The sequence below is a fragment of the Apus apus genome, chromosome 8, assembly GCF_020740795.1.
Source record: "Apus apus isolate bApuApu2 chromosome 8, bApuApu2.pri.cur, whole genome shotgun sequence".
Classification (NCBI taxonomy): Eukaryota; Metazoa; Chordata; class Aves; order Apodiformes; family Apodidae; genus Apus; species Apus apus.
This window is the reverse complement of record NC_067289.1, coordinates 12,392,362-12,463,677: the sequence shown is the minus strand read 5'-3', so window position 1 is coordinate 12,463,677 and position 71,316 is coordinate 12,392,362. Positions and strand designations below refer to the sequence as shown.

The window sequence follows — 71,316 nt, the reverse complement described above, 5'->3', positions numbered from 1 at the left end:
ACCCCCTGCTGATTTCCATTCAGATGGATGGGAAACCTATGGATAAATTACCACCTGCAGCTTGTGATAGCGGACACTGTAAGCAGCTGTCACTGTAGCTCTGTAATTATGCAAGTATTCTTCTAATATTATACAATTAGATGGCCCCATCTCCCTTTCTTTCTCTTGATGGTGTTTTTGTAGGTGTCAAGAGAACTGAACTCTTTCCTTGTTCAACCAGTTATGTCCCTATGCAATACAACCAGCACTTTCCTGACGCTCCTGGAGCTGGCACTCTTCCTATACCAGAGGTCATCTTCTGCTGCATTTTCAGTACTTTGCTAGAACTTTGCATTGGGACATAGCAAACATCATGAGGATCAGTCAGATCCTCAGTCAGAAAGCGGTCACACCTTACATTTATCAGAGTTATCAGGCAGTGTTGGCTGTTAAAAAGATGTAATTGGCTTTATTTTCTTCAGTGGAGGTTTCTTACAGGTGTTTAGTGGCTGAAGTATTATGTAGGAAATAGACCAAAAAGATACCAGCACATCCTTTATGCATTTGAGGAATCTTTGTACTAAAAGGAATGTGAGAGAAACTGGATGGTAAGGAGAGAAGCCAACTTTTTAAAAAGTAAAAAAAATAGAGTCCAGTGCTCCTCTGGGGAAATGGTCTTAGTAGCAAATGATTAGTTTGTCCTTGAAATTGTTCAGAAAAACATTTTACTACAAAATATTTCTACCTTTCTCATTACAGTCTCGTTTTTATCTTCTTAGGATGCCAGTCTGTAGTTAGCAGTGAGTTTATGAATACTAAAAGCTTGAAATTTCCTAAAGATTGTTAACAAAAATGGATGACACTCTGTCCTTTCTCTCCCCCCTGCGAAACCCAAGCCTCAGTTGCCATATTACATACAATCCAGTACTTTTGATTTTGTCCATTTCTCTTGTCTCTTGTTTCTGCAAGTCTTTAACTCAAACAAGAAACTGCGAAGATTTCTTGATGCTGTACAGGGTATCACATCTCATCCTCAGGATGTGGCATTCACTCCGAAGTGGTCTGAATATTGATTGTTAAACTATCTACAAAATCTGCCCATACTACTTTTTCTGTATTTCTTAACCTAAGTCACATAAGATGAGAATCTGTTCTTCAGTTACCCTTTTCCTGTTAGACTAAAGTTTAAAACAAGATTTGCTTCAACAGCAAGGTTGCTCATTAGTACTTGTTTTTTACATAAATTTCACCTAAGTCACAGTCAATTTTACATTTGAAAGCCTTTCTTTCTTGCTACCTTTAAGGTAATTTCCACAAACAAAAATTGTGAGCCAATTTTGAATTTAATTCTGCTATTTACAAGTTCCTCAAACCTTTATGCAGAAAGCATGCAAAGATTATTATGTTGGGCTTCAGAAGCAGCTGTAACAATTAGCATTTTACCCCTCCCTCCGCAGCCACCAGCACCCTGCTGTGTGAGCTGTGCTGGTAAACTGGAGTGCAGCCTCAAAAAGGTTTAGGGAAACCATTTTACAGAACTGTCCTCGTGATACAGCCACATGAAAGGTGAGCAGGAATAGTGATGCTTTAAATTGCTGCAGCTGTAGAAACAAATGTGTGGCTCTGTCCAAAGGTTCCTGCATGGTGGAATCCAGGGCACAACCTTGCTGCCAGTCCCTGGGGCTTTTGCTGGCTGCCTGATGAGTGTTACACACAGCGTGGCAGGGGACCAGGAGACTGGCTGAGATTTGGTGTCAAAGCCAAAGTAATTTGGCTGGCTATGGCAGATTGCAGGTTCTCCCGCGTGTGCCTGATGTACTGTGTGATGGCACAGGTGGATCAGAGCTGGACCAGAGTCACCCTGCCCTCTCCTGTCACCCCTGCTGCTGCATCTCTTTTCCAGTCAGTATGAGAATATTGCCTCCCTCTTATGCAGAGCCCAAGATTCTAAAAATGTCACCTTCCTCATCTCTTCCCAAAGGTTAGTCCCTTGCTTTCTTTGTACTTTCATTCAACATATTTTTGGCATTTTGCTGATTAATCTGCACATTTCAGACTGTATAAATGGATTTAAATCAAGTTGCAAAAGATAAGGGTTGCATATTCTGCACTTTGGGTCTCCTGAAAAGGACTTTTGAAACAGACGAAAATGTAGAACGTCGTTTTCTGCATTTATTCCCTTAGTTGATGTAACTATAGGGCTTTTGAGAGCTTGCTGAATATGACAATAACAGAGCATCATTCTAAATTGATAAATTAGAAGAACAAACCATGGTAACAGAATGCCCCCTATGGTTTGTAAGGGAGTATGTACAATAGTATTAATAGGAATGCTTCCCTACATACATTGTCTCTGTAGAATTAGAATTGCATGTTATGCTCCTCAGCCACGGAGGAAAAATAGAGCTGGTTTTTCTCAATCAAGAGGTCAGATGCTGCTAATTTAGATGCTCTAAATCTCCTCCTCCTTTTTGGAGATTCAAAGCAATTGAGATCAAAAGTGGTTTTGAGTAATGTAATTGCATAACTAGTAGCAGCAAAGTTAATTCGTTTACATACCAGAGAGTGCAATGTAGGAAGTTATCCCCTGAGGAGGGGCAGGAGCGTGCCCTGGAGGGCAGCGGGTGCTCTGTCATTGCAGGAACGGCCACTTGATGGCAACGTTTTACCACACATCAGTGAACCCAGCAGAATTTGACAGTAGAAACTATAAACCTGGAAGCACGCACGTTTCCCCAGGACCCAGTTAAAAAAGCTCCAGACATTCACACAATATTGTTTTCCATAAACCTCTGCAAATAAGATTTTTGTCCACCCTATCTTGTGTGTATATCACAATTATATGTCCATGCAGGAATTCCCCTGTTAACAACATTTCATTTAGCAGGTTAGTGCTTCCTCGGTAGGGCTGACCCTTTCAAGCAGAAGTGGGAAGAATGGATTACAAGGTTTGCAGAGTGCTACATTGCTTTATGGGTAAGTTACACAGAATGCACAAAGAATTACTGAACATCTTGCTGGTAAATTAGTGCTGCTCTTCTATTCAGAGGTCTTTATCCTGCTTCCTCACATCAAGGGAGGAAGTAAAAGGCAACTCTTCCCCCAGGTATTCTCCTTTATGGTCTCATGGTGTCAACAAGACCAGAAGCATTTGTACCTGGGAGAGAAAGCAAATATGCCCACTTAGCAAGTGTTGGGCTGTAAAATTAATTATGCTTACCTTTGAGCTGTGGATGAGGAAACACCCTGGAACCAGGTACTCTTCCACTTCCCATGGAGCCCACAAATTTACTTTTAAACCTTCCCAGTGAAAAAAAGCTGTGGCTGACCTTTGCATGGTGGTGAACTGGCAGCCATCAGGGCAGGCCCACAGCTGCCTATGAGTGCACACATAAAGTAAAAAAAAAAAAGTATACCGGCAGTTGCAGGTGACCAACCAGCCAAAGAGCAAATGTCTGCAAGTTGGCTGTGTGTACTGTGATGGTAATTATATGATGTCTCCCATGCCCAATGCTTCAGGATTGTGTCTTGGATCATTTTGTGTTTCAAGACTTAATAATATTGATTATGCATTTCTTCTGTTTCAGTAGCTACTAAAAAAAGTAATGGTTTTCATATATCTGTGCAATCTGGGGACTGGTTGGAAGGGGAAACTACAGGCACAAGGTGGAAGTGACTCGCTGGAAACAACTATTGCATGTTGTCAGAATGTAGTGAAAATTATTTTGGTCTTCTGCTTTTAAGCTGGAATGACACTAGTAAAATGTAGGCAGATGGATTTAGCACTAAGTACACTTTGAAAAAACCCAGACATTTCATTTAATTGACAGTTTATGATAGTAATCCTCATTACCTCTCAGATACAGCCAATATGTGTCTAGAGTGGGGAGCACCTCTTCTTCCTTGCTCCTTCTGCAACAGCCATTTATTTGTTGGATTGGGACCGAAAACACAAGTCACTGCTAAATTTGCCACAGTTAAGGTTAAACAAATGGTTATTTGTCATTCCAGCTACTGGTCCATGGGCTTATATACAGTAAAAGTTTAAAATCCATGAAAAGACATGTTCACAAGATTTGTGGAAAATGAAGGCAGTTTTCATTCCCATAATGGCAGGGACCTCAACTGAGTTGTGTTGCCAATGGGGGTGCAAGTGGTTATATAGTTTTCCATAATCTATAAAGCGTCTCCAGAATCATGTCATTAGCTTTCCTGTGGTAGTGTACAGCAGAGCTAATAATGCAATTATGGTTCATGTAGTTTAATTACGTTATTGATACATTTTTTTTTCCCAGGAGGTCTGCATTTCTAGCAATTCTAATAATCTTCATTGTACAGTTGTATGGAGTCCACGTTTCACTATGAGAGAAATAAGATTGCAAATAAATATCATCTTTCCTAATGTCTCTGTGAATGCCATATTTAGTAACCATTAACCAACTGTTAAAGTCTATAAAATGCATAATTCTATGTACAAAAATATTATAGAAGCCACATGTACATACTAGTCAAAAGCATTAACTATTATACTGAAGTAAGTGATAGCAAAATTTTATCCAATGTTTATGAATGATTTTTCTCATTTCTTGCTGCTATATTTTATTACCTTTTATGTTTTTGATATACTAAGTCTTCCTCTGTCTGTCTACTATATTTAAAATTTAATTATTAAAGTAAATTAGTGTAATTATCACATTTAAATGGTGTGTGTGTTTAGCAGGCAGAGAATCTTCTTTTGACTTCCCATTCTTTTGAACAAATCTGAAACCTGGAGTTCTGTACTTCTACCTAATATGGAAAAAGTATCAGAGCTGGCAAGCACAGTATAATTAATATGCTATTTAGTCTATTAGCAAAAATTCATGTATGAGTTCCATCAAGAAAATACTATATTTTAAAATAAAATTAATGGTTCCATCTGTGCCAATCCTCACTACAGCAAAAATCTCAATCCTGAGATGTTGGAACCCTCATCCAAAAACATAAAGCAAGAAATAAGGATTCACTGCCTCTTTGGTCTCAGTCTTTCACAATTGAGGTTCTTGCAAGAAGATAAATTATTAGAGCAATGTATCTGTGAAAGGACTGCCCTCTTTTCTTGAGAAAAAAATTGTTTCTATTAACTGTTGTGTTTCTTCTGAGTAAACTGCCAAACACATTACAAAGCCTTTAGAAATGATAAATGATAAAGTGATGCTGTGTTAATAATGTTGCTGAGAAACATCCTTCTCCTTTAAGGTGCCTGGCACACAAAGAGTTCAAAAGAAACACAAAGAATGATTGCTATTATGTGTCTGAGGAAAAAATGCAGGTTTGAGAAGGTCCTGCTAATTAGACTTCCTAAGTGTAACACGTGGAGACAGAAAGGAGCTGAAAAAAAAAGCCAAGATAGCTAAGGTCTTTAGACACTCTTGCAAAAAGTTTTTGTCTGTGATAATGAAACCTCTGTTCTCTTGGTACCTTTAGAGAGAGTGTCTCTCATTCCCTGCATACATCAGAGGCAATGTAGCACCAGGTTGCCACTTTGGGATCTCCTGGCATAAACAACAGCCAAGGTCAAACCCAAGGGAGCTGAGATGGGGAGAGAGCAGAATCAGCTTTATCAGAGCATCTTGTTTTGAGCATAAAGGCATTGCTAAGCAATTTCTAAACACTTGCCTTGCTGGAATTACTGGAAAAGAGAGGGATTGTGCAGTGACAGAGCTGGCAGAAAAACACTACTGATTCCATTATAACCCATATTTTTAAATCGTTTTATTCTTTCTACAAATTCTAGCAATGCTATGCTTTGCTTTTCTGTTACATAATACCTGTTTTGATTTTCATTCTTCAGTAAAGCATTGAAAATAATCTACCTGTTAGTTTGAAATATATAATCAAAATGCTGTCAAGATATACGAATTAGAAAAATTGTGCACACATGACTTCCTAATGTCCTTGTTTGCTTGGTTTAACTGGTGGTGCTAGGTCAAAGAAGCAGGCTTTCTTTACAAGAAAGGTTTTTTGCTCACCTCAGGTTTTGGCTGTTTGCTAATATTTTCTTCTCTGTTTTTACTTCATACAACAGAGAATCTGTGCTTTGAAGTAAAATGTTGCTTTTGCGAATCAAAAATGAAAAAACTTGCTGTGATTTTTCACCAGTAAGTGGACTGTGATACAAGGAGAGAGGAACAGTAAACAAACTTGGAGAAAAATAAAACAAAACAAAAGAGTTTTCCAGATCTGCTCTGAGCAGACTAATGAATTAGCATGTCTAAAAATGTGTGATTTGACCAGTAGTATAGCAGTCACTCAGTGACCAGCAAATGGTCCAGACAAATCAATGCAAAAAACACCTCCTGAATAGCTTGGTGTCCCAGATAAACCACTTAAATTTTATTTGACCTGGTTGGGATGTTAATAAGTAACTGCTGTTGTGTGGATTTTTTTGAAAATCAGCAGGGGATAAGGATTTAAAATAAACCCTTGTGTAATCCCTATTGGTTGCCAGTTTTAATAGAAGGAAATAATATTTAAAAAAATAATAAAATTACCTGGTAACCTGCAAGAATTACTTTTCTTAGTGGGCTGCTGCCATCCATTTGATAGGTAGAATGTCTGAAATGCAATAACTGCTTTAATTTGTAAATGTTTTGGTTTTGCAATGACTAGTAGTTCTGCTGTACTATTGGGTAGAATTTCTAAACATTGATATTAAATGTAGAAAGCAAATTGGATTGAGTTCCTTAATTTTTATTAATTTTTTTTTAGGGGATGAAAAGCTTTCAGATGAGCTTAATTCTAATAAACTTATTATTCTTTCAGTATGCTAATTAATAGAGCAGGATCATGGATTTGTTAATTAAAATAAGATACCTCAGGGAAACTGAAATTAATTTTGATGTCCTAATAGAACTACCATTATGTCATTAAATCTTGTGGATATCCTATCAATTTCTTTCATTTTTCTTCTCTCACAAAGTGAAAAATGTTTTATTTACCTTGAATTTAGAACCAGAATATTGAATGGTGACTTTCTGAAGATGTGGAGGAGTTCAGCTGGTAATCTTGGAACAGCTGCACACCTCCTGGGAGTGTCAGGACTGTCCACTTACGTGTTCTAAATGAGCACAAATCTGTTCACCTCTGGGTCACTGAATCTGTGTTGTCAGGGATTAATTTGTAATCAGTCTCTCCAGTGGCCTACTAGAGTAACTTTGTAATGTTGGCTTATATTTTCCAGAGATGGAACTAGTAAAACTCAACCCTCAGGCAAACATTGTAATGACTGCCAAAAAGCTATTGCACCTTATGGCAATATCTTTCATGAATGGAAGGTGTCATCTGAAAGAAGATACTGCGGTCAGCTGGGCATACCTATGTTAGTGATTTAGTTTGTACAGAGTTTTTTAAGGGAATCTTCTTGTCATCCACATTTACTGCACTTGAGTGTAATTTTGGAGCAGTCCTGAAGTGTGCAGACTGATTCCTCTTGGGTGGGAGCAAATTGGAGGACATGCTCCAGGAGCACACCAGAGACCACCAAGAGTGTTTGACCAAGTGCTACACAAAAGCAAAATCCAGAGCCACAGAGCATGGGTGAGTCCTCAGTGCCAGTCTTTCCTTTCTGCAGCTCTGCTGCTGTTGCACTGTGCTGTTGGCTCATGTGGGCACAGCTCGGGCTGTCCAGATCTTGCCTAGCATTTTGGCAAGAGATCACTCTGTTGATGTGACAGCTGATGCAAATACTGATTTCAATTTAAGTTATTTTTACAGAATGAAAAGCACCTTAAACATACTCAGTGTTTTCTGATACTCTGCCTTTCCAGTACGTGTTCTTCCCATTCAGATTGTTTCAGAGCATAGAGAAAGGGAAAAGGAGAGGCCAGTATGAAAGAAGTACTAGTTTTTCTTCTACAGCAAAGCACAATTGTTCTGATTTTACTTAATGAATTTTCAAGGACAGCAAAGCAGTTCTGCACCATCGCCAAGAATGTTAATTGCATTTGTATCCAATTCATTCAATACACTAGAAGACAGAAATAATCTTATGAATATACCAGTGTATAACATTTGAGTATTTTATCTCATTTTAGCACTGAAATAGGTAGAAAATACTTAGAGACAAGCACTAGATCTACTTGTTAGAGGTTACTGAGCAATTATAATTTTGTTAGTCTTGTGACAGCTTATGACTTCCCAGGAAGAATGCCTACTTCCTGCTTTCAGCCTGAAAAGTGTTCAGGGGGATTTGGTTACATGTAAGAAAGGGCAAGATGCAGTTCTCTTGCTGTTGAGTCTGTTTAATAAGCAAAAAGAAGTTGAGATTGTTTGTGAATTTTAGTTGAAATGGTTTCAAGCCAAAATAAAAATAAAATCCGGTAAAATTCACATCAGCTTATCAAAATAGAATTATCAGTGTGCTGTGTACTAAAGTAAGCAGAAAAGAGTCATAAAATGTCTTTCTTTCCAATACAGAGTTAAAGCAGTGAACTTTCAATCTACCTCCAGAGTGCTCTGGCCACAGTGCTATAAAGTAATTCTCTCTGACACTCAAACTTATGAATGCTAAAGAATATTTACCTGAAGCAGAATAGTTTCAGGACACTTGAAAAAATTCCTTCAGAGTGCTCATTAATTAGGGCAAATCCACTCAGAGGTGAAAGACCAGTTTCAAAATTTCCTCACAGCCAAAGAGAAGGTTTGGTCCATGGTTTGGTGCCAGATACACTCTGGTCTGGCACTCTGCTCCTTTCTGGCCATATTTTTGCTTAAATCACATTGGCCAGCCTACAGAAATCAACTTCATGGTCACACTTCCTCTGCTTTTATCCTAAAGTCTGTTTAATCTGATTAAAACTGAAATCTGGGTCTGGGGTCGAATTCAGTACTTTGACTAATCATTTCATGCAGCTCACCAGCAGTGCCCACAGCCCCTCGCTGTGCTGTATTTTCATGAGAACGAGATTTTACAGGTGATTTAAAACAAACAAAACCCCCACACAACAAAAAAACACCCCCCAAAAAAACCTAACAAAACCAACAACCAAACACTTCCTTTCTCCAAAACAACCAACCAACCAAAATCCTCCCAAAGCCTCCTCCATCTACTATGTCAGTTTGAGTATGGAAGCTGGTTTATGGATTTCCAGTTGATTGCTGTATTTTGCTGACACCTATATTTAGGCTCTGACCCATATCAATACTTGCTGGGAATCACGTTAAAATTTCTGGCACATATTCAGGACCCACACACCATTTCTCAAGGCTTGACAGGTTTCTTTCTTTATCTTTCCTTAATCATTTCAAGATTGCTATTTTGATCCCATTTCTGCCAGTTCAGTGAAATGCAAAATGAAGAGCAGACTGCTGAACAGTTGTTATTCTAAAGGCTGCATTTATTTTCAACTAATTCCTGTCCAGCAGTCACCTTGGTGGAAGAACTCTGCTAAACCTGCCACCGACAGGCAAATGCGAGTGGCCGGTAGCGCAGCGACCTGTGTGCTCCGTGCGCTGCCGCCGCGGGGCTGCCGGGCTGGGACCGCTGCTGCCTGCAGCCCTGCCTGCAGCCCTGCCTGCAGCCCTGCCCCTGCTCCCTTGCCCTGCCCTGCTCCCCTGCCTTGCCCTGCTCCCCTGCCCTGCCTGCAGCTCTGCCTGCAGCCCTGCAACGCGACTGCGGATGCCTCTGGAGGGGAGGAGTTGCTGTAGAGCCCAGCTGAAGCAAGACGCCTCACAAACCTAAGTTCCAAGGTGAGATCTATGCTATAGGGTAGCTGATTTAAGACATTGATTTTATTACCATTTCTTTTCCCCCAGTGCAGAAAGCAATACTGGGTAAAAATCTGTAACTTGGAGCTCCTTCTTGCACAGGGTCACAGTGTGATCTGCTCACACTCAGCGTTGCTCCTTACACTTAAAAGCAAGTCTAGGAAAGGGAGGACAGCTGTAGAATTTCCTTTTAAAATTACAATAACAATGCTTACTGGGTTTTTTTTAGGAAAGGAAATTTAAAAAGAGAATAGCTGTTAGTGATCACCCCTCTTAGCAGCAGGGAAGCTCAGGGATTGCTCAGTGGGGCTTGGGGTGCATCTCATGGTGCCTGTGTGCCCTCCTTAATCTGCCTACTAGATGACATAGTGGGTTCCTGCCTGCTCAGACCTTAGAAAGGGCAGGTGGGAAGGAGGTGTCTTGTCTAGACATTGAACGTGTCTAGACTGTGGGGACAAGGGGAGAGGCAGTCACTGCTTACCTGGGTGGGGGCTGGGGTGGAACAGGGAGACTGATAGTGATACAGTGGGGAAAGGGTACTGTTGTCTTTTCCCTGGTATTTTGCACCAGATTTGTACAGCAGTTTTCCAATCAGCAGGTAGCAGAGCAGACAACTTTTCCTAACACTTTGAATTTTGTTGCTGTTTTCTGTTTTTCTCTTGCTGCCTCTGACCACTAACGAAGCTGGGGTTTTTTTGTGAAATTATTGCCATACTGTAGCTGTGGTACCTGTGGGAAATAGAAGAGTGATTAGGCTCCAGGAAAGCAGCACCTACGCTGAGCTACATGGTATCTTTGCTCTGTTGATCCACTTGGTTCACTAATTCTATACATTTTCTGAAGGAAAATCTGTGTTTTGGCTCTCTGCTGTCTGGTACAATAATGTCTTGGTCCATGGATAGATTTCATACAAGGCTGCAGCAGTTTGTGTAATAGTCATTAACTACAAAGATGCTCCTGTGTCAGCTTAGCAGGGATGGATCACTGTGCTTTTGGAGAAGTGGTAGTTATAGAAAAGTTGCAATGTACAGCTTTTCTTTAAAGAAAAAAAGACAGGTTCTAGATATATAAACTCTTTCAGCCAAGGACTACTTGCTCTGATCTGAATATTCACATTTATTTTAATGGATCCATGCTAACTTGTGTTTTCTGAGGGTCTGCCCATCACCTCCTATAAGCTTTGCAGCATCAGATGAAATGAGTATATTTTACAAGAAGAGGGAATACATGTATGCACACTCAGTTTCTTTTTTATTTTATTTATTCTTGTGAATGTGACACAGATGTTCAGCACATTCATACAGAGGCAGGGTGCATACTCAGGCTCCTAATGACAGAGTAAAATGCAGGCAGTGATGCCAGGAGCCTTCTGCAAGGGCCAAAGGCAGCAAGCTCAGTGTCTTGCCAGGATCCTCCTTTGGGTGCTGCCACTTTGCTTCCTGAAGTCCTTAGCAGCTGGCCAGAAATAGCTGTACAAAAGTCTTTAAACTTTGTCCTGATTTCTTGGGTTTTTTTTCCTGTGCATTTCTAAGTAGCAGCAAAGGATGGCTGCATTTGTGCCTGGACAAACACAGTTAAGTCTTCTGCTCCTGACGGCCTTAGTGAGGCTGCTTTTAATCATGGCTGGAGTAGATTATGAACAATATGTGTGTACTTAATGATAAAAATGAAAGAAAAAAAAAAAGAAGAAAGCCAAATATACAGACTAAAGAAAATATTAAATAGTTTTATTTGTAAAGGCCTATGCCAATGCAAGACTATTGCTTACATATCCTGCAGAAATCTATTGATGTCACCTATCAATATTACTGTTTAAGAATCAAAGAATACGATTAGGGTCAGAGGGACCATTTTTAAAGATACATAAAATTGTGGAAGAAATGGCAAAACATAAAATGTACTTCAAGCCAAGTTTTATTTAATTCTATTACCTATTTACTGCAGTTTTGTAAATAGTGCTAGAAAATTAGTTCTTTGGGGCGGAATCAGGGAAAAAAATATTTAATGAGTGGAAGGTTAATGAAGTCTGCCCCTGAAAACGAGTGAACCTGCCAGTGCCACCGTTGTGGCTCTTGCCCAGGAGCCACAGTGCTACAGCTCCTGGCACTACCAATCTGTCCTGTCCCATCCCAGAGCCTGCAAATGCTGCAGGAATGGCTGGGACTGGTCCTGTGTTACAGGTACTGCATACAGCACAGACAACATCTGTGTGGCCCTCCAGGCCTGCAAGTGAGCTGCTGGCCTTCTCAAAATTTTTTTCATAAATGTTTGAAGCAAAATCTTTCAGCATATATGTGTGTTGTCCATTTTAGGCACATTTTTCTTACTCTACTATGCTTGCTTTATGCATTGACAAAATTATTGCAATTTTTCTTTATTCATTTTTAGAGGTAGGTGGGTGCCTACTCACTTGAGTTTTCCTCTGTCGTTTCCTAAGTTAGGTTTACTGTTTTTATCCAGACCTTTCCTTTTCCTTTTTATTCTTTGTTTAGACTTCAGTTAGTCTGCTCTCCAGGTTAGATCCCCTGCTCCAAACCAGCACATTTTTGATAAGGAGAAAGGAAGCAAAAATTTTTAATAATTTTTAATCTTTATTTCCAGTGATGTCAAACTTCCAGTCCAGAAGGATTTATTTAGTGCCCATTTTTCAGCAACCAAATTTTTTCACTGGGCTGTGTTCCCCCTTCACATGGTGTTTCCAAGAATAGGAACAGCAGGGCCCAGCTGCTGAGTCAGGCTGTGCTGCCCTGGCATCCTGTTTTCACACGTTCCATAGGTAAACCTGGGGCCTTTGCATGGACTAATATAGTTAATAAATATAATCTTCCATATAATTTATTGGTTTAGAGGTATTTTATGTACTATTCCTTCAGAGATTCTCATCAGTATCTTCCTGAACTGTAAACTCTGGAATTAAATCTGCTTGGACATGCTCCTACAGACTGTTTCAAATTAGTTGGAGTTGCAGTAGCAGAGAGAACAGAACATGGTCCCCAGCACCTCAGTCTGCTCTGCTGGGCTCTGTGCATAGGCTCTGCCTTTTTTGCAGCCATGCATCACATCTGTCTGCAGATCGTGTGTGTGTGATGATCTCCATAGCGACTTGGGCACTTGAGGCAGAAATATGATCGGGTAAGTCAAGGTTACTCTCCCTCATCTCCCTTTCCTCTCAGTGCAATGCTGGTGAATGTGTTAAATTTTGGTATGGACTGGAGCAAAGCACAGCAAATCTGTTATAATTCTCCAAATCCAGTTTAAGTACCTTGCATGGGTCAGCAGGACCCTGCACAGTTGGGGGAGTGTAAGGGGAAGGGAGTACAGGATCATGTTCTGGGTCCAGGCATGACATCCTTTGTAGGGGAGGCTGGTGCTCCGTGGGTGGAATACAGTGAGAAATCCAAAGTAGCTTTTCCTGCATTGTGCATGGCAAATGTTGACTGGGGGCCAGCAATAGGGAAATTCAGGCAATTTGCTCCTCTTTCTTTACTGGATACCCTGAAAATGTGGAAGCATAAATATTGAATTATAAAGATAGAATTTGTGTAATCTCAGAATGTACACATATATTACAAAGCAGAATTTTTGGTCTAATGTGTTCAGTTAGCCAGTGGGTACACTGAAGTTTTGCTTTTCTATTCGTGAAACACTCTTTCCTCTTTCCATCGGCGTAAATGACTTGAAATGAATAATGTTTTTCTTGTTTGTTAGCATCATCTCCCCCTGTTGTCCATCGACATAAAATGCAGCGTTCTGGAACATGAGAAAGGCAATACACTTCCTCCAGTTCTTTGTAACCTGATATGAAGTAGACAGACACCTTCTGAAGTTTTGTGCATGCTGTGCTCTTTTTTTCTTTGCTGCAACAAGAGAAGCCTTTCTTTTAACCTGGTTTCCTTTGAAGAAGGAACTCGGGAAGCTTCATGGCCTCTCAAGGTAAGTGCATCTATAGTCTGTATTTTTAGATCATGTTTACAGAAAACTAAAATCTTTTACAATTCCAGCAATCAGCAGTCTGATGAAATGAGAGTTTCAGGCTAAAACCACATCAGCCAAAGCACAGTTGTTTTGGTTTTCTTTAATTTTTTAGCATTGAAGAGGCTCCTAAGGAGAATAAAATCTATACTGGAATGTTATTTGAATAAAATATGTTACAAAATGTTAGCATCTGCATTCAATCATAAAACTTAGTGCTTAAACCTGTTGGTAGAGAAGGCGTGAGAAGGGTAGGTACTGAGCCAAGAGTACCACTATTTTTGCATGCTTCTTTCCTATTCCACTTTGAAAATACAAATCAGCAGATGCTTTTCACTTTCAAAACTGTCCAGAGTCCTGATATAACCACATAAGAATAAATAAGTATCTGAAGAATAACTGAATTTAATCAGATCACTCCTATCTGGATTCATATTAGTCATGTATTGTCTTTCAGCTGCAGTCAGTCAGGGACTCAGGGTTATAAGCAAACATTGCAGTATGATGATCTAAGAAACCTTCTAAATTAATTTTGTCCATGCTTTCAAATGCTTACACTAATTAGAAGGACACAAATCTGTGTTTTCTTAATGTGAATACAACTCAAGAGGTCACCCTCTTGTGATGTACAGAGGAAGATGTGGGCCCAGGGAGTTTCAGCAGTGTCTGTTTATGATCAGCCAAATGTTTACCCCTCGTTTTCTGCCCCAAATAATATTCAAGACATTCTGCATTTACAGCACTAAAAGTTATACAGCAGCAAACAGGTTTTACAGCATTGTTGTACTCTTGGAATATAATTTTTTTTACTCTGAGGGGTATGCATTTTTCTTACCTTTAGCCATATAAAAGAGATCTGGCTTTGTATCTTTTTAATGCACAGTAGTTAGCAGAAGCAGCAAAACAGTCACATTTTGTAATATGATTTTCATAATTTGATGATATTCTTCTTTTAGGAACAAGTAAGTCTACAAATTATGATTGTACAGAATGCTCACTGTATCATATGGTAACATATAAGTTTTTCCATATTATAAATGAAATGAGAAACATCCATCAAAATAGACAGTGTCAGAGTACCTCAGATTGTCATAAATATTTAACGTATTTACTGTTTGATTTTTGTATAGCTTAAAATTTGACAGGTAGAACTGCAATTTGTTGTCATTGTTTTCTCTGTTTTTTGAGAATAACACTAACACTCAGCTACTTCATGGCATTTCATGTAACAAAAAGAGATATGGCAGTAACAGAACCCTGTGAGGTAAAATGATGCAGAAGAGCATATAAAATATTTATTACCCAGATATACATTTTTAAAAGCCAGCTACAAATTCAAAGGGGTTACTACTTCTTCCTGTGGTCTCAGACTTCGAAAGAAAGCAATGGGTGAAAAGATAAATTAAGATCAAAATATGATTAAACGATGAATCAGCCACAGTGAGTTCAAATAATGCTAAAGGATCTCATCTAAACCCACAACAGCAGAAGAGAGCTTCAGACTTAGAGCCAAAATTCCTTCTGGACCTCAGACCCTATTGTGTCTAAGTATTGTCATACATGAGATAAAAATGATCAGTTTGGGGACAGCTTTACTGCCGAAGCACAGGGGCTCAGTGTGGTAGGAGGATTTGCTGTTTATATGCAAAGAGCTTCAGCCTTTTTGTTCAGGCAGAGCCGTTATTACTGAGGGCTGTGGAAAGATGCTCGTAGATAATCAGTAGGAATTTGCTGAGACTCAAATGACAAAAGTGATCACTGCCCTGTGGGAGATGGTGCCTGTGTGTAGGAAGGGGTGTGGGCACACAGTGCCCCAGCAGTAAATTCTCTTGTTACCTTCACAGCTGAGGTAACCACTGCTGTGTCCTAAAGGACATGTTTGCAGTAGCAAACCAGAAAACAGAGCTTAACGCCATCTGATATTTTAATTACAATAATTATGAATTATCTTTAACACTGTAAGAGGCTGTAGACTTCGATACCAGGGCTATAACACCCAGCTTGGGGAATCTGAGATCCCTGGAAAGGTTATCTCTAATTAAGAGAAAACATGCATGCCCTCCAGATGCAAGGAAGCATCTTGCTAGAAGCAAGCCCCCAGCAGCTCGGTGCACGTTAGTATACAGGGCAGCTCACAGGGAGCAGGACTGTGCAGCCTGTGCTGAGGAGCTTGTGGTCACTCTGTGTGTGAGCCCAGACCAGCTCCAGTATTGCCCAACAGACTGAGTGCTTGCAAGATGTCAGAGTGGATTAGTTACTCTCCAAGACCACATCTCCTCATTTAGTGTCATCTAAAGTGACCCCACTTTCCATACTTCAAGATTGCTTTATAAAATGAACCTGTGTGCTCCAAGTGTGGGGCCATCAGATTTGTTTCAGATCCTGGCTCCTGATCTGAACTCAGATGCTGACATAGTCACAAGCAGAATGTGATGTTATTGTTCCAGGTTTGGTCCAAGCAGTTAGTTGCTCTTTGACTCTATTAATTTCTGATTTATTTTTCTTCTCTTCCAGCAGAGTCTCAGGGAAAAACAAACTCAGTCTTTAAGGATTACCTCCCTGGTTCTTCTGACCTTCTTGAACAGAATAAGCCTGTTGAACCAAAGAGTCTCTGGAAGCAAACATCCCACACTCATAACTTGCCACCTGGTCTCGAGTACCTGAACCAGGTCCTGAATCTTTCCAAATGTTAGAATTGATTTGTTTTCCTTATAGACTTCTTTGATAACTTAGGGGATGGAGTTGTTCAGGGGTTTACTTGGGGGAGGGCAGGTGGAGATGGAGAGGCTTTTTTTAAACATTTTTATTTCATATTGCTATGAAACAAGGAACATAGGAATGACAAACCCTTCCTTCATTGCTGCCATTCTTTTCTATAGAAACCCGTTTTTTTTGTGCATGAAGCTCCTCTTGCACCAAAACCATGGTTTTCTTCTCTCTCAGACTTTTCTAGGTCATAATATTACCCCTTTCATTGTCCCCCCAGTTTCCTTCCAGCTCCTTGAGAGCTCTTTCTTAGGGCTTTCAAACTGCAGTTGAACTCAAAAAGACTTAAACAGTAGGTGAAAGAATTGTCACCTCCTACCACCCATCCTTTGAGGAACATGAAGGTCTTCTGAGCAAACTCCTTCCTGCCCCTGGACACTGTTCTCCAGGTTAGAGGTAAGGTCCTGGGACAGGGCAAACTCCCATAGAGACAACTTCGTGAGCATAAAACTGGGTGGCTCCAAACTCACACACACTCTGTGTTGGGTCATGGGGCAGGGAAGTGCCAGTGTCCGAGGGAGAAAAGTGCCTGCAAATGGAAGCAGATGAATGGGTCACAGGGAGAGGAGGAAAAGGGAATGCTAAAGTCTTCTCAGTCCTACTGCTGACTGCAGCTTTCCATCTCACTGTGTGAAACCCCTTGGCTCCGGGCCATTGGGCTAGTGATGGTCTGCAGCTCTGCTCCAAAAGTGTCATCTGCATTTTGTCACCTGGAGGGTCATTGCTGCTGCTGCTTTGACACTGACTCCAGTTTGCATTTCACATGTGACTGGATTCTGTCACTCTTATATATGCTGAGTAGCACTTTGTATACCCTGCTTGGTATGGGCAAGGACAGGGCCAGGCCCCCATGTAAGTCCAGTGGTGATTCTGATGCACACACTTCTGCTGTGTTGGTATTTTGGTGGTGCTGGGAAATGTTTATTTCCCTCCAGGCCTGTATTTTAGGTACATGTTTCCAGTAGTTTTGTACCGAAGCAGAAATTGAATGTATTTTATATTTGGAGCTAAGTTGCCTAGATAGCTAATGAGACACCCTTCAGAAACAATCTTTCATGTGGAGTTATGATTTTCATTTCATGGTGCCCATGCACAAAATGATATGTGTTGTCAATTACATGAGCATTTGCTCACAGACTGTGGGAGCTACATTTTTTAGTCTAAAAGAGATTGTGATAGTAAATACTTGGCAGGTTACTTATTCAGTCTCCTGGACAAACATGAATTATAGCTCAGGTTTACCCATTGCAGGTGTGCAAGCATATTCTGTTACTCCATTTTACAGATGCTTTACATCTGACATAAAGACAAAAGAGCAAGTGGCTGTCAGAACTATCACCAGAACTCAAGACTTCACTCATGCTTGTCCTGGGCCCAAAAACCATGTGTCTGTGCTGCAGCCCTTGTCAATTATTTAAAATTTTCTCTGCAGTCAGAAAAGTGGGAAGCACGTGTGCAGTGCTGATCAGGGGCATGGACCCACAGCCAGAATCTCCAGGCTTTGCAGGACATTTTTGTGCATAGTGTTGAAACCTTACTGGCTGTGTGAGTCATGAGACAAGCCACGTAGGGTAGATTGCAGCAGCAAGGGGATCCAATCAGGCAAGAGCAGGCTGCCTGCAGAATGAATGTGGCATTCACAGCTGCTAGGGTGATCCCTTGGGATTTATCCTGATGGACTAAGAGATTTTCACATAATGAAGATCTCAAATGAATGTAGATGTTTCTCGCAGAACTGGGAATATTTGATACTATTAGGAAGGCTGGAATATTGTGTATCCTTCCAGTTTTGTGTGTATTGAGGAAAGGTGGGTCCAAATCAAAATAGCCACAAACAGTTGCTACTGGAAGGATGTAGGAAGCGGAGAATCTGCTTTAAAACAAGATTGAGTGATTAATCTTTAGACTAATAAAATGTTACCAGAGAGAGGGAACTGTTCAGGTCTCACCTCTAGAAGGGTGAACCACCTGTGGGAAAAAGAGACATTTAATTTATAGAATGATATTACCAGAAGAAAGACTGTATAGAAAGGGGTTGTGAATAAAAACAGGATAAAAAAATAGAAATGGGTTTCTGTGATTATGTCCAGCAGGACCAGGGAAGATAGTTAGATTTGAAAAAGCTGATTATATTTCTTAGTAAGACCATGATGTGTTTGACTCTGAAACAAGGATTCAAATTTAGTGAATCTCAGAGACATTCCTATAGTTTTGTTCTAAACAGCAACTCAGGGACACAACATATAATGTTAGATGACAGGAAAAGAAAGTATCTGTCATGTATGTTAAGGTCAGACAGCAAAATTTCGTTCTGCAGTACACACCTGGAGTCAGTCAGGCTGAGGAGCAGTTCACTCAGCAGCTTAAGGTGCACTAAAGAAGGGCAATAGACTGCTTCTGCCCTGGCAAACTGATACTATACTCTCTATCATTATCACAAAAGTGACACCCCTTAAACAATTTCCTACAAAGCACATTACACAAACTTCGTTATTAATTTCACAGCTATAGTTTGAGGAACTGTTCAGTGCCCATCATAAAATTTGAGGGAACCTGTGCCCACAGCAGGAATAGTCAGACTAAACAGCAGAGAAGAATTTTCCAAATAACTCAACAGCATGTTGTGCCATTATTCAGGCTTATCAGCCATTGGAGGAAGCTTCTTATTTTATACTTGGTTAGACTGATCAGATGTAAATTTAGTGTCCACAAAACTAAATACTGAGAATTAGCTGTGTAGAATGAAGTGCACATGTGAGCTCAGGATGACTATACCCTTGCAAAACCAAAGGCCTTTAGATGCTTTCAAATGCAAGTGCAGAATTCCCTTAATCCACAAGTGCCCTGATAAAAGATGCATCAGAATAGTTGCCTTGCAGACCAGGAAAAGGCAAAACAAGCCTAACAAGTGGCACTGCTAAGTTATCTCAATACACAGACCAAAATCACTCAAAGCTTTTAACAGTTCAGGCTTATTAATTTTCTTTTCCCTGTGAAAGTCTATGTGGGGCAAAGAAATCCGTATTAAAATCAACACTAAAATATTAAAATAGCCCTACCATCTCTAACTCATTTATTCCTTTTTCATCAGCAGAGCACTTCCCATGAGCTCCAAGAGTTTGCATCTCTCATGAAACCTAAAAAACAAACAGCAAAGATTATTGACAGTAAATTTTAAAATCCAAGTATTTTTTATTATTTCAATTACTGGCATGCACAGTTCAGAGATTAATGAAAGAGATAAAGGAGTTTCTCTTTTACCAGCTTTTCTTTGCAGCCTGAACTAGCTGCAGGAGACGACTAGAATTGAAAAATGGCTGTAACAGTTTGAATACATAGCAGGCAAGATTTATCAATTGTAAAATATACAGACATTGGAGAGCTGTGACATGCTGGTCTCAGAAGGTCGCAGTGTGCTTTCTGTCTGCAGCTCTGAGTAATGGCAAAATCCTGTGCCAAGTGTTTGCTAATCAGGGGTTTAAGGAAAAGAGATTAGTAAAGCCAAAACTATCACACAAAACAGGCATAAAAAGTAACATAAAACTGCAAGGCAGACTGAAATTAAGTCCTGCTAGTTCTATAATACTAATGACTGTTCTCTAAAAAATAATATTGTTGGAGAGATAAGCACAGCAAAGCTGAGTATCATGGCAAACCGTTTTTCTCCTGCATTTGTAATGAGCACACAGGGAAAGACAGTTTCAGCCAACTAAGGCTTTCTCTGGGGAGCTATTTTGCTCATTCTGGCATCCTGTCATGACCATGTGCCAGATTTAGGGTGCAAAACTCCCATTGCCTGAGATCAGAGCATTAAAGCCCATGTGTGCTGTCTTTGGTATCATGCTGTGGCCCTTTGGGATGTGGCTAAAGCAAGTGTGAATAGAGATAGCCCTCAGGCACCCAGCTTGTGCTTCCACCTGGAAGCAAAGATATCCTAATAATAGGGAGATGAGCAATCAAAACAGACAGGTGATTACTGGTAACCCAAGACCTCACCATCTTGTTTATTTCTTTTAAACAGCTGGACCAGATAATTATTCATCAGCAAGTGGAGCTTCTTGAAGGTATGGTGCAATCTTTGTCACTCTCTAACTGTGCTGGTACACAGATGTGTCCAAAGGGCTTCCAAGGCTTGCCCCCAAGTTGCTGAAGGCATTGTGAGGCCTCCTGCTGACCTGGTATCAGGCCTGTAAAGTGGAGTTAGTGTGGTAAAAACCCACTTTCTTTAAGCCTCTTCTGCAGCAAACCAATGAGGAGAGAAGGATTACAGTGAGTAATCTCTACACCAGTAGTAAATTCTCTTCCTCTGACACTTTCTTCTCAAAATTATTAAAGTTTAACCATCTTTCTAATCCAGGGAAAAAATTTATTGTCTTTAACAATAATTAACATGCTATGAGAAATGAAGCAAATAAAGAAAGGAAGGTCAGAAGACTCAAAATGAGGCATGAATTTCTATTTACATTTCCTCAAACTTTTGAAGTACTGAACAAGTAATTAGTTCTGCAAATAATTGTTAAATGTATTTCTCCCATTCAAAATGTTTTCAGCCTGGTTCTTGGTTACCTTGCTGGGTGAAAGTTTTCTCACTGAAGTGGCACAGCCTCCTTTTGTCACTTTTCATAGATGATAATGAAAAAGCCGAAATCAAAGCGCAGGATCTGAATTCTGTTTTGTGATATGTACCTTCATACAGTTGCACCATTATACAGCAAATGAAAGTCTTTGAATGAAGTGTTGCTTCAAAATACAGACTTGACACTATTACCTCCTTATAAATGTATATTTTCTTTGGGCCATGAATTCAAAATAATTTTTTAAACAGTCTCTGTTCCGTAGATTTTTATAATATATGCTAATACACATGTACTAACATTATACTAAGGTACTGTCCTTCTTTTGCTTTATTAGCCGTACTTGGCACAGAGACCTCCAGCAAATATGAGATAAAAAACCGTTTGGGACAAAGAGTTTACTTTGCAGTAGAAGAAAATGATTGCTTTGATCGCAACTTGTGTTCACCTATAAGGTCTTTCACCATAAGGATCGCGGATAACACGGGCCGAGAAGTGATTACAGTGAACAGACCCTTGAGATGCAACAGCTGCTGCTTCCCCTGCTTCCTGCAAGAGGTGAGTGAATCCTAATTGCTTCTTGTCCCAGCATCTGGCTGTACGTGCACAGCTCTCATGAAGTCTTGAGCAAGCCCTGCAAGGGTGGCAGGAGGGAATTCACACCCACCTCTCAGCCTGCAGGACAGCGTGGAGGCCTTCTTTTAGTAGTCACTGTTGATAAACAAGGCCCTTTTGAGGAGTTACATTCCCAGTGTGGGACCTTACTTTCCTACCATCCCAAAGAAAGCTTTTTTGTCTGGTCATGCAGATATCTGTCCAGTCAGGTAGCACCCTAAACACGGCTTGCCCTGACACAGCCTGCGGTCTGTTAGTGCTGCAGCTGGAAATCACCCACTGTACTCCCAGGGCCTGAAGGATGGATAAACCCTGGAAGCCATTAGTGTATGTGGGCAGGCCTGGGAAGCAGCTCTCCGAGGAGGTCAGTGCTTTGCTCCATGGCTCTGCCTCTGCTTATTATTGGAAATAAGCTGCTTTGAGTGAAAAATGCTGACCTTATAGAGTATCAGATTTGTTATCCTTATTTTTGGCTCACTATTCAGACAGCTTTCTTGTTTTACAAAAATGTTTTAGAGGTTAACTCATCTACCTACTTTCTCAGTACTGCATCAGCATTAAAAAAAAAAAAAAAAGTCCTTTAGTAGCACAGCTACTGTATAAAAAAAGCTCATAGTGTACTCATTGCAGTAACAAAAACTTTTCACAGCATACGGTTTTTATCAAATCTTACACTATGTAAGATGTTAGTTCCTGGTGCAGCTTTTGAGCTTCAAATTCTGCACTATGTTTAAAAAACACGATTAGACAGCTTTGTAATGTCCAGTTGACAGTTTGGTTACATGATATATAATTCAATAAATAAATATTTTTTTTCATTATAGAAATAGAATATACTATTATGGACAAATATCTTATAAAGTAGTTTTATATTATTTTTTTTCTTCTTTTACTAGTTAGAAGTTCAGTCCCCACCAGGTATAACAGCTGGGTACGTTGTACAGAACTGGGACCCTTTTCTGCCAAAGTTTACAATACAGAATGAAAGTAAAGAAGATGTGCTAAAAATAATTGGCCCATATGCAACTTGTGGCTGTTTTGAAGATGTTGACTTTGAGGTAGGTTTCTTGTGACTGTTAAGAATTTAATAGGTTCATTAATTTAAATAAATTTCTCACTCAAAAATTGTGTTATTCTACCCTTAAAAGTAGCATGGATGTTGCTATAATTACAGGACAGAAGTACAACAATGTGCATTGGAGTCCTGACTTGTACACCCAAATTCCTTCAGATGTTTTCTGGTCAGGAGTGACAATTCTTTCAGGGAAATAAACATGTCGCTCAGTGAAGTCCTGGTCCTCTGCAATCCGTGGGCACTCAGCCTTTGATTTTCATTGCCTCAGGGCTCCATCCCACATGCATTCACTGTTACCTGGCACACAGTCCCTTGAAGCCTGTGGCATTGAACCTCCTGCCTTTGTTACTCTCAGATGGAGAACCATGGTAGGATTCCTGTCTGAAATGTCTACATCCATTTGAGTACATTCATCAGGAGAAAAATAATTCTGAGGAGCCATTGAGTTATTTAAGGATTGAGAGTGAGAACAGCAGGTGCCTGAAGAAACCCTGGACAGAGTTTTCTGATATGAACAAAGTGCTTTACTTTAGTTAAGCTTCTGTGTTGATTAACTCATTAGCCAAATCAGAAGTCTTCAGTGGGTTTGGTCCAAAATTTCAGTATACTGTGACAAACATGCAGATGGCTACCTAACTGAGAACATATCTGCCAGTTGTAGGGGTCGGTGGTCCCCAGCAATCGTACTGCTGTGACTTGGAGCATATCAGAAACATGACAGGAAAAAATAATCATTGTGAAAGGAGAACAGAAGTAGCATAAACTTTCACAATTGCTTTTCTCCACTTTTCTGTCAGCTCTAAAGATGCTGACATATCCAAACTTGAGACCCTTTCTTGTGTGCCACTCCTAAAGGCAACTCTGACACTAATAGAGCATCTCAATGGTACAAATTAAAGAAAAACCTGACAGCTAGAGCCTATTCTGTGTGTTGGGGCACAGTCATTAATTCTGTGGAGATATAATCAGTGTGTACTTAATTTATTTACATTTAGGTTTACTCCTATTTTTTATTTGTGCAGGTAAAAACTCTCAACGAGATGACAACGATTGGCAAAATTTCCAAGTACTGGTCTGGATTTGTGAACAATGTCTTTACTAACACTGCCAACTTCGGGATCCAGGTCCCTGTAGATCTTGATGTGAGGATCAAGGCGGTAATGATTGGTGCTTGTTTCCTCATTGTAAGTATGCAGAACCAAGAGGTAGACCTATAGAGATGGGCCTATAGACTGGGACCAAGGGGGCCTTTGCTGTCAGCTGGGATCCTACAAAGGCATAAGTGCAGTCGAAAGGCAAACCCGCTACCTAAAAGATAAGTTAACTGAAACACATTTAATTTTTTATGGCTGCTTTTGGCTTTTTACTTGTTTGCTGAGCATCTTTAGGTTATTAGTATTTTTTGTTTATTTAACTGTTTAAATACTATTCCACATGTAATTCAATACCTTGCCTGGTAAAATCAAATATCAACATATGTGTCAAACCTACCAGACTCCCTCGAAAGCCCTTATCTGTTGTGTTTGAATGTGTATATGAACCAAAAGTTATTTCTGTCAGTAATTTCAAATGGTGAGTACCACTCCAATAGTTGTGTTGAATGCTGCATGTAAGATCTTCAGGTCACATGAAATTTTCTACAAAAAATTATTTTATTAATATAATCCTAAGTGAACAATTATGAAAAGGAGAAATCTCACTGCTAGGGGTAAGGATGAAGTTAAGGTGCAGGATTGCTAGAATTACACATTGACATTTGCTGTGTACATCTTCTGCCAATCCTAGTGTGGTAATATTAACAGGCAATGGTTTCAAAATGATCTGTGACATTTACATCAGAGAACATAAAACCAAAGGACAAAACTATTTAAATTATTTGCTGGTAAGTGTTTGGTTTAAAATAGCAACAAAAAAATCCAGAGATTTTACTTTTATTAGGTTAGAAGTGTAACTCTTATGACACTGAAGATTTTCAGTTAGCATCCTGAAAAACTCAGTGGCAAAGTAATAAAAAATGATTGACTAATCTCATTTCTGAAAAAAAAAAAGTCCACAAGTAAGACTAAGTATCTTGATAGTAATTGTTGAATTTTTTAGTTTCCTTACTGTTCACAGTTTGTTTATTTGTAGGATTTAATGTTCTTTGAAAACTCTTTGGATAGATTATAACAAGATGACAGAAGCAATAAAATATGCAGAATGTGTTTCAGTAAGTACAAATGAAAATAAATTGATCTTCTTGCTTTGAAGACTTACACGTTAGATACTTTCTAATTCTTTTTCATTTTCTTCCAGAAATCCCTTGAGCTTTGGACATGATTTTGAGCTGCACAAATCCTTGTTCCTTATAGGAAAAGAAAGGGAGCTAATGATGATGTTTATTAAAATATGTCTTGTGTAAATAATAATTTCCCACTTACATTTCATGTGTTCTGTAGCTAAACACATACTTTTCACACAGAGAGCTGTTGCTTTGGAACAGTGCTATTCTCTTCTCTCTCTTTTGATGTTCCTGCATGGGAAATCATGAAAGATTAGATGAAGGCTTGCGGCATCACTGATGAAAGTCTATGCTTAGAGCAGCCTTTGATATTTTGCAAGTGCTGGTACCAGTTACTAACCACATGAGGAGGGTGTGTTCTGGAGGCTTTGCTTTTTCATAATTTTAGAAGTAATTTTCTGATTTGTTATTTAATTAATAGTAACAAACTGAGATTTAAAGTAACAAATACGCAGATGGTACCCAATGGGAACTTAAAAATGTTATTTGTTTCACTGAATTGAAAGAAGGGAAGAGGTGCTAGCTAGTAAATTGATTTTAAGATTTGTTTAATAACTGGCAGACAGAAATTAGGCTTCCAGTACTAAACTTGAAGATAAGCTCTATTCAGAAAATCTGCTCTTCTGCTTCTTTTATGGAATGTAGGATATAACGTTTGAGAGACAGTCCTCTGTGTGCCAGGGGCACACAAATAACTTCGTGCTTCAGCTGTCAAGTGTTCAGGATTCTTGCTCCCATTCACTCAAGACTTTCTTTAAAAGCTTTGTTCCTCTTTTAATACCTGGTGGTTGTCACTGTGAGAGTGACAGAGCACTGGAACAGGCTACCCAGAGAGGCTGTGGAGTCTCCTTTGCCTGGACACGTTCTTGTGTGATGTGCTCTAGGTGATCCTGCTCTGGCAGGGGGTTTGGACTGGATGATCTTTAGAGGTCCCTTCCAACCCCTAAGATTCTGTGATTCTGTGGTAACTTCATTCAGTTTTGCATGAGACAACCCTGTAACAGATTTATCCCTTTCCTTTGGCTAGCTCAGGTATTTTCTATGACAGGACTGTGCAATAGGAGATTTTTCTATTTCAGATAGCACTTTTACATAGCTGTTCATTCCTGTACTGTTCCTAAACATTTCCGCCTGCAGGCTTTTATTAATATAAGCTTCATTTGTCAGAACATCCATGATACATATGTGAGACACAAACAGAAAAAAAATTGTTGCAAAATATTTCCTGTGTGAACTTGCTTGTGCCTCTCTTAAAAACTACAATGAGTCCTCAAGAAGCGAATCATTACCATATAATATTGGCAGTAAAAACAAGTGCTAGCAGTCACTGATCGAGTTTCCAATAAGAATTACAAATCACAGTGAATGCTGGATTTTTTTACCATGAACTAGTAATCCGATCCTTGTAAATAACCAACACATCAACGGAAAGGAGATAATGAATAATTCATAAAAATGAAAAAGAGCTAAATTTATCAGGTGATTATTTCTCAACAAATATTTAGACTAATTTTAAATTAATGTTCATGGATATGAATTCAAACAGAGTGAAGTCAGGAAGTTGCAACTAATGTTCCCATAGAGAAATTAAGTCAGGAATGCGTATAGATTTAAACAGTATGTTTTAGATTATATACCACACTTAGGTATTTATACAGATTTACATCTGTCTTGAAAATAATTGTGGGTAACGACCTCTGACAATCATCTTCTGTTAACCATTTCGCTGCTGGCTCTCGCTGTGCCTCCTGGCAGTGGAGCAGGCTGCAATCCGCAGCAGCCGTGAGCTGACAGGGCACCGTCCCTGTCACCTCTCCCGGGAGAAAGCATGCCCTGCAGTAGCTGCGAGCTTTGTGGGCAAGAAGCTCCCTCGTGTGGAAATCGATAGTTCTGCAGAAGACGACAGACATGCCAAGTTGCTGTTGCCACTAGTTTCTCTTTGGTGTCGTTCTATTAAATTTAGTCCTTCCAGTCCTAACTTACTGCAGTGGAGACTGAGAAAGAGTTAGCTTTTTATTGATTTATCCATTTGAATCTCTTTGCCGTCTTAGACAGAAGTGACTACTATTGTAGCCAACAGTCTTGGCTCTCATGCAAAAGCACGTTGTTGGCTTGTGTGTGCGCGAATCCGCAGCCGGAGGCGGTGGGGCTGCCATCTGCAGGCTCCCTGGCTCCCTGCCGCTCCTCTGCTGCACTTCACAGCCTTCTGATGACCCTCAACAGGCCAAAGGCATCTTGGAAGCAAATGTGTCCAACCACCTTTGACGTCAATACAAAATAGAGCCTTATTTAGCTGCAGGGCTGATTTTGACCTTGAGTGTCCACGTATAATATACCTTGTAGGTAAGCAATATATGCATATTATTTAATTTTTGTTGCAACCAGATGTTAGTGCTGTATTTTTGCACGTAGTGACTTTGTTGCTGTTTAATGTGTTAGTACAATTTTAAAATTATTTTTATTTTGAAGTGTAATGCTTGCATACACATATGAGTATGTTTGAATGCCTCTGTTTATACCCAGCAGCAGTTTCTGGAACATACAAGGACAGGTTCAGTCCCTGGATAAAACAAAGTAGTGGGGCTTGGGTACCTCTTGCTGGCTAGAACTTCCTCAGCAGCCTGCTTGACCTTGGTACCACCCTTCAACCTCCTGGCAGAAATTCAGTGCCGGTGCTAGCACTTTTTCAACTGGAAGCTTTCATCCTAATCTGCAGCTGCCACAGGGCAGGTATTTATCCTCAGCAAAGATGATGGAGTCCTGCATGGTATTACTAAATAAAAGCTAAGGTGTAGTAAAATTTTAAAAGCCTGCAACTCTTAAGTAGTAATTCTTTCTTTATTAATAGCAATGTGTTTCACATTTTGAGAGCTACATACGCTCTTTACAAACCCCACTATTCAAGGCTCCTCCTTGGGCTAGGAGTGGCTCTCCAAAGGAGAATTTGGTGTTCCCCAAAGGGGGACACATAGGCTGTAAAGCAGATTCATGGTCTGAACATCTTCTAGAAAGAAACATGGTTGTTATAATAAATCAGAAATTTCACTTAATCCAGCCAAGCAAACAGTTCACACTTGATCACTAGCCAATTTATATGGCTGAGTAGCACGTAATTCTTGTGTTCAGTAGATGGCAGCAACGGTTCATTATTGCAATATTTAGTTTTCCACAGATCACAAGTTGTACCCAGGATGTTGATTAAAGATCTACATCCATTTAACCTCTAATTGATTTCTACCCTTAATTTCATGGTCTGATATTAAACCTTTGTCACATGATGCTTGTTTGCCTTTATTGCCTGCAATTTACAGCTGAATTATTGGTGACTCATACTTTATGAGATCTGGCAGATGCATGGTAGAATCTAATCTACCACAAAATTACCTCTTCCAGTCAGCCCGAAACCTGTTATTTGCACCTGGAGCATCTCTTCAGCTTCCACAGGCGGATAGAGGAGAAGACACAGCCCCAAAACATTCCACACCTTCTGCAGAAGCAAAGTGCTGTGTCTAAAGGAGATTGCTTTATGAGGAGGTCCCTAGAAATGTGGAAGGTTTCTCCAGGTAAAATAACTTTGCCCCCATGTAATTTCATCGTGGCCCACCGTTACGTGCAATCTTGGGGCAGAGAGATGGAAACACCTTGTAGTGCCACAAACTCAGATGACATCACTATCTGGGAAATAGCTGGTTTGTCCATGGGAAGGTCAACCACTTTTTGTAAAACAGTGGCAACACAGCATCTCTGTAAATCCTGAGATCTTTTGGTCATCTAATAATCCAGTGAATGCAAAAGTACTTCTCTTTATAGACTTGGAGGTGTGTATTAGAAAAATATATTTTTGTTTCAATGATGTTATTTTAGGATTAGACAAGCACAGAAATTAAATACATGTTATCTAATAGAGTTGTCTAAGTGATACCTGTTTGGAAAAAATAATATGCCATTTTCTCCTCTCTCCTTAGTTGTGTTGATTTCAATTAGAATGGTTTGTTCTATGATAGACTGATAAATGCTGGTTTAATGCAAAGATCAATTTTTTGAATTTTTAATGTGCTTTTTTCTTCCCTAAAAAATAGCTCCCTATGGGCAAAAAATACTTTAATTCCTTAGGGAAAATTGCCCTGTATGCTGTGAAAGGAGATTTGTTGTTTGTTTGCTTTTTCTGGAATCCTAGATGTTTTTCTAAACTCAGTCCCTCTTAGGAATAACTTTTCTTAAAGCCAAATCATTCTTGAAGTACTCTGTTAACACCTGCCATGGGACAACACTTCATGCTTGATTTGTCAGCATTTTATTACTTCAATCCTCCAAAATTAGTTCAACCAAACAATTTTAAAAAGACTAATACCTACTTTTTGGAGTGAGACAGCCCAGGCAAGATACAACTTTCTGCTTTCTTTCTTAACTTGTTAGTATTAGCCTTTACAAAAAAGGTCAGATTGACAGACTGATGTGTGCCCAGTGATTTGCCTCCAAAGTGTGTTCACTCCTTTATCCCAAGTGACACTGAATTATTGAAAAGGCACAACACGGTTGATTTTGCTGGACTGTGTCTCCAGTATAGAGTCCTGGGGTCAGCTGTGAAGCACATTGAGCACTGGTGGGTATTGAGCTGATTTGTCAGTCTTGGTTTTGAAATAAATTTAGTTCACTGCATTTTATGGATTAAATTTATCTCCTCATTAATGAAGAATAAGTAAGTTAGGCAATCTTGTGTAGATCCAAATTCAGTGCTTTCACAGTCTGCAGGTTCAACACTGCGCACTTCTTATTTCATGGGCTCTGGCACAGAATAGCTCCTGGATTCTGGATATTGGCAAGCAGATAAGCATGGAAACTGCACCAGTGGTTAAAGATAAGCGAGCACATGGTGTACTCTTCTTTCTAGAGTCCAGCACCTCCCATGTTTAATCCTCAAATAACCATGTAATAAAAAATGTTGGTGCATACTCCTGAGGTCTAATAAAAAACCCTAACTGGGAGGAAAGTCCACACTTAGCTGAGTAGCCTCATTAACTCTGCTTGTTGTTTCTCTGAGTAGGAGTACTTTCTGTTGTTGGTTGATAGTTTAGTCTCAGTGTGCAAAAAAATAAAATAGTATTCTGGAAAAATGCATGAGAGAACCAAAAGCTACAGGGTGGCCTGCTGAGAGCTGTGATGCCTCACAGCCATCCCAGGTCTGAGGCATTCTCTTCCTCCATTCCTTACAGGGAAAGCTGTACTTAAGGTTTGTGTGGGTGGAAAACAGGGAAGCACACGTACCACACATTTTACATATTTACGTTTCTATAGGCCCATCTTAGTATGTCTAATAATGTTTTTGTTCTGGAAACTGGATGAGTACTGAGGAAAATTCTTCCTTTAAGTCATGTCAAGAGGACTCATTAGCTTGATGTACTTTTCCACTTTAAGGTATTAATTTGATGGACTTTTTTGTGCTATGCCAACACCACCAGGTAAGTACTCTATTTAAATTGCTGATTTTTTGTATTAAAAAACACCTGACATACAAGAACAAAACCCTACCAGCCACTATTGGCAGCCACTGTTGTCTTTAGAAATACTTGTTTCTATCTAGAAATGACTGGACATAATTTTGTTGTTGTTGTTGTTTCAGATAAGCACATTAGAGAAATAAAATGTCGCAGTGCATGTGTCAAGGTCCACTGTTGCTTTTTAAGTCTTTTCTTAGTAATTTATTAATTGCTTGCAGAAACTTGGGTAATTTTTGGACAAGGCTAATTATAATTCTATTCTAATTATTCTGTTATAAGACTACTATAATTCTATCCGTGTGTTATTTCTAGAAAAATTATATTTTGCCATCAGGAATCATTTGGGCAGCTGTCTTAGATAACAGTGACCCTACACACCAGCCAGCACTGAAATCAGAAATGCAGCATGAGATTAAAATAAGGATTACTACTATAAATACTTCATATGCTTCACACTTCTCTAGAATTCAAATGAAAGTTTTGAGCATGTTTTTAGTTACTTTTGGTTTTCATGAAGAACCCAAAGTGTCAAAATACTGTTTCATCTAAAAGAGAAAAATCTTACCTGCTTTGCAAATTCAGGGGAGATATTTCAGCTACTGTATAGGATAGTTAGGTGAGTGTATAGGATAGGAATGGAAAACTTTTTTCTATTTATTTATTCATTTATTTAATCTTCTCTGCTCTCTTTAGTTGCATATAGTTGTAGGTTAAGGCTCAGAGCACCTGGGAACTAAGCAAGAGCCACAAGTGAATCTATCTCTGTCCTTCAGCATTGCCCAGCACCAGGGCAGCAGCTCTGCACCTGGAACTGTGAGTTTCCCTTGAAAATAAGGCTAGGGCTAGACGAGTCCTTAATGTTTGTGGCTCAAGGGAATTTTTTACATGTAAGTATTTAAATCAAGAACTAGATGTCAATTTTAAACTTTAATGTTAGAGTTTGAAAAAGTTTTGATTTTATAAATATTTGCTTCTGAAACTTAACTGAGCCTACCATACAAGTGTAGCATCACACCACTGCTCTGAAAATGCAGCAGCTCAGATAAAAAAAACGCATGTGGAAGCCAAGACTAGCAGGTTTTATTTAAATTAACAGTTTAGTAAATAAATCCATTAAATGATTCCCCATGAAGAACAGTTTTATCTCTGCCTTTATTGTCAGAGACTATTGAGGGCTTGCTCTAAAATGGTGTATTCTAATACAAATACCCAGAGAAATGAAACCCCAACAAGAATTAGTGGTGTACAATGTGATTCATCCTTCTTGACACAGTTGTGTGGCTATTGTCCCAGCAAAGTCAGTACAATCCCACAGTTTGATTCTTTTCCTAATGGAGCCTAATAGGAAATTAGAGATATTTTTTCCTTTCAATTATCTGCAAGATGTATCATTATTGATGTCCTTCATCCACCTGGACACTCATATGGTATCAATCATTGTGATACCAGACCAGTACTCGAATTGTTAAACACAGAAGTGATGTGAAGTGATCCTGTGCTTGCTGCTGAGGAAAGCCTTCTCTGAGGTGCATTCTCTTCTTGCTGTGCTGGATACCTGCAAGTGGTGCCTGAGGAAACAACGTGAGAGGTTCAGGACTATTAGGTAAGGACAAGAGATACAAAATTTAGTGCTTAGGAGAAGTGCAGAGAGAAGTGCCTGTGTAAATGTCTACAACCTGACTAACCTGGTTGCATAAGCAGTCATAAATCTCAGAGTTATTTGTCTCAGTTCTTTCAGTCTTCTGCTCATTCCTCTTGTCAATCCTGGGTGTGACACATTGCAGACAGCATGGTGTTGTAGTTGAACTGTCACCATGAGCAGAGGGCAGCAGAAGACACAAGGAGAACAAAGTATTTCTATAAAAAGTAAATGAATGCTTTCATCTAGTTGTGGTATCTAATATGTTCTTTACAAATATGTGCTCAGTTGAAACAGTATTATAGATCTTTATTACAAATTAAACATCTGCTTGGTGAGGTCATGGTTATCTAATCTACTCAGGCTGATTTGCTCAAGCTATAACGTTCTCTTGTACTTGTGGAATATCACCAATAGAAGATGATTAAGAAAGAAAAAATGCTTTAAAAAAATCCACAGAGATGCAAAGTACATCATGCAGCATTGATGTGCCTTGCCACCATATATATTTATTACTACAAATATCTATTTACTTTCTTGGTGAACTTTGTGCTATAAATCACTTAACTGTGACAAACTAAAATAGACTTTCCTGAAGGAGATATATCCTAGCAGATGAAGTAAAAAACAATAACATGGTCAAAAGAGATAAGACTCCTCTGTTCTCCCACACTGTCCTGGAAATTAAGTTTTGTAAAGAGCTTGTTCAGTCTGTTGTTTATAAAGCAACATAATCTTAACTGCAGTCTTGGTTCACATAGAAGGGTTTAGATTTCCAGCATTACAGTGAAGCCTTAAAATCACAGAGCTTCATTCTAAGCTCAGTGAAATAAATGTCAGCCTTTGGATCAGGTCATTAAGGCCTTTTGTTGGATGAGTCTAGAGTAATTTTACCTGAAAAATCCCTGAAAGTATTTTATAGTATTAACTCAGAGAAAATAACTTGAAAATGGTGTAAAACGTTGTATTTCTAAAGCCATAGAAAATACTGATTAAGGCTAATACAGAACCACTTAGCAGAAATCACATGCTTTGAAATTCTGTGAAAGACCATTGAAAGAAAACCACACAGAATAGCTGTAAATACCAGTGTGAAAAGGCTTTTGCCTCCATTTGGGAGATCTGCCTCAGGAGTTTATTGGTTCCAAAAACGTGCATAGATGTGTAGGCTAACTCATCCCATCCAACTCCCGCAGAAGCTGCAGGTCCAGGGCAGAGTGGCTGTTTCCTAGGGTCAGGGGGCTGGGGACACCACACAGCAATGCAGGAGGAGCACCACGTCCCAGCATGGCTCCCCATGTGCCCCAGGGGACCAGCTGGTGTGGTCCCCTCTGGCAGCACACTGCAAACCTGCGGCAGCTGAGAGAGAAGCTGGAGTCTTTGGCCAGGAGCTCCCACCAGGACCTGTCCTTGTGCAGGCACGGTGGCTGTAACCTGCTTTCACCTTGCCAGTGGTGAGATGTGGTTAAGAGGAGAGGGCACCTCCACAATCACCAGCAACCAGCAGCTCAATTACATTAAGCAATTGCATAAAGGATTGGATGGCAAATGCCATTTATAATACCACATGATACAGAAACCAGAGACAAAGATCCTTCCTTCTAGCCAAAGACACCCCATGCACCATGGCAATAAGCTGCTGCTTACCAGCTTTTTCATTTTATGTACCTTTTAAAAGGGCACATGCCAATTCAAGGCCCCAGGTGTCCTGACATAACCCCTTTATACGATTCCAGTTTTGTAGCAGCGCAGCACCAGCAGGTCCAGAGGAATTTGGCCAGTGAGTCCCACCCATGTACATTCCTTGAGGGTGAGGAAATGCACAGGAGGTAGGGGAGTGTCCATAACACTTCCTGGCTGCTGTACAATCTAATATTGCCAGCAACAGTGCTTATTTGAAAGAACTCGACTTTGCAAAAAATCCCCTAAAAAAATCACAAACAAACCAGCCCTCCCGCCCCAAATGCAGATAACTAAGCAGCCTGGAAATCCCAAGTACCGACTTAGACACACAGAACTGCACGTCTGCAGGATGGGGCGTGTGGAATTGGCCTGAGTTGGCTTTCCTGATGTATCAATTAAGCTTTTAAAGAAAGAATTCATACCTATATAAAATGTTGCCTATAAATAACTATTTGCAGTCTCAGTATCCCTTTAGCAGAAAACAGGATTTACACAAGCCCCGTTTTAAACTCTTGGTATCACAGTTAATCCTAAATGCTGTAAACTGTAATGGCCTATTTCTTTATGTCGAGTTGTTCTTTTCCTCCCTATATACTGGTTTCTGACTCTAAAGCGGATTATGCTGGTTTTTCTGTAGTGCTGACATTCAAAAACATGTACCACTGACAGGACTAAAACTCCATTTAGCCTCCTTTTCAGTGTAGGAAAGAAATTGGTTTGGCATAAAAACATTTAGTAGTAAAATCAAATATGTTGTATTGTTTCTATTGTTGTTAAGTGTTTTTTTCCTCCTTGTGTTAAAATATCTTGATGAAAGACTGATTACAATGGCTGACAGTTCACTGTGGCAACTGCTTTTCCTTTTTAAATTATTATTACAGCCTTGAGGGGACATGGTGCTGGTCAGTAGATGTAAAAATATAAGGATTGCTACTTTACAGGTTTTGAAATAAATTGTACAATCCTGCTATTTGATGCTGAACTAACAAAGGTATTACAATCCTAAAACCTTTTTCACTCATTTTTTCTTTCAAAGGAGAACCTAAAACTAATTTGTTAGACTGCAAACTTGATGACTTACTTGACATTGTTAAATGAAATCGAATAAGCTAACAGTCCTGTTACCACAGTTACAAATCTTTAATACAGAGATAATGTGTTCGCTGCCTCTTCTGATTTCATGAATGCATTTGTTATTATCTTAGTGAATGCCTAATTACCAAACCAAAAAGAGAGCTACACTGGGACTCATGAGATGTCGGATGCCTGTCAGCTGTGAGCATGATGGAATCCATTTGCCTCATTTTCACATCAAAGAAATAATAATAATAGCAATTTATCTACTTTTAAAAATGTTTTGATTTAAACTGCCTTTTACTACAAGTACATCATGTCTGATGCACTGGTGGTGTTCTGATATTAGACTTGTCATGTTTTATCATATCTTTGCCTATTGGAGTACTTAATGATATGCCTATCTGCTCTCAAAATCACTGCTTGTTTGGATAAAAACGAGTAGCATAAATTGAAAAATTAAGATAATTTATTAATTATGCATAAGATTCCTAAAATGCTAATAACCTGGGGGAGGGGAAAAGAGTGGACTAGAGTTAGCCTTTTAAAATCCAAAGTCTCCTAACAAGTTGTAAGTATTGTGGAAGTCCTATCATTTAAGAATGCTTTTTTTTGTGGCTATAGACTGTGTGGCCTTTGCCTTCTCTGGCACAGGCAGTATCTTCCATTCCTCTTCTATTCACCAAAATGTTTCTGGTGTTTCATATTCACTTTCAGTGTTGCACCATGTCCTGGTTTCATTGGGATAGAATCATAAACTCATTTTTCTATTCAGGGAGGAAGCTACATTTTGGAGAAGACCACAGCAGCACCCGGTTCAGTGGGAATTATTTTGATAAGATGCTTTGTTTTAGTTTGTGGCCAGCCATGGTATGCAGGTTTCCATAGTGATCAAGGTCTTTAGCAGTTCTGAGCCATTCAGATGCTCAAGTGAGGAGGAGCAAAAGCCAGGGCAGCTCACCCACACTGGCCACCAGAATTCTTTCATACCGTCAACATCAGTCCCTATAAACTGCAAAGTTTGCTGAGGACTGGGCTCTTCCTCAATGTCTGCTATCCCTGGAGGGTCTCACCTGTCCTTCATCTCCTGAGGCCTGCTCTTCCTCTGCTCTTCGGTTGGTTTTGGCCATCATGCTTTTGCTGGAGCTGTGGTGATTGCAGTGTTTGATGAGTATAACTGTGTGTAATTTATATTAGTGTTGGTATTAGCATTTTAATTATTTTATGAAACCTGTTTCCATTTCAACCTGATGGGTCTCCTTTGCTTTTCTTGACTGCCATTCTCAGGTGGGGAGGGGTCACTGGGTGATAGAATAACTGACTAACCGAAGACACCCCATCATCCCCAGATGATAATGCTGAATCAAATTGACTCCATCCTGCCTTACAACTGCAGCAGTTTCCACCCAGAGGGAGGGAAGGATTTTACAATGCAGATGTCCACACACTCCTTGGTAGATGCTAAATGTTAGGTCAGAAATGGAAGGACCTAGATCTGGTCAGTACCTTTTCCAGTCCTCTGCATACACAGTTTGAGTGACAGGAGCCTTGCGTGTGGGAGGAAAACAATGTAACCCCTTAGCTGGGGCTGCTGCAGTGCGGCTCAAGAGCCTTTCCTAGCCTGCCACAGGAAGGACAGCCTGCTTTTCATGTTTTTCCTTTATTTCCTGGCACCACCCTCAATTTTGCCCCTCAAACCTAATATCCTCTGTCTTCTCTGTATTTAAGACACCAGAAACTACTCCCTGCTAATCTTTCCAACTGCCAGGGCTGCTTGGTGCTCTGGGTTTGCTTTCCATATCACAAACATCAGAGAAGTGAGTTTGTATCTTCTGTGGGGTTATGTGCACAGGCACAAAAGGGAAGCCTGTCAGTAGTAACCACACTTCCTGTGGCATGTAAACATCTTCCTTGAGGTTAAATGCAGTGATACACCATTTAAGCTGCACAAAGGCTACAGGCTTCTTGTGTACTGCCCTGAGTGAACTTCCGTTCATGTTCCCCTCACACAGACTGTACTGCCTGAGTGCTACGGGAAACAGAGCTGCTTCAGTGATGTCAGGAAGATGGACAACAGCTGCTCTGGCCAACACAACTCCATCCAGCAAATCAGGTCACTGAGACTTCTGTGTCAGAAACTGGTGGAGGAGCTGATCCCATTTCTGGTGTTGGGTACCATGGGCTCAGATGAGGTGCTGGAGTAAGGGGATCAGAATCTGAAGCAGTAGTAAGTAGTATTCTGAATATGCAGACCACAAGCAACCTGCCTAGAAAATGAGGTCAAGAATTGACTATAAATGTTTCTTGTCAGCTAAGCATGCTAAGCCTAAAGAATTAATTGCTAGGAGCATGGTCCCTTTCTTGCTTCTCTTGCAGCGATTTTAACTTCTCTTCCAAAATGTTTAAGAGCACTGAACAAATCTACTCACTAGGAAAAGTAAAAAGGTAGTGAGCATTTCAACGCACTGCTCTAACAGAAAAGCACTGATTGCCAGTCATATCACCAGTGATGCCAGTTGGGTAAGAAACAAAGTGGAGCTTTACTTGGCATGCCAAAGACTGGTAATTTCCTTTGTGTGGTGTGATTCATGGCATCTTTTTTTCTGCCACTATAGGTGAATAGTTGGTTTTTTTTCCTATTGATAGATGCCTGAAAGGAAGAGAGGTACTGCTATCTCTGCTCTCTTTTATAAGATGAAGTTAACTTCATATAAGAAATAGCATTCATTCCTGTGGCAAAAAAAAAATAGTCATGTTTGCTGGGCAATAAAATTTAAATTTCTGGATATGTCTGAACTGAGCTAAATATAACTATTTAATTCCTGTTTAAAAGGAGAGGTAGAATCACATACCACCATATATTTCTAATTTCCCAACCATGTCAAAATAATTACTTCTTTCTTAAAACCTATTTCTTGGTGTCTGGTATTAATCCTCTTAGTGGACTCAATGCAGATGTGTGGAAAAATGATAGTCAGCTTTAGATTGGACTCTTATGTACCTGAGGAAACTAGCAAAATAAAATCCCCAAATCCTTGTCCTATCTGCTCTTTAGGCTAGAATAACAGAGGGGTTTTTGTTTATGGAAAGTTTAATATTTTAATAGAGCCCTTATTTTGGGAGATAGAAAAGAAAGCTACAAAATATTTAAGGCTACAGAGTGACCAGCACTTACTCATTTCTGTTTTCTTTATTAAAGTTTCAAATTCAATTCCCAGCCTTGGGATTTGTGCATGCATAAATTACTGTGATCACATTTGTCTGGTTTAGATTAGGTACAGTTTGCTTTGCAGAGACCTACATGGACACCAGCAGCTCCAGTATGGACTAGGTGAATGTATAGAAAAGAATGAAGAAGGTTAGTCCACCAACACTGTAATCAGGACACAAGCCAAGTTGCTCCAAGTTCCTTCTTTTCCAAAGAATTCAATGTTTTTTCTTGTTCCTATAACTATGGTGTCCGTAGGATATATCATTTTCTTTGAGATGATGCATTATAAGCAAGGTAAAATTGTTTCAGTTATTTATTTCTCTCTCGATGTGGACATATGTCTTAGAGTTATCACCTGTAGGTATGTAACCAAGTATTTCATGGATAAAAATTAAAAATTAATGTCTTGCTAGAAGTATAATTACTGAAAAAAGCCCAGTATACTTCATTTCACAATTTAAACATTTATTGTACTTCTTGAATTTTGTGTAACCCAAATATTCTAATGGTGGAGGAGGGAAATACATTCTATTAAATTCTATATTATATACATTATATTGCATTATAAATTTGGAGATGGAAAAAGTAAATATCATAGGGAGAAAAGCTAGGTAATCTTTAAAAATGTTTTGCATTTTACAATCAGATACACCATGTCCTTTCTGACCTTTCACCTATTAAAGGAAAAAAATGCCCTAAAACAGCCAAGTGTTAGTTTCAGGTTTGGTTTTTGGTTTTGTTTTGTTTTTTATTTGTTTGTTTTTTCTTCAAGTTGAAACAGAGTAACACATTTAACATCTTAAGGTCGAACTTCTGGAGGGTGGATCTGGAGCCCAGCAGAGCTCTGTTCCTGCCCTGGCCCTACTGGAACTGGGAGGCAGAGCTGGGAAAGCCGGCCGGAATGTGCCAGCAAAGGGAGGTTGCAGGGCACATAAGTACTGCTCTTTGCCGCTGAATTCTGCTGCAAGGTCGACCCTAAGGCAATCCAGAAAAGTTGCTACAACTTTTCCAGGTGTAGCCAAGTTTTCAGACAGCTGGAGTGGGCATTCATGGGGGCATCCCCCTGGTTACAGTGGGAAGGCTCTGCAAGGCAGGCGGCGTGCTGAGCGGCTCCATCAGTGGTGCAGTCTGGATGATTTCGTGTGGTACAACACTAACTTGTGCATCTCATCAAACCCCTCAGCAATCTGACTGTTTAGTTCCTGCTGAGGCAGCTCTCAGAAATTTCTGTGGAAGTTCAAAACCCCATACTCAGGAAGCAATTTGTCAGACTTTCAAGCCTCAGTGTAGCTGAGTGCAATCCTGGTCAGACTAAAGGCCACGGAGACTGGGCTATTATTTTGGTAGGCTGTAAGAGATGATAATTGTGACAGGATTTCAAAATACTGTCTAGCATTCTAACTTGGTGGGAGGTTAATATTTAATTTTCAGACCTGTTCTTTCCTGAGGATAAGGTATTTTTGTCTTTCAGAGTTATCCATCAGAAATTCCTTGTGTCCCTCGTATTCCTGGAGCTCTCAGGCCTGGTTCTGGCTTTATTACTCTAAGTCTCTCATTTAGGCTTTGGGCATTGGATTCTTCATCTGTTGCTTCAAGGTATATAACATGTGATCCAAAGTGAACTGCAAAAGTATTCACAGTTGTGGGATGTGGCAAAGAGGTAACTCAATTGTGCTGTCTGGGCAATAAGCTTGTATTGGATGCCACCTGAAATATCTTCTATTTCAGAATGATGGTACTTATTAGAGCCCCCTATGATTTTAAGAATTAGCTAGCTAATTTCTATTATGGAGGGAGGAGACTATTTTTTTCTTAAGAAAAAAAACCCAACACATTTATTTCTACTCAGCTATCAAATGGAATTATCTTCTTCATATTTAAATAGTACTTGTCTGGAAGTACTTCTAAGCCTTATGGAGTAAGAATGGATAATGAAAGAAAAGGATAGCAGCAGCCTAGAAATGGAAATATCAAAGGTATATTTTGCTACTATAGATTCATTATTTAGATCCTTGAAAAAAATGGAACTATTATTTGTTTTGTTTTGTAATTCTGTCCTGCAAATAAGACTTGCATATTGCAGCTCATTAGGTTTTATCTGCTCCTGTACACATTGTACATGTAATAGTAGCGAAAGGCTTCTGAAGAATGAAAGACAGGATTTTCAACAATATGAACAGAAGTTTAAAGACCTGATACTTATTTTTGGTTTTGTTCTTAAAGCTCAGTTTGTCATGTTTTTTGAATGATTTGGGAACCAAAAACATTGAAGAAACTAGCAGAAGAATTCCATATTATATTTAAAAACCTAAGAAAATATTTTGTTATTCACTGTAGTGTCTTATAAAGAAGTCTAGAATGTAATAGTTTTTAAAGAATCTGAAGATAAAGAGTTATTGATATGTAAATGAAAATCCATTACACTAAAAATATAGACTACATGTCTGTAGACAGTAGGAATTCCATGTGAATCTTAACAGTGATGATTCAAGAAATGTCTCTGCAAGCCAGCCCTCTGCCATGTTACACCAGTTTCTCCTTTACCCCAGAACATTTAATGGTGATCATTAACAAGCCATATGTAAATCTGCAATGAACCTTGTAAAATCAGACATTTCAGTTTAATATGTTCACAGTTTATCCATGTAACATTGATATTAATCACATCTGTTGATCATCCTTAACCTGAAACTATTTGGAATATACCATATGTTTTGTAATAAGGTAGCTTCTTTCTTAATATCTGAGTGAGGGATTTAACACTTCTCTATCTTAATTTTACATTACTCAACAACAAATCTACAAACAAGTGGGGCACTTTGAAATATAAACAATATCTTTTAAAATATATTGTAATAAGTTTATTGTAAACCTTATTTACCAGAAACCTTGATAAGCCTTTTTTTTAGAGGGATCACTGGGGACCAGAAGTCAAGTTGCTTTTGTGTGAAAGACTTTCAGCAGCTCTCCTGGTACACTCTTTCATCACAAAAAGGCTGCCAATAGATTATGGGCAGTAAGTAGCTCCACAGAGCCCACATGGAACCAGGTAAGTGCAGTAAATTTGGGATCATGCACAAAATGTGTTTGTTTACAGTCAATTTTGAAATTAAACTCTTGTCTGCCCCTCTTGGGCTTCACCTCGTATGGTTAAATTTATTACCAAACGAGTAAATAAATTAATAAGTTTCCCCATTCCTTACTCAAGTTCTCACAATCATGTATGTCTGAATTCTGCAGCATGAAATTATCCCTTTTTTTTAATAATAATTTTTGCAGTAGAGGCAAATATTAAAAAAAACAACCAACCAAAAAAACCCCCAACCAACCAAAACCTTTAAAAGTTCTAAGAAGCTTTTGGAAACTTTTGACACCTTCATGCTTAAAAACTGTTTCCTCAAGCAATACGAATGCTTGGCACTGCCTGTTTTTCTCTAGTATCTAGAACTAGATCATGCTGATCATATCAGATCATGACCAGTATCACACTGGTAAGTCTCAATGCGTTATCTGACGTTAGAATGAACCAAAGTTAAGGTAAGAATTTCCTTAAATCACCCGTGTTTTTAGGAAATCTTTCCAAAATACTGCATGAGGGTAAGCACCAAGTAAAGGTTTTTAGGGTTTTGGGGTTTGTTCTTCCATTGACAGGTATTTCATGGAAACTGGCTGTCTTTGCTACCATTTAGATTGCAGTGGAAACTTTTTTCTTACGGTGGAAACTTTTCCAGACAAGAGAAAGTGATAGTGTAGAGATTGTAGGAAATCGAAAAGACAATAGTTCCATGGACAAGTTTGAGCTGCCATACTTCCCCAATAAAAGAACAACCAGCGTTGTTGTAGTTTTTGAAGTTACACTGAGAGAGGTGTTACCAGCTTGTATTTCTGGCTTTGCAAGAAAACCTAGAAAAACTGCATCGCTTCATCTAAGCAAATATTTGACCTCCTCCTGTTCCACTGCCACAGCAAAAGAAAGCGGTAAAACGAGTCCCCAGGGCTGGCACACGCCGGGACCCGCTGCAGCTGCCGGGCTTCCCCTACGGGTCACAAACGTGATTTCCTGCTGGAAACCCGCCCCTGCCCCCGCCCAGCCCGGCCTGCGGGGCGGCCCCGGGCAGCCCCCCCCGCGCCGCCGGGACGGGACGGGAACGGGCGCTGAGGGCGGCGGGCGCGGGCGGGAGCGGGTTTCCCTTCGGAACGTCGCCTCGGGTTTGGAAATAGGTATTCTTTGCCCTATATTATTTCTTTACCGTATATTATTTCCTTTAACTGTTCTGGTGTGCATATATATATATATATATATATTTTCATCAGAGAGATGCCTAATGATTAGAAGGGCCATGCAAAGGAGCTGATGATTAAAAAAGTCACGTATTCTAATTTGGGATTTTGAGTTAAGTTAGAAAATGTCTCTCTTTAGCAACAGTTAGTCACTAGAGGTGGCAAAGTATCTCCCAGTTACTGCTGTGTGAGTGCCAATGTGCCCTGGGAGCGCCCTGCCCGAGGGAGCTGCCAGAGCAGGGTGCCTCAGGCAATGCTGGTCCTGTCACCCAGTGAAGCGAGCAGCGTTAGAGGTGTCCCCTTGTCTCAGCGAGGCTGGATACCTAGAGTGTGACCTGGTTTTGTGGCTCTCAGGTGTTGGAACTCCCAGGTTTCAGGAGAGATGTCTATAGAAGGGCAGAGAGTACCTTACTGCATCAGAACAAAATAATTGTGTCAGCTTATAGCTCATGTCATTCCTTCTGTGAAGGCGGTTGTGTTAGCTTTAGCAGAAAATAACCTGTTTAATTAGATCGACTAGATTGTTTTAAGCATACTGTTTCTCCAGCATTCAAGGTTAAAATACAGTGGCTGCGCAGTCTAATGTAACGTGCTGATGAAAAAAGGGCCACAAAGCTAGCTAGGGTGAACTAATTCATGCCTCATAGCTATCTAGCTTTCGAAGTCTGTTTTGTTAATCTTAAACCTTCTGGGAAAGGCTCTGGGTTGGTATTTTAATGGCATCATGTATGATGTTTGTGCTAGGGGGTTTATGTTACTGTGTTCTTGGTGAGCTGGGTAAGGAACGAAACTGAAATTCATGCTAGGATACTGTTTTTCTGATAAAAAGCAGAGACTGTAGTTAACTGAATTAAGACCTTGGCAACCAGTTGCAGAGTATCTACTGACATGCATCAGGGTAAGACAGATGTAGCTGTGTATGCAGTTCTGAAAATGAGAAAGTGACTGAAAAGAAACATTGACATTCTGCCATTCCTTAAGAAGGAATAATCTAGGGATGTTATTTCCTTACTGTTCTCTGAACTAGAACAGTTGTATTCTGACTTCCCTTTCCTTGATTCCCTTTCCAAAAGTTTTTGGCTGTCCTTAAGTTCCTGAGCTCAGAAATCCTAGGGGGGAGAAACCACTGTGCCTGGGCACCTGGATGCCTCTGGGGATTGCTTCCATGTTACCCATTTGAGTAACCATTCCAGAAAGTGAGGAGCAAGTGGGGAAATCAGTTGGGTGTGCTGGAGCTGGGTGAGGGAGTTTAAGCTATCACAGCAGTTCTGAGAGCAAATGGAAAAAGTCTGGGAACTCCTATGGGTGGAGAGGAAGGCTGGCAATGTGGGTTCTGGGTAGTAGAACATACAGGGACAGGATATGAACAATAATACTTCTCATATAAGGTCCTTTTTTCGTGAACTTTACAGCAAATGAGGTGTGGGGGTTTGCTGTCCGCTTGCTAACCTGCAACTGAGCTGAATGGCTGCTCTTGGTAGTTGAAGGATCATTTGGAGGGGGGGATGAGAGGGACACGGGTAGTTCTTCTGCCTTTCCTCTCTGTGTTGCAGTGGTTGAGTTTGGAAGCCGTGCTGCGGGGTTCAAGCTGCATGTTTCAGTAAAGGTGCCTGGCAGTGCCTGCCTTTCTTCCTCCCAGTGGGCAGGCACAGCAGGGGCACCTCAGGCCACCCAGAGACTGTATTTTATAAGGGTTGGCCATCACCAGAAAGTGTGTTACCTGAGAAGTTCCCAGTTCCCCCCGTGCTTCCTTGTTGCCAGAAAATCACTTTTGCTTTCCTTGGTGTAAAGCAGAACCCATGTTCACTCCTCCAGAGAACAGAAGTTACTTATATCTCATCTATTTTTCCTTTGGGAGAGTGGACTCAGCTGAGTTGCTACAGGAGTTTGTCAGGAAAGGGCAAAACTTGGCAGCTTTTCCTGGCCCAGGCTGTCTTGCATAGACCTAACCCAAAATAGACCCAATGAGGGGTGAGGTGTTTGGAGCCAGAGCCTGGTCCCCACCCTACTTTCACCCTTCAGCACTCCAGCTGGGCGATTTTGGGGAATGTTTAATCAGTAAATACCTCAGATAATGTACCAAAATGTGAAGGATCCTTATAATGCTAGCATAATTTAGGTTGGAAAGTTTAACCTTTGGAGATCATTTGGTCCATTCCTCTGCTTAAAACCAGGCTAAATTGAAATTCAGATCATGTTGATCAGGGCCTTGTAAAGCTTTTTGTAAGATGTACACAAAGTTGTACAGCTGCTTGTTCTGAAACACCATGGCCAGCTCATTCATTCCAACATGAAATCCTCTCAATTTATGTTCAGAGTTCAGGTTACAGCATGTGGCCAGGGTAGCACAAGAGATTCATGCAGCTACTGTTTTTGTTAAAGGAAAATTAATTAAGTAATGGACTTCTACTTGCTGAAGCTTTTTTTAATTTTTTTTTTTTTTTAATTTCTGTGGAACTTTTAACTCTATCACACAGAAATTGCATTCTCCCCCTTTTGCATTGGTGGGAGCTAAATGCAAAAACTTTTACTTTTCCCTGCTAAGTAAGTCATGTTTCAATTATTGTTCCCTGTGTTTATTTTAAAACTGTTTCGAGACCTGGTAACGCCTAGCATCATGTAAAGCTTCATTTTACTAATCTGATGTAGGCTTCAAATCATTGCGTTGTGCAACCCAGGAATGAGGAACTAACGCATGACTGGTCTTCCCATTACTACTGTTTCTTGACTGAGGTGGGAATTTCCCCAGGTGTAACAATGTGGCTTAAAAAGATATTGTGCAATATAAAGCTTAATGAAGGTTATTTTTGTTCCGTATTCCTTTAGTATTTCAGAATTGTCTGTTATTTCACGATCCTTATAAATTACTCAGATGAAAAGCAGGATGCAGGACATTAACTGGCAGTTGTTAATCTTGGTGACTGGATTGGAAGTGGTAGAAGGAGCAGATAAAAAACAATAGAAGAAAAGAGACAATTATAGGAAAATAAAGGATCTTAACTATTCTCTTTAGCATCATGTCTGATGAAATGGGAGTTGAACTTTGTAAAATCTTGGCTGCTTTTCTAGCTATGGAGCATATCAACTTTTTAAAAATCTTAGATTGCACAGTGGTGTACATGTGTGGCAGAGAGAAAAAAGAATCTGGGCTACTGTAAAGCCTTTCTTTTAAATAAATAATGTGATTCTGTCTCTACTCCTTTTATTCAAGGGTTCAGTTGTAATTCTTAGTATTTCACTAAAGTTCAAGTAGCTGGAACACCTCACAGTATAAACTGATAAACTCATCTTTTGCTACTTTAAGTAATGATTTTTCACTGATCTTTAATTTGCTCTGTTCCTAAAAGCTGGTAGTTCTGTTAACATATTTTAATATGGTCATTTATGAAACTTGTCACTATGTCATCAACTGTGAGAACAAGATTTAAGTTTCATAGCTTGAATGTGTTCTTTTAGATTTTTACTTTTAATTTTTTTATTTTGACCTGGGAACCAGAATCTAATACAAGTATGTAATGGTGGTTTTGTTAGTAAAATTAGTGAAGTAGAAAAAACCCCATAACAATGCTTTCAGAGCAATTTATTAAACAACGAGGATGTAGTGCATGAGTTGAGCTACATGCCCTATCATCCCCAAACCATTAAGCATCATCCTGGGACATCTGTGTTTACTCTGCAAGTGAAAAAGCAGGAAGGAACTGCTTTCAGTTTCAATTTAATTCACAGCTTTGAATTTAACTAGTTGGAAAAACCATAGCAGACAACATATATTACTAGTTTAACTTGACCTGATTTCTTTTTAAAGAACAACTGGGGTTTTTTTGTTTGGTTGGTTGGTTTTTTTAAAATTTTAAAGCTTTTGATCCTATAGAAAGAAGCTCTTATAATGTGCTTTATTTATACTTCCACTTACAGATCTCCTGGCTGGTTTGGACCTTTTTATTTAAGTTACTGCCATTGTCTTGCTTCTCTTCTTATCTCAGAGACTGAAAGGAATATCTCTGAAGGTTAATGCTGGCATCACTAAAGGCTCTTTTTGCCTTTTTTTTTAAAATTCCTTTTTGGTAACTCTGGAAGAGCAGAATGAAAAAGACAAGCACTTGGTCCTTTCACTCATGACATTCTGCTGTGGAAGCCCACCTGCCTGTGCAAGTCCACCCTTTATTATCATGTGGACACAGAAACTGGATACATGATACTTAGTAGTACCATTTCCTAAGTGGATTAGCATAAAGAACTGAATAGGTGGTAGGTAGCATGGCATCGTGGCTGCTCCAGGATTTACCCCAGCAGGTTTTGTAGTCAACATCAGTACGCTAAACCAGTTGATCTGAAATTAGGACAGTGATTTGTTCATGTGAATTGCATGATGTTTCTGAATGGCAGCACAGCGGAGTCCTGCACTGCAATTATGTGACTGCACATCTTGATGCTTTCCTTTAAGTTGAGGATGTTTTCAGGGTACTCAAAGCATGAATAGAGGCATACATAATTCTAGTTTATGTTGTGGTGGAGACAGCCTAGATGGAAGCTGGGATACTTAAAGTAATTTTAGTTCTATTTGTAATTCAGCTTTCCAGTACAGTTTAGACAGGAAAATATCTTTTATCAATAACAGTAAATAGAGAATTCAGACTAATTAATGTAAAATTCTATATTTAAAAAAATAAATAAAAATACTCTTTTGCAGAACAATTATAAGCAGATCCACAGGAATGCAAGGTGAGTAAAATATAAACAAAATGCCATCTTTTGTTAATACCAAAGAACGTGGGTCTGTTTGAGGTGTTCAAACAAGTTTACCTTCTAATTGTATGAAACATGTATGAACGTTTTAATTTGAAATTATTTACATTTTAAAATTGGTTCATTTACAAAACATATAGCTTACAATTTCAGATCTTGATTTCTGAAGTTAAATAAAATAAATAATCTTGAAAATCAAGTTTTTGCTGCTTGGTAAATGCTTTTAAATCTATAACCCCCTGAGTCTGCTGGTGAGGCATTAGTATAGTCCCAGCTTGAAGAAACTGGACTTTCATATAGTGGAGAATGGCTTGTTCCATTCTGTACAGGAGGACAGCCTGGCAATTCCCTGGCAATTCTTTGAATTAAATTCAAATTTAATTGAATAAATTCTCTCCTTCTAAATATAAATGAACAAAGGCACCTCTGGTCCAGACAGAAAGTGAACTGACCCTGCTTGGGCAGGGGTTGGACTGGGTGATCTGTAGAGACCCTTCTGGGCTAAATGTTTCCGCTACATCTTCATGATGTTATGGGCAATACTTGCTGTTATTCTGCACTTTAAGGATCTAAACTCCTTTCAGTTATACTGATGTTAAATACAAGCTTAAATACAAGCTTGTTATGCACTTTTGCTCTACAGAAGAAGCTGCTTAATTTTGTTCTGTTTCTACTCTGAAAAAGGAGGCAATGTTGGGGATCTCTCACTCTAGGGTAAGAGGAAACAAGCAGTGTATGTCTCATGCTTTTAGTACACACACCTGCACCAGCACCTGGGTTTTCTAACAGTAGCTATGCACCAGGCAATGAAGTCCCCAGTGGCTACCAGCAGCACAGAACTGGAATTTACCAAGGTAGGTTGCTTGGCTACTGATCTGCTTATATTATTAGGAAATAAGCATGGGGTAACAGGAGGTTTCACATCTGATTTACTTCTGTTAATTCTGTAGAGTTTCTGTTAATTTCTGTTTTGCTGAAAAGTCATTATCTTTCCTTCTTGGTGCTACAGGTTAGTATGTGCTGTACAGTAGCAACAGTTGTGGGAGTTAAAATTGGATGTTCCTCAGTGGTCACTATGGGAAGTTTGTTAGGGAGGTATTACTGGCACAAAGCCATTAATGTGTGGCATCTTGCTGATGATCAGAATTTTAATTAACATGCTATTTCAGTATTTCACTTTGTTTTTCTTTGGAAATCCAGAACCAAAGAAAGAATTGTTTTCCTCCTACTGGTCCATGTATTCTGTTCCTGTGTCCTACTCTGTTGCTGTACTTCACATGTGGTTATACCTAACACTTTGACTCTTTTGTTTTTCTCCTCTTCTACCTCATTTTCTGTTCCACATTCAAAATGCAGCACTCCTAAATAGCTTCTCATGTTCTGGCAACCAACTGCTTTCTGAAGAACCAAATCACAATGAGCAAAATCAAACAATGAGATTCAAAACCTAAGTTATAAATAAAATGCAAAAAGTTTGGCCTAAGTTACTGTGCTGTGCCTAAGTGGAAGCTTGTGCATCTTGTGGCAAGGCAGTCAGAGATCTGTGAGTGCAGTTGGCTTCAGTGGGGAAGGAGCACTCGCTGCCTGTGCAGTGAGAGTCAGGGGAGCAGTTTTCATTTTGATTAATTGCTTGTGCAGACACTTACACTCAATAGCAGTAGATAGTTGGCCTGTGAACAAAGCCTGTGGTCAGTCGTAACAGTGGTTTTGTATTCCATAGGGGTGGATGTTTCTCTGGGGTGAGTCGTCCTGTCACCTATGAGTTTTAAGCCATGGTTGTTTCTATGACATGAGGTACTGTCCTGCTTATGGGCATGGGCTTTCACATGGTACAGTCCATGTTTTGTAAAGTAATGTGAAACATTGGTGCTGAACTCATTTGGGCTAAAGAGTCTACAACTCAGTGTCTTGAACTATTTCTCTTTGTACAGCTCTACAAAAATATTTTGTGGCTTCTGCATTGTGCTTGCTTCTGAGTAAAATATAGATTTCCTCTGCATGAGTTTGAAAGCCTGTCTGCCTACCAGGAAAGCATTAAATAAGGGAAAAAACTACTGTTCTTGTTCTGTAACTTTCAATAGCAACTCCAGCAGCTTCAGCTACAAGGTCATAAAGCATCTGTGTAGCAAAGACCAGGTTGCTGTGGACAGGCAAGCCTGGGATCTGGGATGGGTTGTGAGCACTAAGGCAGTGCTGCATGTGCCATCTGATGGGGTGCTGAGCACTTTTACCCTGAAGTGCTTCATTAATGTTTGTGTTTCCTGGGGAGTGCTAACTGAAGAAATCTTGTTTGGCATTCACAAAATGTGAAACTATTTTCTCCTTTACTATGCACTTCCTCCATGAAGGAGTTGTGCATTTCCTGTTTTGAAAGAGAATCAATTAAACAAATGAGAAAGTGCAGCTTTTAGATCACACTCATCTGGCTTGAAAGCGTGGATGAACTTTACTAAAAGGACAGGTCCTCTCACACAAGAAGAAGGTAACATTCCAGGAAAACTTTGTCTTTAAATTCCTCATTTGCTCAACTGACAACTTGTAAATGACAATACTTTTAAGGTATTCTGTCTGCTTTACTTATAAATAAGCTTCATTTATCTGTTTCTAATTCTGAACTGCCTATGTGAAGAAAATTTATGGTATATTCAAGAATGATGCTCTTATTTTTTTGTTTTTGTCTGGAGGGGTCCAGTGTAACTTCCTTCATGGAAGTTGTAATATTGGTAACTGAAATATATCATAGGTGTAAGGATCTTCACAGTACACAATAGTGAAGAAATTAATATTTTAAACATCCAGGGGGCAATTATTTCCAATATCTCTGTTTCCCAACTGCATGTCTTCTACCACACCAGGTGTCCCAGGCACGGGGAGCTATGGTTTCCAGGCACAGCCCATGGGAGTCCCAGCTGGGTTTGCTGTTCCACCCATCCAAAACCAGCCCACCATGCAGCAGGGGACAATGTGGATGCCTGTCTCTCCTCCTCTTCCCAACTGCCCCCCTGGACTGGAATACCTCACTCAGGTACCTGCATCCTTATTCCTTCCCCAGAAAACAGGGGAAGCAGCCTGCATCTGTGAAAAACCTAGGGGGGGAAAAAAAAAAAAGGCATATGGCTTTGTTGCTGCTAAGTGAATCCTTTTGTAATGTGATTGATGCATGTTTTGAGTGTGGAGGTACCTGTTCTAGCTGCAGCACTTCAAGCTCTTCTGCCAAGTGAGACCCTAACGGACTGCAGGCACATGCCTGGCAAACATCCTTCCCATTTCTGAAGTTAGTGTTTGTGAGATGTAATGTGATATGGCAAGGTGCAACTAATAAATAGTTATAATATGGGCAACTGTAGCACATTAGAGGTGCTTAATTTTCTGCATGATGCTCTCTTCACACCTCTTCATAATGCTGTTACGTGAGGTGTGAGTCAGGCTTCATGATGTAGAGAGCACTAATAGCAAAATAAGAATTGTCTCCACACTAGAGAATATGTCCTTATGCTGTAAAAGTAAAGTTCCTCTCCTCACTGGGAGCAATTATCAAGGCTTATCACTGATGTTGTTCAGTCAGTTTTGCAAATTTCTCAAAAAACAAGCAAACACCACCAGTGAGGAGAGGCTGATTTTTCCTGCATTTCACTCAGAGCTGAGCAGTAGCTGAGCTTCTGCTCTAAAATGAAAATTTCTCAGCTTCCTGCTTTTGTCTGTACGGACTCCTGATGTAGGCATCTGGGTCATCTTGTGTCAGAGGCTCTGTCGCTGAGCTGCCAAGTCCTGAAAGGAGCACAGGCACATTAGCCCTATGTCCTTGTAACCAGAACAGCTTGGGTACAACTTCTGCCATCTGCCCTGGTTCTCTGAAACACTGTTCTGCTAAATTGACAGGGAACAGGATGTGCGTGGGGGGAGGGAAATGAAGGAGGGGGAAGTGTGTGCTACTTCCACAGCTTTACTGGTAGATGATCTGCCTCTAGACAATGTATTGATCCATAAACCTGCATTCTGAAATGAAACAGCAGTGCTTCTTAAAACTAGTTTTCTTGTAGTTGCAACTTGTTAACTATTTATTCTGTTTAATTTTTCAACTACAAACAGATTGACCAGATATTAATTCATCAACAAACTGAACTTCTTGAGAGTAAGTGCAAAGTATTTAAGCAGAGAAATGTTTATTAATGCCAAGAGTGGCAAAATGTAAACTTTTTTAAGACAACATATTTAAGGTGGATTGCTACCTTTCTCTTTCCTGCCTCTGTTGTCTGTCTCAATTCCTGCTGAAGGTGTGGAGAAGAGAAAGCTGAAAATAATAGCTAGTTATAGCTGAAGTCACGTATCTCCCATGCTCTTCATTCACACAATTTCTACTTGCCTCTCTTCCTTACTTAAAGATCTTCTTTTCTTTCCTCTCTTGGTCCATTTAATTCCGAAGACTAGCATGCAGCTCCAATCACATTTCCAGGACATCCTGCTGTTCTACTGACTTGAACTGCTTTCCTTCTGCTCCCCTCATTCTGTCCACTTTAAGAATGTACAAGTCATGTCATCAGAGTCTTTCAAATAGAAGAACTAAAATGCGCTGTCCATCTCGGCTGATGGATGTAATGCTGCTGCATTTTATCTCCATAATGCTTCAAAGAGTACTTTCATTTGTTGGAGAAATTAGTCAAAATTTCAGTCCTTGCTTTTGTTTTCTATTGGTGCTGCTGCGAATCTTGGCTGTGAGACTTTTTTTGTGGCCTTCTCATTCTGATTTTCTCTCTAGAGACCTATTCATGCTTCACCCCCCAGTTCACAGGTTTCTTTAATTTCATTCCTTCACCTCCTCCCTGGGAATCTTCCATACTGTGTTATTCGTAGCTGTGGTGCTTGCTATGGTAGTGGTGTCTGTGACTGATGGGAGGGGATGTGGACAACTCCCTGCTCTTTCTGCGTTGCCACCATCATGGTGGCTTCTCCTCTCTGAACTTCTCTGTCAGCCTGCTCTGCTCAAGGGTCCATCCCCACTGTTTGCTTTCACCAGTAGCTGCCTTTGATGGACTTTAAGTGCAGCCTGCCTTCCCAAAGAGGAGCTTTAGTGTCAGCATGGTGATTTTTCTGACCAGATGCACCTTAGAAATATAACAGTTCTGGTCCTATTTTTCAGTTTTGACTGGCTTTGAAACAAACAACAAATATGAAATCAAGAACACGCTGGGGCAAAGAGTGTACTTTGCAGCAGAGGACAATGACTGCTGTACCAGGAATTGCTGTGGGCCATCACGACCCTTCACCCTTCGGATTTTAGACAACATGGGCCATGAGGTGATAACACTGCAGAGACCTCTCCGGTGTTCTTCATGCTGCTTTCCCTGCTGTTTACAGGAGGTGGGTTGCTTCCTCGTTCATGTGAGGCATGGTCCACCAGTGAAGTTTTAAGATGGGGTTGTCTTGAATGGGGAGATGAGGTGGAGCAAGTCAGATTTTGCCGGTCAGTTGTGTGGAGAGAGGTCTGTGGGATTTGTACATGGAGTCCTTGGTCTGGAAAGAAGCAAGTGTGCTACAACACAGACATTCACTCTGGCCACTTCTGAGTACAGTAGTGAAAAACGTGATTCAGCAGCATGTAGGGAACTTTTGGCTAGTACTGAAATCCATGCTGGAGACACCCTTGCAATGTAAGAGTTCGGAAACAGCTTTTGTAAAATAACAGCTTTCACTTTACTGCTGTAAAAGCTATAGTGAAATTCAAGACATGAGATTATGAGCTTTTAAAATATTGAATAAATTATGGGGTGATGCAACTTCTGAAACCTCAAGGCTGAGCCTACTCAGAGCTCTTGCTGAGAGATTTGTAGTAGCTGCATCCTGTAAAGTTTTCACTGAATGCTTTCAAGATGCTCGCAGCCTTTCTTTCACTAGACTTTCATCTTTATACAGTAAAAACATAGCTTGTGTGCTCCACAGCCTTAGGAGTATCTTACTGTTTTCAGTAAATGCTAAAGTTGCATACGAGGTCTAAAATTTATGTGCAGTTTTCTGAAAAGGTTTGCAGAAAACCCCGTGCATCTTCATGCATTGGAAAGCCAGATTGTTGTGGAAAAATAAGTTGTATTTGGTTTGTGTGGTTGTGTGCATTTTGTCTAACATGCAGATCAAAGCCTGAACATTCACATGGAGGTTTGTTTTTTTTTCTGTGAAGCTGGAAGTTCAGGCACCTCCAGGAACAACAGTTGGTTACGTTGTCCAGAACTGGCATATCTGCTTGCCAAAGTTTACCATTCAAGATGAGAAAAGAAAGGATATATTGGAAATTATCGGTCCATGTGTTGTCTGCCGCTGTTGTGAGGACATTAATTTTGAGGTATACAATGCTAAAAAATTGTTTGTATCTTTTTTCAGATACTAGTTTGATAGTAGTTTATTTCTTGCCTTACTACCTATCAACTGAACTGTAGTACTGTAAGTAATTTGTACATAATATTTAAATTCAAATCATCTGCTTCTGTAAATATCTAGATTGCTGTAGATAAGCCAGGCAAACTTCCTCAAATGACATCCTAAAGCTGCTTATCAGTGATCAGGGAGACTGATTCCCTGTGGTTAAGAGATCTCTTAATTGAAATGTTTAGCAGCAAAATCTTTTTGAATCTGTTATACTCTAACAAAAAATGTTATTCTCAGCTCTATCAGGTATTTATTAAAATGATTGCCTGCAACCACTCATTTAATAACTTAATAATTATTCAATGACCAAGTAAATCAAGATAATTCAGACCTAAAATACAGATTTGAATGGCCAAAGAGTTGCAACTTTCACTTAAAAATAATAGTGATTAATTAATGCATTATTATTTTTGTACACATTGAGTAGTATGTATGCTAATCTACCTTTTAAAATTCTGCAAATAGATGCTAAAGCCAATTTAGCACTTGCTTTATCATTTTCAATTGGGTGGACTAGTCTTTCACATGGCCCTGAAGACTGGATCTACCTTTAGGAAACATAGTGTTAACAAAGGGCTAACCTCTGCTTTGGAGCAGAAGAAGGTAATTTGTTTAATTTTTCACTGGAGCAGTTCCTGGTACATGTCAGGAGAAATTAATTCACTCTCTTGGCTAAAAGACACTGCTTCCAGCAGAGCGTGTGTATGCGCGTGTGGTAGCTGTCTTCCAATACCATTAAGGCATTGAACTCTGCAGTCAGGTTTGGAATTAAGTTCATGTTTGTTCCCCCTAAGACTGACTTTCTGTTGGTCAGGGTTGCCTTTTGGTACAAACAGTTGCATTCAATGACTGCATTAATTCAAATAACACAATCTGAAGCTTTCAAATTGATCTATCATGAAATGGATTTGGGAATATTGTGAATGACAGATTTGTTGTTGTTTTTTAATGTTTATGTAAAACTAGGTGAAGTCTCTGGATGAGACTGCTACTGTTGGAATGATTTCTAAGCAGTGGACTGGGTTTGTGAAAGAAGCCTTTACAGATGCAGATAACTTTGGAGTCAAATTCCCAATGGACCTTGATGTAAAAATGAAAGCTGTCATGATCGGTGCTTGCTTCCTTATCGTAAGTCTGTCATTCATTAATACTTGAATACAAGCTGACTTTTCTATCTCCATGTTCAAATTGTGCTGGTAAAGGACTTGACTCTGAGCTCATTGAAAAGAGCAACAACTTGTTGTTACCTTCTTGTGTGTAAAACTGACCATGGAGGACAATAAAGAATTATTTCAGATAATAAGCTTATTCTATACTACATGAAGTACTAACAGTATTTAAGGAGACCTTTACATGTGATAAGACTGAAAAACCCTGTAATGGGAAGACTTCAGCAAGACATATTAGCAGAGTGAAGTATTTTTTTGTGGATTGTGAAATAAGAAAGTGCAGATCAGCAATAACAAGGAGACCCACCCAAAGCCTGAACAGCCTGCTGAATTGGTGGACAGCAGAATGTTGCAGCCAGTTCCTCCCAACTCTCCTTGGAGGTGTGGGAAGCATTGAGTTGAGCAGTATTAAATGCTCTCAGAGGAGTAATTTTCAGTGAGAGGGACTTCTGTGGAGGCAAAGCACATCTAACTTGATACAGTACTTCTCATCTGCACTCTGACTCTGCCATATCAAACACTGCCCTGCAGCTGTTTGAGAACTGTGTTTGCACTTACCTGTGCAATTCAGCATCAGGCCCCATTCCAAAATGTGCTCTGCTTCTGTGCTGGCAAAGCTGCAGAGTAGGGGGAAAGGGGCATGTGAAACACCTTGAGTTTGGAAAGTTTTCACCAGCCTCTAACAGCCCTGTGCATGTACTGGGCTTTCCTTAGTCATGGGTGTTCGTGTGCTTCCACATGCACAAAGCACAGTGGTAGTGGGTGTGAGGAACAGAAAATGAGCCCCCAGATGTAAACTAAAGATATTCACTGTTATCAAGGACTCCAGTTTGAGGTAAAATTGATGGAATGGAGTCAGGTCGAACAAAGCCAGGGCAGGAATCCTGAGCAAAGGAAGCATAGTTTTGGCTAGTGATAATTTACTTTCCATGTAGGTCTTTCACCACCTCTTTCCTCTCTCTGTGGGTGTCCTATTCTGAGAGACCCAGGTGATGGGGAAATGAGAGGTGTCCCCACCTTCTCATCATTTGAGGTTTCTGGAATGGAGGTGCTTTGAACAGCTTGCAAATCAACTAGGAGATTTCTAAACTAAGAACTGCATTTAGGAAGCATTTGTTTGCTTTTTGTTTCCTTCTTAGGACTTCATGTTTTTTGAGCACGCTGGTGATCAGTAACAGCGAACAGGAGTTTGGCAATGAAATCTAGAACTTTGATGTAGAGGGAAGAACAGAAATCTCCCAGCTTTCCAGTGGACTGCAGAGCTACCCTAAGTTTGTCAGAAATATACATCTTGTGCTTGTAGTTATATTTCTATAAACTAAAAGGTTCATGGTATTTTTAATTTTCTTTGTAATCTAACAAAAAATTTGTAGTATTCAAATAAGAAGCCTTTGTCTGTATGGATCAATACTGTAATTTCTAGAAATAGAAAGCATTTTTTTCCTAAGAAATTTGAATGATAAAATAACTACCTATAGATACTTAATTCCTAAAAAAGATGAGTGCTCCTATATTCAATATTAATATAAGCACTGAACCTAATAAAGAGGTCCTGCTCTTTTCCTTTGGTAGTTTTGTCTTGGTGTTCACATTCTGTTGTTTCCAACTTATTATCAAGTACATACATTCAAAACAAAATAATGTAAGTGAACAGGACCATCAGAAATCACTGTAAAATTGTATTAATCTAGTGTTAAATCTGCTGTCAAGCATTACTCCTCTAGTGTCACTTAGTTTCATAACTTAGATTGTTTTGAAACTTAAACCTTTGATTTTCACCAGTAGAGGAGAGAGGAAATATAAATGCCTGTGGTTGCTTCTGTTTAATAATCCTTTAGTAATTGCTTTGTGCATGAGTGTGTTTTTTCCTGAGGCAAGGACAAACCAGTTACTTACGTTGTTTCTCCAGTCCTTTTACCTCTTCATACTTCTGTCTGTAGGTGTGAGGGTGCAGGAATAATAGAACAATTCCACTTCAAGAGCAGACACATAAACATACAGGTCTATTTCTTTGTAATTATAGCTTTATCTAAATGTGCAAGCAATGGATAAAGTTGCAGTTTTTTAGCCCAGCCTCATACAAGCATGTGCAAATAGCAGTTCTTGGGATCTGGCTATGGGGAGAGGTACTTGCCAATATTTTCGGTTGTGTTCTATATCTGCTATAAATCTTTTTGTTCAGTGTTTTCAATTTATTTATTGCTTCTGGCCAGTCAAAAAGCAGAGGAAAATAGGAATGCTGTAGCTGCTGTGTACCTGGGCTCTCTTTGGCGTTGTAAGAATTGCACAAACTTGTGACAACAATCTGTACTATCCTGAAAGTCTTTAAAATTGTATATCATGCCTTACTCCAGTTAGCTTCTGCCGCTAAAGACAAAATTCCTCAACTATGGGGCCTTTAATAATAGGGATTGCTGGAGGTGCATTTTTGATTAATCAGTAGTATTCATAGGGAATTAACTTATTTTATGTATTAATTCCAATTATTTTGAAATAGTTTGTGCATTATTGACTGGCTACTAATGAGATATTGGCAATTCAGTCTTTCTAAAATCTGCTAAAAGGTTTGGATTGTTTCAGTTAGGAGTAGAAGCAGCATGTGTACAAACCAAAGTAACACACAGGATCAGACCTGTCCTGTAAGGATTTATACAGCTAAGCCCATCAGTGTTATTTTTCCTGCAAGGGGTGACATGGAACCTCAGTTCTGCCTGTAGCTCTAAGGTCCCAGTCTTGAGCATGTCCAAAAGCTGCACTTCAAACAGAGAACAATTACTCAGATATTCCATAAACACTTTTTGGGAGATACTTAAAAATACCTGTTGAATTTCATTACAGATCCTGCATGTAATTTATATTTACCCTTTTGCATTAGAGCAAGGTCTGTTTGTGGCTATTTGAAGAATTGATGGAATAATATTTTGCGAGTGGGCAAAAACAGTGATACCTTTGTCTATGCTGAGAAGCATCTTGTGTCATAAATTAATCCCTTGACAATAAACAGGGGAGTGCATGCAAATGTAAGTAGGATATTAGGACCTTGGGGTAATGCGACATGGCCAGGACAATTTATTTTCATCCCTGCAAGTAATTAGAAAATTTGTGTTGAAATGTGGTGCTTAGGTATTCACCACAAGTCCTGGAAGCACCATTGTCCCAACAATGTTGCATACAAAATTACATAGAAGAATTCCCATGCATCTCTGTAGAGCAGTAAGGAAAGAATGTGAGGATGCAAACAATCAAAAATGGTCAGCTTCACATCAAGATGCATAGGAAAAATGTTACTTGAATCTTAAGCAGAACTGCAGTTGCAAGCAGTAATGGTTCTGCAAATTGTGATCAGAACAAAGGCATCTGCTTACAAACAGGTTTCCCAAATACAGTGAAGCCCCACAGTGGAATTGTAGAAGTTGTGTTGCTGTAATTTAGATTTTTTAATTTTATGCTGCTTGAGTCTAGTGGTCAATTTGCTTTACTGTTTATTTAGCAAAATTAGCAAATAAGGCGAAAAATTATATAGCCCAGGGGAACCAGTATGTGAACCCAGCTACATAGCAAGGTGTAAGAAGTTCAATCTAGGCCTCTTTTATTTGTCAGATTTGTGGTAAGAACAGGAAAGTTCCACAACTTCAGGTCATAAAAGGATGGAGAGAGCATCAGACTAGGGAATTTGGGTAACTGGAGAGCTCTGATACTGGTTACACAGCTCAAACTTTTGTCACAGTCTTATGGCAAAAAAAGGAGGTAAAAATAGTGCATGAGAAGTTGTAACTAGTTATCTAGGGACAGCTCTTTAGTTAACCAAACAATTTCTTAGCACCTTTGTACTCTCTTTCACTTTTTCCTAATGATATTTAACTGAAAAATGCTTATTCCTTAAATTTTTCAAGAACTTCTGGAGACAGCTGAATTCACTTGCTCCTTTCTGAAGCTGATTGGGCTAAATGCTGAAGAAATAATTCTTAGCGCTGTCTTTCTTCATTTTGAAGGAACCCATAACAGCATCCATATTTAATAAATCACCAGACTCTAGAACTCTAAACTCTTCATCAATCAGACTGTAAGCAATACAACGATTTATCCTCCTATCCATAAATCCAGGCTTTGCAAAGCATTAGAAGACTTCCAGCATGCTGCCTGTTACTCAATATCATCTCAGTTAGATAGAGCTGTTACATAAAACCTTTGAAGTGAGATTTTCAGATTGATTTCTCTAGTTCTGTTAATGACCCTTCCATCTGTATCATCCCTGTAAGTTTTTAATCTCCACTTGTACAGGAGTAGCAGTCACTTAATGAAGCCCTAGGGTCTATGCAGCACAGAAAAGCATAATTTATATGTTGTTTCTCAGTAGAAGAGCACAGTTCATTCTAATTTCCAGAAACCAAAATTATAAGGAGAAGAAAAGGAAAAAAAATAAATTTATAATTTAGTCTTAAGCATGAGTGGGTTTTTTGCTAATTGAGGAGATAAAATGATTTTGCTAATTGGAAAAGAGAAGGAGCATAAAGTATATTGTATTACAGTTGGTCTCCAAAAAACATTTCATAATAGCAAAGTTGATAAAAAGTCCTTACATCCTTCAGGTACCTCCTCTTGGTTTTACTACTAAGAATATCTTTGACCAGCAGCTGACAGCAGGTGCAGGGACTGCACAATAAGAGGTGAGTCAGGGAAGGAGAAAGCAACTGGTTTTCCTGAACTGAATTTGGCTCATTTACTTTAAGTGCAGGGGTAACTCATTGGAAGTGCTAGGGGTAATAAAGAAAATACAATCTTTGCTCAAGGCAATGTGTTGTAAAATGGCATGGCTTAAATCTTTGACTACTAATAGGCATTGCAAGATATGAATGCTAATAATTCGTAACAAAAATACTTCTGAAATTGATAAATGGTAAATGTAAAAGGATGATGCAGGGAGGAAGCCATGGAATCAGAATTGCTGATAAGGGAACTTCTCATGACCAGGGCAGGGAAACCACCACTACACCACAAGATGAAGAAGCCATGACAAGAAAAAGCAGACATGTGGTAAGATTTTATCTCAAAATCAGTGAGACAAAAAGTGAGAAAGGTATAGAAACCACACAGAAAATAGCAAGAGATAAGAGGGAGAGAATAACAAATAAAAAGGTGCAGGTCTCCTAGTGTGGAGGGAAGAACCAAGCTATTGAAGAATTCTGTGGTGTTGGGTCAGGGCTCTGTCTGTGATTTTGTTATATATATATATATATATGTATATATTTATATATGCTATGCTTATGTACTGGATCAAATTGTTCTATGGCTCTCCTAGCTCCCTCACCACCCACGGGGAGACTTCTATACATCACTGATTTTGTTCTGGAGAGACTTTATCCTCTGTTCTACAGATATATATTTGACATAACACTTGGTTTTGGTTTATTTGCATTTTTCCCCTTCTAACACTATATTATTAAAGACAGCAGTGAAGAGAACATATACATCAAAATATTGAAGAGAAGGGATTTGTGGCGACTGTCCCTCCTGTTTTTTAGTGGATGGCAATAGGTGGCAGTGTTAGCACAGGAATTACTTTTTCACCGCTTAAAACCTAGTTCTGAGATTCACAGGCGGTTTCGTTAGTTTTCATTCTGATTTTCCCAGTGGAAGAATTTCAGATTACACTATCTCCAAAGTATGTATTCCCTACATGAGTGTGGAAAGCTAGATGTGTGTTTCCCACTAAAGCTGCAAAATCTTAAGCTTCAAAGGCAATTACATTCCACCAGGAAAATGAAAAAAAATGGTATGAAAGTATGCTAAACCATGATTGCTCTAAAAAAACCCCAGACAAGTACTATGTAATGTCCTTAAAGTTGCATTAGGCTTGATAAATGGTAGAATTTGGAACCGGACCGTGATTTCTGACATAAATCACTGCATAATGCAAAAAGTTGTTAATATATCACAGGAGGGCACGTCAAAGCAAACAGGCTAATTTCAGTGGTGGTTTAACGTCACTGGTTTACATCTAGAGGTGCATTTAGTACCCTAGACATGAGATGCCTTTAGTGTGGGTGGCTGTGACATGAACCGCAAGCACTGTGGGGCAGTGAAGGAGAGGATGAGGGGACTGGAGAGCTATGGCCAGGCAGGCTTGGGAATCTGCTTCAGGCTTCCCCCTGGCTCTGGTTGTGGGTTTTTTTTGTGGTTTTTTTTTTGTGTGTTTTTTTGTTTGTTTGTTTTTTCTTTTTTCCTTTTTTTGTTTAAAAATTATTACTAAATCTTAACTTGCTGCTCATGCCTCAGCTACTTTAACCTTTAGCTGACCTAGTTACTGAACCAGGGCAGCTGGTAGCAGCTCAGGAAGTCAGTATTTTTCCTTTGTTGATTGCCATTTGCTGAGGAACAAACAAACTGGTACAAGGCTGGGCAACATGCACAGAGGAGATTCTGCACTGGTGCTGTACATGCCAGGACCTCGGCAGCTCCTGGTGTCCTTTGCTCTGCAACCTGCTTCAGTCCTTGATTACAAATGCATGCAAAAAAAAGACTGGGAAGTGGGCTAGTGCAATGCAGGGACTGTTAGCCTTCTGTCCAGGAGCCTCCTTTTCCTTGTTGTGTGCGTTTACAGAGCAAGAGTGATGCAGGAACAATCAGCAACAGGAAGGTTCCCACACAACCCTACGTCATGACTGTAAGGAGCATGGACATAGGCCTGTTTCAAAAGTAAGTGGTCAAATGCTGTAACACTGCCATAGCACTGCTTATGAAACTGGGGGACGGTGCTAGCACTGCGGTGATGCTGCGAGCTGGCACTGAGCCACAGCAGTGAGTGGTGGTTGGTAAATGCTGTGTGACAACTCCTACACAAACTGGGGGAGCTGGGGTTTATGGTGAAGGCTATAATTAAAGATATTCAGAAGAAGAAAAGTATAAACAAAAAGTAACCTGCTAATTTAAATGACCCATTTGTAAGTTTTTACCCTCAGGAGACTAAAGACCTTGGAACTGCCTTGACTTTGTGTCTCACAGCAACGTTCTGCTGGTATAATGTGTAACCAGTACATCAGTGCAACAGTGTTCTCTACATGAGGTATTGGTTGCATGTTCCTGCTCTGAAGTATAGTCGCTCTTGTGTAAGTGGATACTTCCTCCTGAGTATTGGGATTTTTTTGGTACAATTTGAACAGCACAACCTCCCAGTCTGAACCTGCACAAGCAGTGCTTTGTGCTGGTCCACTTTCTATTCAGTTATACCCTGCTATACAAGTGAGTTGTCACGTACGTTAACAATGAGCTCACTCCCATAGTCTTTATGTTTTCTAAGTTGTTCAGTTCCTAATGATCTTTCCCAATACTCTCATCTGACATTTCAGCTCAGACTCTGTATCCTGCTTTTACTGTGTCTTCCCCAGCCATGCAGTAGAACACAGAGCAACCCTTGCCCTGGAGAATTTGAACAAAATGAATCCTAATACTGCATGGGTTGTGTAACCAGAGACCTGCACTTTAGCAACTAAATCCTGTCTTTTCCTACTCCTGCAGCCAGTCCTGCTTTTCAAATTGTACAAAAGTTTTTAACTCATATAAACCTATATTTTTATGCTTCTGAGTATGGCTGTACAATGGAACTAAGGCACACTGCTTTGTTGTGTCAGCAAATTTGTCATGGAGCAGAATTTGTGGCTTCTGGAAAATAGAGGTCTTTCAGTGGACTGAGGCTGAACTTGACAACACTCTGTTTAGGTCTGTATTAGGGTAGAAAAGAAATACAAGAAGAGTTGTTCAACACAGACAAGGGCTCACTGTGCCCTGTCTTCTTTTTTCCACTGAACAAACTTTGGAAAGGCCACGAGAGGTAGTGAGCTAATATAAAAATGCACTAAGAATTAAAGCCAACCACTGAAATGAACAAGAACTTACCTGTGTGTTGCAGCCCACAGTTTTCCACAAGGGAAATGGGAGGGGAAAAAAAAAAAAAAGGAACAGAGCAAATAGGTAATGGTTGAGTGGTAAAGAAAGCAAGAGAGAGGAAGGTAAAATCTCCTTTGAATAAATCAACTAGAGTTATGTATGTTGTTTGTGCTTGTGTTCAACTTTCTAAGCAACTAGCTTAGTTGAAGGAAATACTTGTACAAAAGTGTGTATCAAAGAAATGCAATGAAAAAAGAAATAATAAAAAGGTCAGTGGTTATGAATGCTTTAAGGGAGCTACTACAATGCAGTGCCAGAGTAAAGCATCAACTCATCAACACCTCTTAATCTGCAAATATGAAATCTTTACAGTAAATTGTTTTTCCTGGGGATTAGTAATTATGTAGTGAATTCTATCAAAAGCTTTCATTCTCAGACAAATGCAAGCCAAATTTGAAAAACAGAAATATGCACTAGTCAAATTTTTATCTTTTCAAAAAGATGTAATGAGGTGTAAACATCTATGAAACATGTTTGACTTCAAAATCCTTTTGAGCCGAAGCTCGATGAAGTCAAAGGCCTGGTCCAGAGGGCACCTGGCACCACTGATACATCTCTGTGTCTCAGCTCAGATCCAGCCACACCAGTATTTCTATCCTGGTATAGATTAGGGGATTTTTTGTTAATGTACATTTAAGATTAAAATCTGACTACTTAAAAATAAAAATATACCTGCTGATAGTGGAAAAAAAGCAAGAAAAGGATGCTAAAAATGCCAGGGCTTGAAAACTCAGCATGATCACTCTGCAGTCTGGAGTGACTGGACAAGACAGCGTGATGAGTGCTTGCCTTGGAGACGTGCTTTGGTCCTGCCTGATTTACAGGTATGTGGAAAACTTGCAATTCCTGAAACTTCATTCATTCCCTGATTCTGTCACCTTCCATTTCACCTCAGCTATCTGCCTGCAGTCCAAGTGCTTTTGCTTCAGCTAGGAGGAAGAATATGGCATAACCACCCAGGCCGCAACAACTGATTCTGTCCTTCCTTTTTGCTGCTGAGGTGAGTCTACATTGAAAAAGCATTTGCAAATGTCTTCCTACAAACTCCCACAGCAATTCCACCACTAGCTGGTTGCTGTAAAGAGGCTGTCAGCATGGCATCGATGGGTTACTCTGCTGAGGACCAAAATGTTTTAATCTAACTTATGTTCTTGGCTGCAATATGAGGATAAGTAAAAGGAATGCAATGAGTGTGACATTCTGGTTGAACAGCTGATGTTAAAATAAGAGAACTACTTTTTTTTTTTTTTTTTTTTCCCCCCCTAAAGGGAAGAAAAAAAGCAGCCAGGTAGTTCGTGTTAATCTAACAATTTTGAGCTTCAGGTTTTTATACTTTCATAATTTTTGAATTCCCTAAATAATGCTACTTGAATTAATGATTGTATTACATTTAGTTAGACACTGCCCTGTTTTTTTGAGGTTTCTGTACCCATGGAACATTAAGTTTTTTCTAAGTCACATCAATTCCTTGCTGATGATAGAGCAGATGCCTGTGCAAAAGATTACTTTGGTTTAAAAGTTTGTATGTGCAATTCTTGAATGAGTTTCAGTGCAAGATTAAGAATTTATTCTGTAAGTTTAAAGGTTGAATTCACATGCATCATCTAATTAAAAGCAGTATTTACTTCCTCCATCTAGCACCACCAGAAAGGCACAGGCCTCCCTATAGCACTGCTATGGGACACAATCTTGGGGCACCTGGGGAGGACCAGGCTGTTGTACAGCGTGGCTGTAGTTCCTGTTGCCAGTGACATAAGCTGTGACATAAGTGACTTGGCATCAACAGCCACCTCAGGCAGAGCATACGTGGAGAAACAAAGCATATTTGCTAGTACCTGTTTTCTGAATCATTGCTGACTGTCAAATGCTTTTCAGTGGGTTAGGGGGAGACCGTGTCACAGAGAGTTGCTGCTTCCTTGCTGTCATCCACCTAAATTAGGTGTTTTTAAAATGCTTAATCACCAAAGTGTCAAAGCCTTTCTCTGCCCAGTCATGCTTTCCAGTTATGGAGCCCCAAAATGATGGGAATCACAGACTGAGGTTTGTGTGCACTTAGAAGTGGATGGACAAACTCAGAATCAAGTCTCCTCCATAATGACAGACTGATAAATCACATCTGTTTTCCTCTACAATGCAAAGAGGGAAAAAACAAAAGAATGACCCAATTTAGTCATTGAGATGTATGGTGTGACAGAAGAGTGTTCCCAAAAATGTACATAAAATGTAAATCCATCTTTCCTGTAAGTGCCTGGGCAACAGTTGACTTCTGTGACTCACTTCAGAGAAATTCTGTGGGAAAAAGGTTAGGCTTTCTCTGGGATGAAAAAAGAAGTGTAAATTATATAGAAGGTGATTGTAAAGCAAATCCGTGCTTAATATCCCCTGTCTGCACTATATGAAAATCAAATACAGCCAGTAAAATTTCAAGTGCTGCAATAAGTTCTGCCTTTGGGAGGCGAAGAGCACACTCTGCCAGAAACACAGTTCAGCTTTGAAGGTCAGCCTGGGAGTGCTGCTGATCCTCTTCAAAAGAGAGGGAGTGCATCTCATCTGAGGCTCTTGGCATGCTGGCTGAAGGTCATGGTTATGTAACCAGGAGCTTTTTCCTTACTCCCATCTGATATTAAGTAATCTACAGTGGAGTCACAGCCAAAAATCTTCCCCAATTGGCTCAAGGAGAAATGGTCTGGGTGGAATGTGTGTGCATGGCCTATGTGCAGCTGAGTCCAAATGCACAGTGTTTGTTTATGGAAGCATATATTCAGCTGCACCATCAGCTGTCTGAATTACAGTCCTACATCTTAAAGGGAATAAAATGCTAGAATTATGTTCAATAACTAGAGAATTATTTCTAATAACAAAACAAAAGCATATTGATATATAGCAAGCTGAGCTGCTCGTGGGCAGTGGGGGGAAGATACGAAGAGCAGGATTAAATTAACTACTCTTACTAAAACAAGAATCTTCATCCTGTCTGACACTGATTTGGAAAAAGACACACAAGTTACCAAGAAGAGAAAGAGGTTGCAATTCAGATGTTGCAGAAGTCTGGCTTTAGTAGTGTATGAGTTTTCTTGAATTTCTGTCATTTAGAGAGGAATTTTTTCTGCTGTTATCTTTTCTTTGTTTTCCTTCAGAAATTGCACCATGGTGCTCTCTCTGGCTTTGGTAACTACTTCAAGCATGGTCCAATTTAAAGATTATATTTTTTTTTGGGAGCAAGTGATTTCTATTATTTGTATTGGAAAGCTGGGGAGGTTATCACTGTTATCTCTAAGGGAGTGAACCTTAAAATAGGGTAACATGGATAGCCTGTGGCAATACTAATACCTCACAAGAGTTTTATAAAGGGATTTGAGAAGTCCTGATGGCTCAGTAAATATTTAATAATAGTCTCAGCATCATCATTCAGATTGCTAGTCCTCTGCTAACTCAGGTGGTGCTCAGTAGGCTTTTGCAAACTGTCACTAGAATGCTGTGCACAATGATGCTCCTCTGGAGTCAAATAATACCAAATTTACCAAATTATAGCAATAATAAAATGAAATTGATAATAATCTACTGGGATTGCTTAATTTTCCAGTCTGAGGAGAGATGTTCACTAAACACTTTTTATCTTGAAAAACTTTCCAAGGTTTTTATAACATATTATAAAAATGTGCTATTTAGGAAGGTAAGGTTGGGAAAAAAAAAAAAAAAGTCTTGCATTTAAATGAAAAACTAGTAACGTTTGCAGTAGTTCCTAGTTTCTTGCCTACAGTACAATTTCAAAATGACTTTCATGGAAACTATTTTGAGAACTGGAAACCATGGCTTTTATGTTATCTGGCAGCTTTAAATCTTTCAAATTGACACTAATCTGCAGGGAGGGCCTGATGCAACAACTCCTTCGATCTGTGTTCACTTTAGGTATGAACACTCCAACTGGCTAGTGGAAAGATACATTTAAAGTGAGGGGATTTAGTGATCCACAGTCTTGGGATCTAATTCTTGCATCTCACAAACCAATAATTCAAAAGGATCATGGAAAAAGATGAAGACCACATAACTGGAAATCACAGAATATGGCTGAACACATTCACCAAAGGGCTAGAAAGGTGTGTTGATGCTTCTGAGCACTCTTGCAGATTGGAGCAGACTGGTTTAGTCACCTCCATGCAGAGCTGGCAGAACAAAAGATTATACATAAAGATAGTCACATGTCCCTGTCATGAAACACAGAGAATTAAATATGTAATGACCTGTAGAGCTTCTATACTGAGACTAGTTAATATGGTACTAATACAGCTCTGGCTACTTTGCATGAGCATACTTTGGTAGAAAAAGTGAAGAAGGAGCAACCTGAAAACAAGGACACATGAAAGGGAAACAATATGAAAATGACTGGTGTAAAGGATATATTTTTTGTTGTTTTTTTTCCTGTCCCCCCTCTGGGAACCTGAATGTAAAAGTAAGTACTTATGGATGTTCCGCACTACACGTGGGAAGCATTACAGCTGAGCCACAGTGAATTCTGCAGGTCTTATTTCAGCAGAATTCTGAATTCTGGCAGGCAGAATATATGCACAATGAGACAGCCACATTGATAAGACTTGCCTGTAACCAATGCTTTTTCAGAGGTGATAATTTGCTAGGTAACTGCCTGCCAGAGTCAGATATAGAGGTGGTAAGTTTTCCTTATTTCTTTCTGGCTAATGTGGGAGTATCTCAAAGGCAAGAATATACTTACATTGTTACAGGGATAGAAGGAAAATCGACTTGTGTTCTTTTCCCTTCTCTTTTTCTCTGCTAGGACAACAGGATGGCTTTTTCCTGTCCATTTCCTAGGAGTTTCCTGGGGATGTGTGCTCTCTGCCTATCCAGTTTTCCTCCTCCTTTAGGTACCCTGGAATAGAGGCTGCCTGCACAGTTTAACTGAGGACACTATTAGGTTGAGTATTGTGATTTCTACTCTTCTAAACCCTACAAAAGTGATTTTGGCTACTGCCTTATATACTACACTTATCCTCTTGGTGGTATGAAGAAAGACTGAGAAACAGGAAAGAGCTGAAGAAGACACTGACCCAGGCTCATCAGCATGTGTGCTCAGGCTGTGTGCAATTTTGGCCACTCCCTTAATTCTGGTTGAGATTTTATGAACAGCCATTCACAGTGATGGAGCATTGCTGGGCTACCTGTAATTCCTGCTATTTATTCATTCATTATTTATTTCTCCCCTTTCTGGAAAAGGTTGCTGCCTTCTTAAGATGCATAAAGTGAAGGAATTTCATTCCATCACATTCCCTAATGTAGAATCAATCTGTATGTTGCCTTGAACTGTACTGTCTTGGGATTATCTGGAAGTGAAGCTGCCAGATAACCTTTGAAAGTACCTGCCTAAAGCTTAGACTACAGGAGAAAGATGTTCTGCCAATGTCAGGTTTTGCCAACGTTGACGAGTCATCAGAATCATCTTAGTTAAGAGGCTTCATCTTCCTGAACATTCAAACTGGAGAAGGCCAAACTGTGGTCTCTGATAAATTATTTAAAAGATTCAAAGTAGCCATTCTTCTGGTTTCTGTTGAGTCATGTGCTAAAAAGTAATTAAATTTCCAAATCTTTTGAAAAGAGCCCTCTTGAGGATCTATTGGAAGTTCTCAATTTATTCCAGTCATTCTCTGAACAGCAGATAGACAAGGTGCCTTGATTCCAGAGTGGATCACATTTACCAAAACTATTCTGCTATTCAAAGCTGCTTCCTCTGTGCCCCTTCCTGTGTAAGTTGAGAATAGTTGAGCTCCCAGCCTTAAAAAAAGGCATGTGTGCTTTAGCTCCCTGGCCCCACAAGCATAATTGAGAAGAAGCATCCAGACTGAATGCATTTCACTTTCACTGTGCACAGCCTGAAACTAAAATGTTTTTATTGCTTCAGTGACTCCTGGCCATTTTAGTGTTAAAGGTCTGAAACTGTTCTGCTCTCTCACTTCTCCTACCAGTCACTGAGCTAAATGATGAAGTTACACTAGTGTGAGTTAACTGTTGTGACCCCTGCTCTGCAGAGAAACTGTTCTAGTAGTGATCTGAATATAATCTCCCTTCATATCCATTTTAACAAATAAAACTATGTGCATATGCAATGCAAGATGGAGAAGAGGATGAGAAAAAACCCTTACAGGCAGTGTTTAGCTCATAAATGTTTATAAGCTTGAAAGCACATTCCCCTACTGATTCAGTCTTCAGATTTTCTTGCTTTCTTGCTCATGTCAGGGACACTGCTCACAACCTCAGCTTTCCTGGTAACTGTATTTAATGGTTTGTTTAAAGATAGTACTTTTACTTTCCATGCCTTATTTTTACTGGCTGCTGCCTCTTTTTCCCTGTAAAAGGTTTTCTTGACAAGAGGCAAAATAGTTTGGTATTGCAAAGCCATATGACATTTTAACCAACCAGAGAGGCACTAAATTAAGTACAATCTGTGGCTCCTAGTTTTTCTCACCTTTCCTGTGGTTGCCCTTTCACACAATGCCTGCTGAAAAGTGAAACTCGGAAGGCTCTGTGCAAGGGGACTGTAGCAGCAGCAAAATAATGGCCAGCCCATTTCTTTCTCTCTTGAATCCGGTGCTCCAGAAATGCCAGAAGTTGTTGTGGGACCATCTGGGATTCCTCATTTAGATTATACAGGAAGTAGGAATAATTTGAGAGCAATTGTGTTATAAATCAAACTAAATTACTAAAAATACCTACCTGTCAAAATTAGGTTTTGTCAGACGGCAGTTTCTACTTACCTTGTAAAAGTCAGCTGGAGAGAATGAGATCATCGTGGATAGGCAGAACAGTCATAAAACTCCCAGAGCAGGGGCAGGAAAAGAAATGTTGACCAAAACCACTCCAGTAAGAGAATATAAAATCTGATGTCTTCCCGTAAGGGAATGCTTGTGGGACACGCTTCTCTGCTCCAGCAGTTTTCCCAAATTGCCACTCTCGGAGTCTCCACTAGGCTTCTGAAATCACACAAAAAAATAGGCTTTAGGGTAAAACTATTGTAAAACCCATAGTGACCTCCCCTCCTCTATTGGTCATACACATGTGAAATCATACACAGACTTACTTCAGAGGAACATTTTTTACATTACGGTGGTTTGGTGACATAGACACAAAAACACTCGCCTAGACTCCCAGCTTCAGACAATCCATAAACACATTTTTTTCACTGGTTCCTATTAATCCTACAGTAAATGTTTAAAATTATTTTTCTTTCAGCCAGTTTTCTTGAATGTCAGTTCCTTTTCCATTATATTATTTTCTGCATCCCTAAACTATAACAAAAGCAAGACTTTAAATTAGTCATTATGATTAATTGTGCATTTCAACAGCTCTCATTTGAGGCTCTGGGAAGCATTATATAGTTTATTGGGTGATGGGACTGAAATCTTTACTAGATCAGGGTTTACAAGACAGACTCTGCAGGATTTAATTCTCATTTTCTTGTGCCTATATAAATCATGTAAAAATGAATGCAATGAAAGCAAATAGAATGGGGATCAGACTTCTGTGTCCACCAGAAGCAGTGATGGAGCTCTAAACCATCTGGTGTAAGGCCAGGTCAGAAGGTTTTATTCTCTTATGATGCTCACTGACTTCTGTAGTGCAGGAAAGGACTTGGAGGCTGGAGCAATCATGTCATAAATGCCAAAGGATGGACCACAGAAAAACGTAGCGTGGCTTTTCATGGACACTTGTGTTTTGCTGCTCCGTCTCGGTAAAGGAATGTAACTCTCCTTGTAATTTCAAAGCCACTCGTTCAATCTTTTAAGCAATTACAGGATGACAGCTGATTATACCCTGGAAATGCTTGCTAACACTATTAATCTTTTGCTTGTATGGGCTGTTTATAGCTATAATTATAAATGAGTGAATGAAACAGCCATTTCTGACTGGGGGGCTTGGGGGAGAATTCATGACCATAGCCCAAAGGATTTGCTCAGAGCTCAGTGGTGAAAGGTGCTGAGCATCCACTGAAACCAGCAGGGGCTCAGCATCCCACAGGAGTGCTCAGCACTTTTGGGCAATGGGCTGGATCACACCCATAATAACAAGTCTGGGGCAGACAACATTTTTATTGAAGGTAAGGATAAATTAAAGGGAGCAACCAAAGAGAAACTATTTTCAGACAGTGAGAGTAGAATTTCAGTAACATTTAGCCTGATTCCTTGGAAATAAATTGTCTATGGAAGATTTCTTATTAGGGTTGAAGTTATGTAAGAGGCCCTTATTAAAGGCTTGCATATACATAATAAGTCAGGCAATAAATGCCATATTATTCCCAGATGGGTCTTTACATTCACATTAATGTATTTTTACAAAAAAACCCCAACAAAACTTACTTTTTTTTTTTTTTAATTCTAGTGTTTCATTGACTTGTGGTCAAATTAAAACAGCCATGATCATCTAAATGAAATATATCTGAAGAATATTTTTCCCTGTACCTGAGAAGTGATTTTCAAACTTTCAGTTACTTTGTAATTTTAATTTTGATCAGAATTATTCTATAGTAACAAATGTTTATTTTCAGCTACCCCTGACTCATTTAAAATATTGTTTGGAATTTATAACAATAGTGTATTAGAATCTATCATTCAAACCTAGTATTTTCTTTTTAGAAATTA

General features: G+C 39.5%; 2 protein-coding genes and 1 long non-coding RNA gene across 9 annotated transcripts; all 3 read left to right on the top strand.

Annotated features, from left to right (window-relative positions):
* The first annotated feature begins 9,662 nt into the window (after window positions 1–9,662).
* Window positions 9,663–25,530, top strand: LOC127387976 (phospholipid scramblase family member 5-like). Of its 4 annotated transcripts, none has more exons than XM_051626918.1 (10): window positions 9,663–9,708; window positions 12,799–12,858; window positions 13,435–13,659; window positions 16,213–16,367; window positions 20,486–20,528; window positions 21,376–21,596; window positions 22,550–22,711; window positions 23,751–23,912; window positions 24,859–24,937; window positions 25,024–25,530. In XM_051626918.1, the coding sequence occupies exons 3-9, from the start codon at window positions 13,647–13,649 to the stop codon at window positions 24,895–24,897; spliced, it is 795 nt and encodes a 264-aa protein (XP_051482878.1). In that variant the 5' UTR covers window positions 9,663–9,708; window positions 12,799–12,858; window positions 13,435–13,646; the 3' UTR covers window positions 24,898–24,937; window positions 25,024–25,530. The 4 variants fall into 4 exon arrangements, with proteins under 4 accessions (XP_051482878.1, XP_051482881.1, XP_051482877.1 ...); XM_051626921.1 differs by having other exon boundaries at window positions 12,776–12,858; window positions 16,216–16,367; XM_051626917.1 differs by having other exon boundaries at window positions 12,776–12,858.
* Window positions 25,531–35,185: 9,655 nt separating this feature from the next.
* LOC127387707 (uncharacterized) lies at window positions 35,186–39,720 on the top strand. Its single transcript, XR_007890188.1, has 3 exons — window positions 35,186–36,357; window positions 36,916–37,130; window positions 39,586–39,720. It is a non-coding gene; the product is annotated as an uncharacterized LOC127387707 (long non-coding RNA).
* A 2,520-nt stretch (window positions 39,721–42,240) lies between these two features.
* PLSCR1 (phospholipid scramblase 1) lies at window positions 42,241–56,298 on the top strand. 4 transcript variants are annotated; one of them, XM_051626670.1, is made up of 9 exons: window positions 42,241–42,335; window positions 47,086–47,117; window positions 47,894–47,995; window positions 49,997–50,166; window positions 51,231–51,273; window positions 52,279–52,499; window positions 53,314–53,475; window positions 54,525–54,686; window positions 55,867–56,298. In XM_051626670.1, exons 2-9 carry the CDS (start codon window positions 47,111–47,113, stop codon window positions 55,900–55,902), a joined length of 903 nt encoding a protein of 300 aa, XP_051482630.1. In that variant the 5' UTR covers window positions 42,241–42,335; window positions 47,086–47,110; the 3' UTR covers window positions 55,903–56,298. The 4 variants fall into 4 exon arrangements, with proteins under 4 accessions (XP_051482630.1, XP_051482632.1, XP_051482628.1 ...); XM_051626668.1 differs by lacking the exons at window positions 42,241–42,335; window positions 47,086–47,117 and having other exon boundaries at window positions 47,145–47,995; XM_051626672.1 differs by lacking the exons at window positions 47,086–47,117; window positions 47,894–47,995; window positions 49,997–50,166; window positions 51,231–51,273.
* Window positions 56,299–71,316: the final 15,018 nt, after the last annotated feature.

Coding starts and splice junctions, on each gene's coding strand:
- PLSCR1 (XM_051626668.1), top strand. CDS start 47,884: ATGCTTTTAGTACACACACCTGCACCAGCACCTGGGTTTTCTAACAGT. Junction 53,476..54,524: donor GTGAGGACATTAATTTTGAG/GTATACAATGCT, acceptor ATGTAAAACTAG/GTGAAGTCTCTGGATGAGAC. Junction 54,687..55,866: donor TCGGTGCTTGCTTCCTTATC/GTAAGTCTGTCA, acceptor TTTCCTTCTTAG/GACTTCATGTTTTTTGAGCA.
- LOC127387976 (XM_051626918.1), top strand. Junction 22,712..23,750: donor TTGAAGATGTTGACTTTGAG/GTAGGTTTCTTG, acceptor TTATTTGTGCAG/GTAAAAACTCTCAACGAGAT. Junction 23,913..24,858: donor TTGGTGCTTGTTTCCTCATT/GTAAGTATGCAG, acceptor GTTTATTTGTAG/GATTTAATGTTCTTTGAAAA.